Source organism: Triplophysa dalaica, chromosome 1 (assembly GCF_015846415.1).
Source record: "Triplophysa dalaica isolate WHDGS20190420 chromosome 1, ASM1584641v1, whole genome shotgun sequence".
NCBI lineage: Eukaryota > Metazoa > Chordata > Actinopteri > Cypriniformes > Nemacheilidae > Triplophysa > Triplophysa dalaica.
The window spans coordinates 34,524,013-34,596,101 of record NC_079542.1 but is presented as its reverse complement, the minus strand read 5'-3'; the positions used below and the strand labels follow the sequence as shown (position 1 = coordinate 34,596,101).

Here is a 72,089-nt window from a genome sequence, read left to right as displayed (position 1 = left end):
TAAATATATTGACACGCTATTGTTGTTCTACACACTTTATCTCAGGCTTTGACACACAACTACACAACACAAATACAATGAGACAGACTATAATGAGATCGAAATGATGACATTCAGCAGTGATGTGAAGACCACGTCATTCACACCATCAATAATAGAGAAGAACAATAATAGAAATCACTGAATAAAATGAATCATTGCATTAAAGATTCAGTTTGTGTATCCAGTTAAAGATGTTTAACACAAGAACCTGTAAATAAAACAAAGATTCAGTCAGTTAGATGAAATAAACTATATATTTTATTACATCTTCTAGTAAAGAACAGGTGTGTATTTCTCAAAAGCATCATGAGCTAACTATGGTTTCAACACTTAAATTGTTCTTATGAATATATGTCTGCAGTCTCAAACTATAGTGACACATTAAATAGAAATCTGAATAAAAAATAAACACACCAGCATCTAAACTTCATCTGTCAACCTTCTGGATATCTGTGTGTTTACACTAAAAGTTCTCGACTAAAACACTCAATTTAACAGCTTGACTATGATTTACTGTAAACACTTTCACATGAAAGACTTTTGATCTTTTGATCAGTCGAGTTGTAAAGTGTGTGTACTCGCCTCCGTCCTCCTCCTGTTCTTCTTCTTTCTTGGGTAGTTGTGTCCAGGACAGTTTAAAATCAGAGATGTTCAATCCCAGAGCAGACTGGAGCTAAAATCCATCAAATATTTCAATCCACACATGAAACATACTGTCATTTCTCATTCTCTCATCATCACTCATCTCATATATTTACACACGTCAAACACTCTCATATATCACTTCTCTCTTAAATCATCACATTTACTTTTGTATTTTAAGACTCTTTCTCACCTGATGGAGGATTTTGTCGCTCTCAGCAGCTACATCACCACTGGAGGAAAACTTCAGCCTCAGAAAGGTTTTTTGTCTGTAAGGTAAAACTGAAAATACAAATTCAAAAATGACATGCAAATAAAATCACTGATATTTAGAGAAAACATTGAGCCCAATGAACCAAAGCAGAATGTCATTTTACTTTAACACTCTATATTTACACGACTAAAATGTTTCTCTACAGATGATAATGTTGATAAAGTGATGAGCGTTCACATGGATCTGTGATAAATGACTAAAAACACTGAACTATGAATGACATGAAATAGCTGCTGATGTCACTTTGTAAAGGAAAATGTAATACACATGACATCATCGTCTCATTCATACATTCACATCAACTCATATCATCACAAATACACAACACAGTGCCATTAACAAATAAATCACACTGAGGTAAACATTATGGATAATATAATCACAATATCAAAGAAATTTAAGGAAAACTTACAACTTGATGACTGAAATCATTCATTACATTTACAAGTACAATGTTAAATGCACCAGCTCAAGCAAACAGCACATTTTAATGAAATTACCTCCATAAACCTCCACCTCACACAGAACGAGATTAGTTGTACGTCCAGATCTGACCACATTCACATAACGTCCCTTCATCCCATGACATGAGAAACTGGTGGTTTCATCAAGTAGAGGTTCAGCAGTCACAGCACATCTAGAGAGAGAAAATCACTGAATCTCTATAGAGGTGTTTCAATCAATCAATGAAAAGTGTTCAAGTGATTTCATGAATAACTTTACATGGGATTGTTGTTTCCATTGTTTTCCAGTGAGTCTCCAATACGAATCTCTGCTCCACTGGTTTGATCCAAACAGCAGTCTGGTCTAGCACTGATGATGACTGTACTGATGTCATAATAATCCTGAAGATCCAGTCTCCACCATGGGTTACTCTCAGATGATGTATGAGAGCAGAATGAAACAATCTCTGGTTCTCCTCCATTTCTGACACCATCTATGGAACGTTGAGCTGTCCAGGTACCTACTGTGGATGATTGTGTCGCTGTTCCTTTAAATGCTAAATTCTCTAGAACATATAAATTCAAAAACAGTTATTCAGTCCGTCTGTAGATATATATAAAGTCAAACAACATTAAAAGATGAATATGAGGACTTTATCATTGTCTGTTTCAACATATGTGTTCTATCAGTTTGATTCATTTCATTTTCATTTGACACCACACACATAAACCACAGACTCACAGCTGAAAAACTTCACAATTCACGTTGAAATATCTCTCTGATACTTATAAATGATTTTAAAGTCAACTATTTGATAATAAGAATGTTTCACTTGAAAGTTTTTCAACACAAGTATATTTTTTGATTTATGACTTATATCAGAACTTGTATGAATATTAATTTAAATCAACTGTTCAAAAAACATCTATATAGTAAAATAAATTAAATAGTAATGTATTTGCAAAAATCTGAATCTGTTGATATTTCCAGTGGCAGCTCTTGAAAGACTGAGCGTCTAGATGAGTGATGATTAAAAATAAAGACCTACGAGAATGAAGCATTAGAGACACACTCTCATGAGAATTAAACTGTCATCTAACCACAAACTTACAACAATGAATGAACAATAAAAACAATAATTTACATCATTCTACATTTCTATGTGATGAATCAAAAGAAGTGATTCACCTGCTAAACTACCTGAAACAGAAACAAGACCTGTTGAACAAAAACAAGAATTTTACATGTTTTTCTGAAAATCAATTAAATTAAGTTTACTGTTTGGTCTTTATCTCTTAACTTTTGATGAATACTTTTAAAGATTTTAATGAAGAATGACTGACAGCATGTATAATGTTGAGATGTTTGTGTTCTATGAGATGATGTGATATGTACTTACCAGATAGTAATGTATGAGAAAGTAAGTAATGTAAAGCTTTCCTGTACCTCAGTGGTAAGAGCATTGTGTGGTTGTGGGTTCGATCCCAGGGGATTGCAAATACCTGTGTATAAATGTATAGGATAAAGCAATATAAGTCACTTTGGATAAAAGCGTCTTCTAAATGTAAATGTAAAGTCAAATTAGATGAATGAGTTTTTCCATCTCACTGCTGAAGAAAAGTATTATGAGAATAAAGAATAGAACAGAATTGAGTTTCTTATGTGTTATGAGCAGAACTTACCTCTGGGGTTACAGATGAAGATTATCAGTGTGAGAGTGCTTCTCTCTTCTTCACTCTTCTAGCATTACATCAGTACATCCCTCTGGACATTTGACTGTCACTCTCCACCCTCATGATGATGTCAGCACTCAATGTCTTTAACATCTCAAACACTTATTTACAATCATTTACAAATCAAATGTGGTGTCATGAAGATGGTACGAATCATCCATTGCACAAGAAAATTTCATACAGGATACCAGTAGATAAACAAAGAAAACACATTAAATTCATGGCGCATGAATGTTTAAGTGTGTGGATTTTATTGTGTTATGTGTCCAAAATCTAAATGTTGTGCATGATTCATCTTTTCATCATTACTGCCTTTTGTAAATCTATAATTCATTTAAACCATTATTACAAACATTAGTTTGATCTCTGAATGTTTCCAGTGTTTGTTTTCACAGACAATCCTGTTGTGCTCATCACAGAGTGTTCTCTTATATGTTTTGGATATTCAAATGTTGCTGCCCAGAATTCTCCATGAGAACATTTAAATGATCTTAGAACAAACAAATCATGTCTTGAAAGTGAATATTGAGGTCAGAAGTGTCTTGTTTTTCATCTTGTTTGGTTTTCAATGTGTGAAAAGGACGTCAGAGCTGATTTGATCTTGATCTCTTCATTTCATAATATCATCCAAAGATTCAGAGAATCTGGAACAATCTCTGTGCGTAAGGTTCAAGGCCGGAAAACTATACTGGATGCCTGTGATCTTCAGGCCCTTAGACGGCACCGCATCACATACAGGAACGCTACTATAATGGAAATCACAACATGGGCTCAGGAATACTTCCAGAAAACATTGTCGGTGAACACAATCCACCGTGCCATTCGCCGTTGCCGGCTAAAAATCTATATGTGTTGATGCCATGAAATTTAAATACATTTTCTCAGTTTAAACATTTGATATGTCTGTGGCGAGCAGGCCAAGGGACAATCAACGTCGCCATGGAAACCACCTAATCACGCCACCCCACCTGCACGTAGTCAACTCCGGGACCACAGGAAGAGCAGGCTTTATAAGCACAGGAGAAAGAGGAAGAGAGAGGACATGTTCTCCTGAGACTTTGCTTACATGCTATCTGCCTTTTCTATTTTGCCACAGAATCCAGCGGGAGAAGACGAGAGGATATACCTTCACAAAACACCTCTTCACGAGACACTTCTTCACAAGAGAACCATTCCCACACGGATCTAAAGGAGCACCCCATGGACGGAGATTAAAAGGAGCTACTTCCCCATATTGCTTTGACAGCTTCACCTTTTCACGTACAATAAATCTCCCTCCGGGGCTTGTAAATTGCAGTACTGTGTCTGTTATGCTTTCTGCCCGTCACAGTCATCTATGTTATATTCTGAATAAAATATTGAAATTAGAAATTTCCACATCATTGCATTCTGTTTTTATTCACAATTTGTACAGTATCCCAACTTTTTTGGAATCGTGTTTGTAGATTACATTACTCGTCTTGAGTGACATCATGATTCATCAGCATTTATTCTGTAATCTATAGTCTAATATATTTTAACATTGTTTTACATTATGACATGATCTTCTTTGAATCACAGATGATAAGAGATCAAGATCAAATCAGCTCTGACGTCCTTTTCACACATTGAAAACCAAACAAGATGAAAAACAAGACACTTCTGACCTCAATATTCACTTTCAAGACATGATTTGTGTGTTCTAAGATCATTTAAATGTTCTCATGGAGAATTCTGGGCAGCAACATTTGAATATCCAAAACATATAAGAGAACACTCTGTGATGAGCACAACAGGATTGTCTTCAGAGATCAAACTAATGTTTGTAATAATGGTTTAAAAGAATTATAGATTTACAAAAGGCAGTAATGTTGAAAAGATGAATCATGCACAACATTTAGATTTTGGACACATAATACAATAAAATCCACAAATTCAAGCGCCATGAGCTCAAAGTGATCTCTATGCTGTTGTTTTGCAGTAAATAATAGTTTAACGTATGCAAAGAATAATAATGATGCTGATTAAAAAGCATTTTCTTGTGTTTTTCTGTGGAGAATGAAGTTAATTTAATAGTTGGTCATGAAGTCTTTTAGTACTTCTGTTATAATAACATTAAAGATCCGTCTGAAAGAGTCTTTATTCTGAACTCATAACACCAAACACAATGAGAGTGATTTTCAGGAAGAGAAAACACTGCTGTGAGTTCAGAAGAAAAACATTCTTTCAGTAGAAATCAATCCAGCAAAGAAATGAATCACCTCAAAAGTTGTTTTCTGTGATTTTCTGCTGGTTTCCTGTAAGAGATTTCCTTGTGCAATGTATGATTCGTACAATCTTTGTGTCACCAGATTTGTTTTGTAAATAAAGACGCCAAATGTCCCCCTAGGCGTCAACATGTGGACGAATGGAACTCTATTGCTTTCAGTTGCTTTGTGCGTCAGATCAAGACCTGTGAGGCAAATGAGCCTGTTCCGTCATCTCAATTTCTTCTTCTTCCATAGCGAGTAGCACCAAAGTTGAGGTGCATTATCACCGCCCACTACGTCATCTTAATTTGTTGAGAACGATACCCTAAATCAGTTTATTTTTATTGTTTTGGAAAGGCTTGAAATATTATCTGAATTACCATACTATCTCCAGCAACTATAAGCGTCAACATTTGATCATTTGAAGAATACTGTGTACTTCACAAACTTAAGTCTTAATATGTTGGCCAAACATTAAGGTCACCAAAACTCCTACAAGAAATAATACTAGTTTTTAACTAGTGGTACATTTAAGATACTTTCTTATATGCACAAATCATTATGTTTTTAAATATATAAACTAACATGGCTGAAGATTTTTCAAATATTTTCAGATTTTATTCTCAATGGTTTCGTAAAACCAAACTTTTATAAATAAAGTTTTCATTTCAAATGTGCTTGCTTTGTATTCCACAGGACATCATGATGTCTTTACACTTCTTCAGCACAGTACAGAGCTCAATGTGTCTTAAACCTCAGCTTATTACCTGCAATTGTTTTGTTAACAATGCGTTTGAAAAGATAAATAATTTTAATATGTTTTCAAAAGGTGTACTAAATATTGTTTTGTTTTTCTTTTCAGACTATAACCGCTGTCCACATAAACAACCCCAGCTATATATATCTGAAATAAAGGAGGGGCCCACCAACTATTTACTTAACGCTGCTAACACCTAAGTTTATTTCACAGTGTATTGTCACAAACAATAAAACGAGTATGAAAGGTTTATATCTTTATATAAGATGTTTGCTTTCGTTAGATCAGAAATAATAACAGAACAAAGCATGAATATAAAAAAAATGAAAAATACTTTGAATTAAACCAGTACAGTAAGTCAAAAAGAATATAGCAATTCTGCAAAGTAAATCTTTAAACAAAAGAATAATGAAATGACAATAACAATAAAGAAACTTATATACTCAGTTCAGGGTTGTAGATTCCTTGGACAAGTATGGACTCACTACTATGAAAGTCAATTGTCAATGATGTTAATGATGATGTCCCAGTTCCACAATGGCTAGTCACATTGACCTTCAAAAACGCAAAGTCCACAAAGTTACGATCCACCGCATCAAATCCTTATACTCAGGATTAATGGATGAAAAACCTTCTTCTTCTGGTAAATCTTGATATCCAAAAAGGTGGAGCTTTAGTAAATTGTTCAAATTCCTCACACCATAATATAAGGTCACCTATAAAGAATCCATAAGATTGACCTGGTGCCTGTACCATGAAGCCGGTTTAGGTGGCTAGCCAGGTAAGTTTAGGATTACTTTGCGCCAACCCTGGGTTTTAGGTATCATGAAAGTAACTCAGCTTTAATCGGTGTTCATCGCCATGGTAACTTACGCTGCACGGCTAACCTGCTCCGGACCAGGCTATGATCTAGATTAGAGATCTCACACCGAAAAAAAACCAATCAGCGGCGAGCAAATTTACATAGAAGTGAGGCAACTAACTCACAGTGCGTGTTAAAATGGCTAGTTATTTTTAATAATGTTTAATCAAATAAAAATACTAACATAAAAAGATGTAAATATATATTACAAATATAAAATCAAGAAATGGTAACTATGTTGGTAAAATCTGATTTTAGAGATGGCATTTGCTGGCTTTCCCTTACACATGGAATTAAATGTATTAATATTCCATTCTTTTATTGTACTACATACAATATGTATTTCTTTGCATTGCATTTTTTACATTCTTGTCTGTGGTGCAGAACATCTAGGAACACTTCCAGTTTCACTGTGTTCACTGTGTCTTTGTCCACTGAAGAAACTTTCTATTAAACAGCTACAGTAAGATACAGACAAAACCATAAATTGACAGGTGACATCACATATTTTTTAACACTGCTATTTTAATCTTTTTTTTATCAAGTTACACTTACAATGAACCAAAATAATGTATCATACAGTAGGCCTACATTTTTAAATGTTTAAGACGTTTTTAATACTTATAATGCCTACAACATAAAGTATAACAGGGCTGTTTAATAGCCTGTTGGTGGGAGACGGGGGTCCCTATATGCCAGAGGTTTTTGCTATCCTGACCGCAGAACCACTTCAACATGGCCCTCAATCAAACCAGAGTCAGGATTGAGATGACCATCGGATTTTTAAATGAACACTTCAACTGACAACTCAGTTCAAATACTGGTATTTTTTATTTAACCTTCTTTATTAAGAGTAAGCTTCTCTAGTGTACATGTGTCACTTCTGTAACGTTTGAAGGTAAACACTTCAGTTTCTGGGGAAGGTTGTGAAATGTCCTACAATAACAGAGACACCAGTAACCCAAAATATAAATCCTCACATTCACACTTGTGCCATAATGAATAGTTCAGTACATTTATCTCTTTAACTTTGTCAGCACACAGATCGTTTCACTTCATCATATGCTTCATCCTCATTAATAAAGGTAAACTAAATGAAAACTAATGTTAGCAGGATATGTTTGTAGTAGAGTAGGCGGGACGAGACCGTGGTTCGAGTCCGGTGAGTAATTGTGAATTAGCGCCAGCTGTGCGCACACCGGCCTCGAATCACGTAGGAGATGGGAGAATATAAAAGGAACGAGCGACCGGACCGTCGAAGAGAGAGGACCGGGCCCGAACTTATGTTATGTTTGTATTTATATTTATATTTGTTGTTTATGTTATTTCGCCGGCGGTCGTCCGTGAGGGGCCGCCGGCTGTTATTATTTATATTAAAACTTTGTTTAATGTCTGCCGGTTCCCGCCTCCTTCCTTCCTTTTATGGAGATTTGTTACAATGTTCATTCACTGTTGGGGCACATACACACATAACACACATCATATTACATTACTGTAATATTTTCCTTACTACAGTATACTACAATAAATGTGTGTACTATATAGTCTTTCAACTTGTGCATTTGACAACCCAAAACTAATCCTGTAACCCAGAGTTTGTTCAACTACCATCATGGTACAGGCCCTGGAAACTAAGTTTCTCAATCTGGACTCCCAATGCGTGTTTGCTGGAGGTGCCTACCACCACACCATGCTTCCCTCTCCAAAACAAAACCCCCCTTCTTCCTCTACCCTACCACCAGTTTAATTCAAAGGAGCTTTAGCGCTCAAGCGCCCCCTTGGAGTGTGTAGAGTCATTACCTGGGTAACAGCTAACACTGTTACAAGACAGTGAACAAACCAAAACAGAAACTTTGTCCCCACTGCCAAAAACCCAGCAATGCCAGCGCAAGTATGGTTACATGACAAAAATCTAAGGCAAAGCAAAAAACACATTGAGGAGACTGCATGGAGGTCCACCACCAAGAAACACAGACATGCAGATCGTATGGTGGATTCTACCCTCATTGCTGTTAGTCTTGTTTTGCTAGTGTAGTATTAGCGTACTGTATTCATTATATTCTGTTTACTGTATATTTATAATTCACAAGAAATAATATGATTATATGGGGCAGTTGTTGCATAAGTGTTAGAGAGTCTGACCTGTCACCTAAATGTTGCAGGTTCAAGTCTCAAGACTCACGGGAAATGTAGGTGGAAGGAGTGTAAGTACAGCGCTCTGAGGTGCCCTTGAGCAATGCATCTTACACCTAATGTGTGTTCCCCGAGTCTCGGAGTCTCGGAGGCCACAAGTCACTTCACATTATACAATAATTAAATAGTAAATTGTATTACTTTATAAGCCAATTTTGTTCTTTTTAAAAGAGCAACTAAAGTTATTTTAGAAGAAGTCATTACTTCAGTTGGTCCCTGTGCTAAGGGTCCTCTTCAAAGCATCTTTGACAAAATCCCCGGCCTCTATGAATACTTCATTAAAAGTAAGTCATTTGTTTATGTGATTGTTATAATCTTTCATGTATCAGATGTCAGTGTCTTCTAAATGTAGTCAAAATAATTTCTCCAAACAAAATACAAAAAGCACCATTTCACTGTAGTTTGTATTGTTTAATTGTGACAGGCTGATACTTCTGCTAAAGACTTCATTTAATTCCCGTCATGGAGTAAATCACACGAGATGATTTGTGTAAGTGATCCTATTTGACATTTTTTATCAACTTTATCATATATTTGTGTATTTTTGTATGTGCTTTGACCACCTTTTTCAGATTTTGTGTCAAAAGCTGAATAAGATGTTTTTGCTAGATTCACTCTGCAATAGTGGTTTAGTGATGCCAGATACAGTCAAGTTAACAGATCTTTTAAAGAAAAGTTCATGTTCTAAAGTTCATGTTCAACAGTTCTAGCAAAGCTCAAGTTCCGAGCGGTTGATGGTAATTCTGTTCTAAGACATTCAACATTTTCCTTTATTTGTTCTCAACGGTTCTTATGTGAACAATGAGATATGAAGTTTAAGAACCTGAAGTTAATTTTCCATATTCAACAAAAATATATTTGGATGAAGTATATTATTTAATATAATTTAATTTGTTTTTAGTTGTTAGCCACACAGTATTGTGGTATAAAAAAGTATGTAAAGTGTTCTTTCATTTTGTAAATAGGAATAAGAGGCGAACACAACAAAAATTCTGGTAATGTTTCTAAATCTAGACGATGATGTGTGTTTACATATCACTTTAGGAACTCTATTACTCACTATGGCTTTGTGTTAGTTGTATTTTATCTGGTTCCTGACTGAGGTTTGCTCTGCAGAAGCCTGTGTAACAGCTGGTATGGTACTGGATCAGACTTATACACTGTGATAAACGTTCAAGTAATGATTTTTAAAAGATAAGGTTTTATTCTTGGTTAGAGATCGCAACCCAAAACTGGACCAATCAGCTGTGAGAATGTGATGTACATCTGATGCAGTGAACCCTGCTTATCTCTCGCTCTAAATAAAAAAAAGGTGAAAGTGATAACATGTGAGAGGGAAATTATTTTGCTGCCAAGTGTTTATTTGTATTGTATATGTATACATTTATTGATTATAATTTTAAACACATTCATATAATTGTCATATAATTTGATAAAGAATATTTAATAATTAATATTAAACAAAGCATTTAATTTAATTAACTATATTCATATAAAAACAAACATTAAAGCATTTTAAAGTAATGAAGTATTCATATTATCTATTGATCTTACTGTAAACCTTTATAAATAATTTAAATTCAGTTGATTCTGTGTTGATAAAGTCAGTAGCTGCCTTCTCAAACTTTCACATCAGCCGTGTTTATTCTTGACCTGTCAATGTGTTTTAATTCATGACATTTTATCATAATGATCTCTTCATCTTCAACAGAAAAGTGAATTGCGCTGATACTCGTGAGAAGTCAATCATGCTGATGATGCTTTCTGTGTTCTGTGTGATTGGCTGTTTGCCGCACGTGTCACACTTTTATGTCCACGCGCCTCACAAACTCTGGATAAAACCTGAGTAGACAGACAAAGTTTAAACCAAGTGCGCGGCTGTGTGACACGTGGCCTGAATGTCAGGATCGGTGGATAATTGTGGCTGTTAATGTTCACATCATGCCATGGCAACCCTGAATAAAACAATGTATGAGAAACGACTTAGACGTGTTAGTTGCAGTGACGTCCTAAGTACCAAGATAACGTTTACTAGATAAGTTTGCATTTAGGCATTTGGCAGAGGTTTTTATCCAAAGTGACTTACATTGCTTTATCCTATACATTTATCCCCTGGGATCGAACCCACAACCTTGCGTTGATAACACAATGCTCTTACCACTGAGATACAGGAAAGCTATTCATGTAAAATACATCAGTAATCAGCATTTTTTGCAACAACTAATTAATTAATGAATCAGCATCAACTACATTAAAGAGAATCACTTCATTTAAAGTGAATAAAACAGCCTTCTTACTAGAGTTAAACTAACACTGATGAACTGATCGCATACATGACTGAATGTGTCGCACAGCGCGCAGGTGAGATGAACGTGGAGATCAGACAGTGGACCAAACCACTGTGAGAGGCAGGGGAGGAACTCAATAGTTTTAAACTTAAAACGCATTTTTTGCGTTTGTATTTTATTCTAATTGCACATGTAGTTTAGGTAAACATAAATATATTTATGACAATAGAGAATGCGAGTTTAATTGATTTGGGGAAGCGTCCCCTCCGTCCCACCCGGGATTTACGCTCCTGCTCACTTAGACTTACAGAACTAAGACAAAAGTTTCTGTGAACAACTGCATATGCTGTTCGAAGCACATAAACATGTTGTTTTGTTCCAATTATTGATTCTTTTTCAATTTAGTCAAAGACTCAGACATACACATACTATATAGACAAAGACATAGATGTGAAGTGACGTATTTCGTATTATATGAAACATTAAAACTATAAATGGACACAAAGACAGCTTTTCCACCCTTTGACCACAAGAGGGCGCTAGTGTGCACCGTTTTGAACGTTTCGAGGACGAATTTGAGGGGAAACGACTCCCAGATGTGTGTGTGATATCAGAGGAGTGATGCTACAAACACAAACAGAAATCAAAACTTGTTTAATGTTTGTGTCTTTACTCTGGTGTTATCGTAAAGGTTGTTCTAACATCCCAACTTTTCTTGGATACAGTCACATTATTTGAGTTTATCATTATTTAAAACTTTAAAACTTTGGATCTGAAAGTGTTTGCTTGAATGTCTGAATGAGTTTAGTAGAAAAAAGTATAATTTTTGCAAACATACATGTTTTTTCATGACACAGCTAACATGTTTATATATATATATATATATGTTTTTGAAACGGATGACTTTGACTAAATACTGAAGAAAGAACAGACAATAAGAGCACAGAATAGATGTGAACTCCTTTAATATTGTTTAAAAAGCATCACAGGGTGAGTCAAGAAGCTGCTTGATAAAATGACAAGAAAACATTTCTGAAAATTCTAGTCAAAAGGTGACGACACTGAAGATGATCAAATATAACATAGTTCCCATAGTTCCCTTTGTTTTATTTCATGAGTTCATTTATTGTTCTTAAATGAGGAAAACATATGAACACATTAGTGAGTAAGTGTCCGAACACTTTAGAGCGGTATAGTGTACATGCTTCTGCAATGTTGTGTATCTTTCCTCAGATCTTTCAAAAGCAATTCAACAGGACTTTTCCCGTGATGAGATGTCTGATACTTCTGTACAGAAACATATTTCATCAGCTCTCTTTCACTTCAAGTCCCTCAGCTTGTGCAATTCACATTCTCTTCACTAGTCATGAGTTCTGGAGCATCATCAGCATGATTGACTTCTCACGAGTATCAGCGCAATTCACTTTTCTGTTGAAGATGAAGAGATCATTATGATAAAATGTCATGAATTAAAACACATTGACAGGTCAAGAATAAACACGGCTGATGTGAAAGTCTGAGAAGGCAGCTACTGACTTTATCAACACAGAATCAACTGAATTTAAATTATTTATAAAGGTTTACAGTAAGATCAATAGATAATATGAATACTTCATTACTTTAAAATCTTTCATAAATTACAGTTTGTTTTCATAAGAATATTTTTAATAGCATTATTTTATTAAATTTTATATTAAATTTTTCAAATTATATGAATGTTTTTGTACATTTTAATAAATAAATGTAAATATTAATATAATATCATATATTTACATTTATGAATTTTAAACAGACAGATGAAGAGATTCAGTTGTGTTTTTCCCTCTGGAGTTTACACATCAAGATCTTTTCTCTTTGAAGTGAGTGAAGGGTATAGAGATGATCACTTCACAATGGAACGCAGAGTAAAACTGCTGATATTTCCCACATCTCAGCATGAGAGGGGGGAGTTTAGTGACGCTAGACTGCATTAATAATATTAAATAAAAGATGCTTCGCTATAGTATTAAATATATAATATAATGAATTAATTACTAAATACAAAGAAGTATTTTAACAATTGTGACAGTTAACAATCACACTGTTGTATAGAAAACAACGGTCACTTCTGTTTCCTGTTAGTATGTCCCAGTGTGTGAATATTGTTTTGATACACACTAAAATGTATATACTCCATTAAAAAACAATACATACTTTAAGAGCGTAGTATAAGTAGGCGAACTGGGACGCAGCATATGTCTCAGTGTCTGCAGACTTTTAGCTTTGCACTCAATATGAGCTTCTATTCCAACAGGAAAACAGAACTTACTATTACAGAATTATATATGTAGGCGTGTTGGGACGCAGGAAAACAATGAAAAGAGTGATGCAGGACCCCTTGGGTTGTTGAAGTATATTGCTACAGATTTACTAGAATCATATGAAAGAACATGTGTGTCTTAATGTGCATGTGTTTACTTTCACTATTCATGAGTTTGACCAGCAGAGGTCCTAGTCGAGCTCTGTCTGATATGTAAAGCTTCAGGTAATGAACCTTTTTCAACACAGTTTTATTGAGAGCTTCAGGGGTTCAGAAAGCTTCACTTAGACATCACGAAGACTGCATCTAAAATACCCCACTTGTGTTCTTTACACTTGACCACTTGTGTTCTTTACACTTGACCACTTGTGTTCTTTACACTTGACCACTTGTGTTCTTTACACTTGACCACTTGTGTTCTTTACACTTGACCACTTGTGTTCTTTACACTTGACCACTTGTGTTCTTTACACTTGACCACTTGACTACTTTCATGACGTGTTTCCTGTTTTTGGCACAAGTGTTCTAGTGGACGTGAAGATCCCAAGTAACATGTAGTATTTTTAACCTGATGGGACAAACTTACTGTGCGTTCAGACCGCCAGCAACTGTGTTGATGTGTGTCTCTAGTCTCTTGATACGAGGTCATCAGAAGGTGTTTCTAGCTTTGGTTGCTCAAGTAACATTTATAAACAAACCCCTGCAGTAACTGACAAGAGACGATGATGTGAGTGTCACTGTCACTCGTGTCACCAGCTCTCCATTGAAATGAATGACATCACCTCACTTTGATGGTGTCACTGGCGGTCTGAATGGAGTGTTAACAAGTGAAAATATGTCATTAATGTGGAATGTGCAACACTTTATGTTTAACTACGAAATGATGTGTAAAGTCAAATTTATTTTTATAGCGCTTTATTTGTATTACACAAAAAACTACACATTAGCCCGACAATACATTCAGAAATGAACAAATGATATAAAGTGAATAATTCTTGACTGATCTGAGCCGTATTGATCAAGACTTTAATATGTTGAAGAAAAGCTCAGAAGACTGTAAGCAGGAGCTGAAGATGCAGCAGTGCAGCACACATCTGACACACTTCACCACAGAAGACACACAACACCTGATGATGTGTCACTTTTATACACAATGCACAGATATGAGCAGTTTATAGAAAATAAACAAGTGTAAATAAAACTGAGGAAATAGAAATCTCTCATCAGTGTTTTAAAAGGATCTTACATGTTTAAGATGTGATGCTATTAAAAGAACTAAATATATTGACACACTATTGTTGTTCTACACACTTTATCTCAGGCTTTGACACACAACTACACAACACAAATACAATGAGACAGACTATAATGAGATTGAAATGATGACATTCAGCAGTGATGTGAAGACCACGTCATTCACACCATCAATAATAGAGAAGAACAATAATAGAAATCACTGAATAAAATGAATCATTGCATTAAAGATTCAGTTTGTGTATCCAGTTAAAGATGTTTAACACAAGAACCTGTAAATAAAACAAAGATTGAGTCAGTTAGATGAAATAAACTATATATTTTATTACATCTTCTAGTAAAGAACAGATGTGTATTTCTTAAAAGCATCATGAGCTAACTATGGTTTCAACACTTAAATTGTTCTTCTGAATATATTTCTGCAGTCTCAAACTGTAGTGACACATACAATAGAAATCTGAATGAAATAAACACACCAGCATCTAAACTTCATCTGTCAACCTTCTGGATATCTGTGTGTTTACACTAAAAGTTCTCGACTAAAACACTCAATTTAACAACTTGACTATGATTTACTGTAAACACTTTCACATGAAAGACTTTTGATCTTTTGATCAGTCGAGTTGTAAAGTGTGTGTACTCGCCTCCGTCCTCCTCCTGTTCTTCTTCTTTCTTGGGTAGTTGTGTCCAGGACAGTTTAAAATCAGAGATGTTCAATCCCAGAGCAGACTGGAGCTAAAATCCATCAAATATTTCAATCCACACATGAAACATACTGTCATTTCTCATTCTCTCATCATCACTCATCTCATATATTTACACACATCAAACACTCTCATATATCACTTCTCTCTTAAATCATCACATTTACTTTTGTATTTTAAGACTCTTTCTCACCTGATGGAGGATTTTGTCGCTCTCAGCAGCTACATCACAACTGGAGGAAAACTTCAGCCTCAGAAAGGTTTTTTGTCTGTAAGGTAAAACTGAAAATACAAATTCAAAAATGACATGCAAATAAAATCACTGATATTTAGAGAAAACATTGAGCCCAATGAACCAAAGCAGAATGTCATTTTACTTTAACACTCTATATTTACACAACTAAAATGTTTCTCTACAGATGATAATGTTGATAAAGTGATGAGCGTTCACATGGATCTGTGATAAATGACTAAAACACTGAACTATGAATGACATCCAATAGCTGCTGATGTCACTTTGTAAAGGAAAATGTAATACACATGACATCATCGTCTCATTCATACATTCACATCAACTCATATCAACACAAATACACAACACAGTGCCATTAACAAATAAATCACACTGAGGTAAACATTATGGATAATATAATCACAATATCAAAGAAATTTAAGGAAAACTTACAACTTGATGACTGAAATCATTCATTACATTTACAAGTACAATGTTAAATGCACCAGCTCAAGCAAACAGCACATTTTAATGAAATTACCTCCATAAACCTCCACCTCACACAGAACGAGATTAGTTGTACGTCCAGATCTGACCACATTCACATAACGTCCCTTCATCCCATGACATGAGAAACTGGTGGTTTCATCAAGTAGAGGTTCAGCAGTCACAGCACATCTAGAGAGAGAAAATCACTGAATCTCTATAGAGGTGTTTCAATCAATCAATGAAAAGTGTTCAAGTGATGTCATGAATAACTTTACATGGGATTGTTGTTTCCATTGTTTTCCAGTGAGTCTCCAATACGAATCTCTGCTCCACTGGTTTGATCCAAACAGCAGTCTGGTCTAGCACTGATGATGACTGTACTGATGTCATAATAATCCTGAAGATCCAGTCTCCACCATGGGTTACTCTCAGATGATGTATGAGAGCAGAATGAAACAATCTCTGGTTCTCCTCCATTTCTGACACCATCTATGGAACGTTGAGCTGTCCAGGTACCTACTGTGGATGATTGTGTTGCTGTTCCTTTAATTGCTAAATTCTCTAGAACATATAAATTCAAAAACAGTTATTCAGTCCGTCTGTAGATATATATAAAGTCATGACAACATTAAAAGATGAATATGAGGACTTTATCATTGTCTGTTTCAACATATGTGTTCTATCAGTTTGATTCATTTTCATTTGACACCACACACATAAACCACAGACTCACAGCTGAAAAACTTCACAATTCACGTTGAAATATCTCTCTGATACTTATAAATGATTTTAAAGTCAACTATTTGATAATAAGAATGTTTTACTTGAAAGTTTTTCAACACAAGTATATTTTTTGATTTATGACTTATATCATAATCACTTGTATGAATATTAATTTAAATCAACTGTTCAAAAAACATCTATATAGTAAAATAAATTAAATAGTTATGTATTTGCAAAAATCTGAATCTGTTGATATTTCCAGTGGCAGCTCTTGAAAGACTGAGCGTCTAGATGAGTGATGATTAAAAATAAAGACCTACGAGAATGAAGCATTAGAGACACACTCTCATGAGAATTAAACTGTCATCTAACCACAAACTTACAACAATGAATGAACAATAAAAACAATAATTTACATCATTCTACATTTCTATGTGATGAATCAAAAGAAGTGATTCACCTGCTAAACTACCTGGAACAGAAACAAGACCTGTTGACAAAAACAAGAATTTTACATGTTTTTCTGAAAATCAATTAAATTAAGTTTACTGTTTGGTCTTTATTTCTTAACTTTTGATGAATACTTTTAAAGATTTTAATGAAGAATGACTGACAGCATGTATAATGTTGAGATGTTTGTGCTCTATGAGATGATGTGATATGTACTTACCAGATAGTAATGTATGAGAAAGTAAGTAATTTAAAGCTTTCCTGTAGCTCAGTGGTAAGAGCATTGTGTGGTTGTGGGTTCGATCCCAGAGGATTGCAAATACGTGTGTATAAATGTATAGGATAAAGCAATGTAAGTCACTTTGGATAAAAGCGTCTTCTAAATGTAAATGTAAAGTCAAATCAGATGAATGACTTTCTCCATCTCACTGCTGAAGAAAAGTAATATGAGAATAAAGAATAGAAGAGAATTGAGTTTCTTATGTGTTATGAGCAGAACTTACCTCTGGGGTTACAGATGAAGATTATCAGTGTGAGAGTGCTTCTCTCTTCTTCACTCTTCTAGCATTACATCAGTACATCCCTCTGGACATTTGACTGTCACTCTCCACCCTCATGATGATGTCAGCACTCAATGTCTTTAACATCTCAAACACTTATTTACAATCATTTACAAATCAAATCTGGTGTCATGAAGATGGTACGAATCATCCATTGCACAAGAAAATTTCATACAGGATACCAGTAGATAAACAAAGAAAACACATTAAATTCATGGCGCATGAATGTTTAAGTGTGTGGATTTTATTGTGTTATGTGTCCAAGATCTAAATGTTGTGCATGATTCATCTTTTCAACATTACTGCCTTTTATAAATCTATAATTCTTTTAAACCATTATTACAAACATTAGTTTGATCTCTGAATGTTTCCAGTGTTTGTTTTCACGGACAATCCTGTGGTGCTCATCACAGAGTGTTCTCTTATATGTTTTGGATATTCAAATGTTGCTGCCCAGAATTCTCCATGAGAACATTTAAATGATCTTGAAAACAAACACTGGAAACATTCAGGGATCAAACTAATGTTTGTAATAATGGTTTAAAAGAATTATAGATTTACAAAAGGCAGTAATGTTGAAAAGATGAATCATGCACAACATTTAGATTTTGGACACATAATACAATAAAATCCACAAATTCAAGCGCCATGAGCTCAAAGTGATCTCTATGCTGCTGTTTTTCAGTAAATAATAGTTTAACGTATGCAAAGAATAATAATGATGCTGATTAAAAAGCATTTTCTTGTGTTTTTCTGTGGAGAATGAAGTTAATTTAATAGTTGGTCATGAAGTCTTTTAGTACTTCTGTTATAATAACATTAAAGATCTGTCTGAAAGAGTCTTTATTCTGAACTCATAACACCAAACACAATGAGAGTGATTTTCAGGAAGAGAAAACACTGCTGTGAGTTCAGAAGAAAAACATTCTTTCAGTAGAAATCAATCCAGCAAAGAAATGAATCACCTCGAAAGTTGTGATTTTCTGCTGGTTTCCTGTAAGAGATTTCCTTGTGCAATGTATGATTCGTACAATCTTTGTGTCACCAGATTTGTTTTGTAAATAAAGATGCCAAATGTCCCCCTAGGCGTCAACATGTGGACGAATGGAACTCTATTGCTTTCAGTTGCTTTGTGCGTCAGATCAAGACCTGTGAGGCAAATGAGCCTGTTCCGTCATCTCAATTTCTTCTTCTTCCATAGCGAGTAGCACCAAAGTTGAGGTGCATTATCACCACCCACTACGTCATCTTAATTTGTTGAGAACGATACACTAAATCAGTTTATTTTTATTGTTTTGGAAAGGCTTGATATATTATCTGAATTACCATACTATCTCCAGCAACTATAAGCGTCAACATTTGATCATTTGAAGAATACTGTGTACTTCACAAACTTAAGTTTTTATATGTTGGCCAAACATTAAGGTCACCAAAACTCCTACAAGAAATTATACTAGTTTTTAACTAGTGGTACATTTAAGATACTTTCTTATATGCACAAATCATTATGTTTTTAAATATATAAACTAACATGGCTGAAGATTTTTCAAATATTTTCAGATTTTATTCTCAATGGTTTCGTAAAACCAAACTTTTATAAATAAAGTTTTCATTTCAAATGTGCTTGCTTTGTATTCCACAGGACATCATGATGTCTTTACACTTCTTCAGCACAGTACAGAGCTCAATGTGTCTTAAACCTCAGCTTATTACCTGCAATTGTTTTGTTAACAATGCGTTTGAAAAGATAAATAATTTTAATATGTTTTCAAAAGGTGTACTAAATATTGTTTTGTTTTTCTTTTCAGACTATAACCGCTGTCCACATAAACAACCCCAGCTATATATATCTGAAATAAAGGAGGGGCCCACCAACTATTTACTTAACGCTGCTAACACCTAAGTTTATTTCACAGTGTATTGTCACAAACAATAAAACGAGTATGAAAGGTTTATATCTTTATATAAGATGTTTGCTTTCGTTAGATCAGAAATCATAACAGAACAAAGCATGAATATAAAAAAAATGAAAAATACTTTGAATTAAACCAGTACAGTAAGTCAAAAAGAATATAGCAATTCTGCAAAGTAAATCTTTAAACAAAAGAATAATGAAATGACAATAACAATAAAGAAACTTATATACTCAGTTCAGGGTTGTAGATTCCTTGGACAAGTATGGACTCACTACTATGAAAGTCAATTGTCAATGATGTTAATGATGATGTCCCAGTTCCACAATGGCTAGTCACATTGACCTTCAAAAACGCAAAGTCCACAAAGTTACGATCCACCGCATCAAATCCTTATACTCAGGATTAATGGATGAAAAACCTTCTTCTTCTGGTAAATCTTGATATCCAAAAAGGTGGAGCTTTAGTAAATTGTTCAAATTCCTCACACCATAATATAAGGTCACCTATAAAGAATCCATAAGATTGACCTGGGGCCTGTACCATGAAGCCGGTTTAGGTGGCTAGCCAGGTAAGTTTAGGATTACTTTGCGCCAACCCTGGGTTTTAGGTACCATGAAAGTAACTCAGCTTTAATCGGTGTTCATCGCCATGGTAACTTACGCTGCACGGCTAACCTGCTCCGGACCAGGCTATGATCTAGATTAGAGATCTCACACCGAAAATAAACCAATCAGCGGCGAGCAAATTTACATAGAAGTGAGGCAACTAACTCACAGTGCGTGTTAAAATGGCTAGTTATTTTTAATAATGTTTAATCAAATAAAAATACTAACATAAAAAGATGTACATATATATTACAAATATAAAATCAAGAAATGGTGACTATGTTGGTAAAATCTGATTTTAGAGATGGCATTTGCTGGCTTTCCCTTTCACATGGAATTAAATGTATTAATATTCCATTCTTTTATTGTACTACATACAATATGTATTTCTTTGCATTGCATTTTTTACAATCTTGTCTGTGGTGCAGAACATCTAGGAACACTTCCAGTTTCACTGTGTTCACTGTGTCTTTGTCCACTGAAGAAACTTTCTATTAAACAGCTACAGTAAGATACAGACAAAACCATAAATTGACAGGTGACATCACATATTTTTTAACACTGCTATTTTAATCTTTTTTTTATCAAGTTACACTTACAATGAACCTAAATAATGTATCATACAGTAGGCCTACATTTTTAAATATTTAAGACGTTTTTAATACTTATAATGCCTACAACATAAAGTATAACAGGGCTGTTTAATAGCCTGTTGGTGGGAGACGGGGGTCCCTATATGCCAGAGGTTTTTGCTATCCTGACCGCAGAACCACTTCAACATGGCCCTCAATTAAACCAGAGTCAGGATTGAGATGACCATCGGATTTTTAAATGAACACTTCAACTGACAACTCAGTTCAAATACTGGTATTTTTTATTTAACCTTCTTTATTAAGAGTAAGCTTCTCTAGTGTACATGTGTCACTTCTGTAACGTTTGAAGGTAAACACTTCAGTTTCTGGGGAAGGTTGTGAAATGTCCTACAATAACAGAGACACCAGTAACATAAAATATAAATGCTCACATTCACACTTGTGCCATAATGAATAGTTCAGTACATTTATCTCTTTAACTTTGTCAGCACACAGATCGTTTCACTTCATCATATGCTTCATCCTCATTAATAAAGGTAAACTAAATGAAAACTAATGTTAGCAGGATATGTTTGTAGTAGAGTAGGCGGGACGAGACCGTGGTTCGAGTCCGGTGAGTAATTGTGAATTAGCGCCAGCTGTGCGCACACCGGCCTCGAATCACGTAGGAGATGGGAGAATATAAAAGGAACGAGCGACCGGACCGTCGAAGAGAGAGGACCGGGCCCGAACTTTTGTTATGTTTGTATTTATATTTATATTTGTTGTTTATGTTATTTCGCCGGCGGTCGTCCGTGAGGGGCCGCCGGCTGTCGTCCGTGAGGGGCCGCCGGCTGTTATTATTTATATTAAAACTTTGTTTAATGTCTGCCGGTTCCCGCCTCCTTCCTTCCTTTTATGGAGATTTGTTACAATGTTCATTCACTGTTGGGGCACATACACACATAACACACATCATATTACATTACTGTAATATTTACCTTACTACAGTATACTACAATAAATGTGTGTACTATATAGTCGTTCAACTTGTGCATTTGACAACCCAAAACTAATCCTGTAACCCAGAGTTTGTTCAACTACCATCATGGTACAGGCCCTGGAAACTAAGTTTCTCAATCTGGACTCCCAATGCGTGTTTGCTGGAGGTGCCTACCACCACACCATGCTTCCCTCTCCAAAACAAAACCCCCCTTCTTCCTCTACCCTACCACCAGTTTAATTCAAAGGAGCTTTAGCGCTCAAGCGCCCCCTTGGAGTGTGTAGAGTCATTACCTGGGTAACAGCTAACACTGTTACAAGACAGTGAACAAACCAAAACAGAAACTTTGTCCCCACTGCCAAAAACCCAGCAATGCCAGCGCAAGTATGGTTACATGACAAAAATCTAAGGCAAAGCAAAAAACACATTGAGGAGACTGCATGGAGGTCCACCACCAAGAAACACAGACATGCAGATCGTATGGTGGATTCTACCCTCATTGCTGTTAGTCTTGTTTTGCTAGTGTAGTATTAGCGTACTGTATTCATTATATTCTGTTTACTGTATATTTATAATTCACAAGAAATAATATGATTATATGGGGCAGTTGTTGCATAAGTGTTAGAGAGTCTGACCTGTCACCTAAATGTTGGAGGTTCAAGTCTCAAGACTCACGGGAAATGTAGGTGGAGGGAGTGTAAGTACAGCACTCTGAGGTGCCCTTGAGCAATGCATCTTACACCTAATGTGTGTTCCCCGAGTCTCGGAGTCTCGGAGGCCACAAGTCACTTCACATTATACAATAATTAAATAGTAAATTGTATTACTTTATAAGCCAATTTTGTTCTTTTTAAAAGAGCAACTAAAGTTATTTTAGAAGAAGTCATTACTTCAGTTGGTCCCTGTGCTAAGGGTCCTCTTCAAAGCATCTTTGACAAAATCCCCGGCCTCTATGAATACTTCATTAAAAGTAAGTCATTTGTTTATGTGATTGTTATAATCTTTCATGTATCAGATGTCAGTGTCTTCTAAATGTAGTCAAAATAATTTCTCCAAACAAAATACAAAAAGCACCATTTCACTGTAGTTTGTATTGTTTAATTGTGACAGGCTGATACTTCTGCTAAAGACTTCATTTAATTCCCGTCATGGAGTAAATCACACGAGATGATTTGTGTAAGTGATCCTATTTGACATTTTTTATCAACTTTATCATATATTTGTGTATTTTTGTATGTGCTTTGACCACCTTTTCCAGATTTTGTGTCCAAAGCTGAATAAGATGTTTTTGCTAGATTCACTCTGCAATAGTGGTTTAGTGATGCCAGATACAGTCAAGTAAACAGATCTTTTAAAGAAAAGTTCATGTTCTAAAGTTCATGTTCAACAGTTCTAGCAAAGCTCAATTTCCGAGCGGTTGATGGTAATTCTGTTCTAAGACATTCAACATTTTCCTTTATTTGTTCTCAACGGTTCTTATGTGAACAATGAGATATGAAGTTTAAGAACCTGAAGTTATTTATTTAATTCACGAAGTCCACAAAAACATATTGTGTTGTATTTTCACTATAGCATCTGTCCCTCTTATTCAACTTTTTTCAGCTCTGTAGTATAAATATACAGTATGTACAGATGGGTGTGCGGATGAGAATGACTTTAATAGAATTTTCCATATTCAACAAAAATATATTTGGATGAAGTATATTATTTAATATAATTTAATTTGTTTTTAGTTGTTAGCCACACAGTATTGTGGTATAAAAAAGTATGTAAAGTGTTCTTTCATTTTGTAAATAGGAATAAGAGGCGAAAACAACAAAAATTCTGGTAATGTTTCTAAATCTAGACGATGATGTGTGTTTACATATCACTTTAGGAACTCTATTACTCACTATGGCTTTGTGTTAGTTGTATTTTATCTGGTTCCTGACTGAGGTTTGCTCTGCAGAAGCCTGTGTAACAGCTGGTATGGTACTGGATCAGACTTATACACTGTGATAAACATTCAATTAATGATTTTTAAAAGATAAGGTTTTATTCTGGGTAAGAGATCGCAACCCAAAACTGGACCAATCAGCTGTGAGAATGTGATGTACATCTGATGCAGTGAACCCTGCTTATCTCTCGCTCTAAATAAAAAAAAGGTGAAAGTGATAACATGTGAGAGGGAAATTATTTTGCTGCCAAGTGTTTATTTGTATTGTATATGTATACATTTATTGATTAGAATTTTAAACACATTCATATAATTGTCATATAATTTGATAAAGAATATTTATTAATTAATATTAAACAAAGCATTTAATTTAATTAACTATATACATATAAAAACAAACTTTAACATATAAAGCATTTTAAATTAATGAAGTATACATATTATCTATTGATTTTATTGTAAACCTTTATAAATAATTTAAATTCAGTTGATTCTGTGTTGATAAAGTCAGTAGCTGCCTTCTCAAACTTTCACATCAGCCGTGTTTATTCTTGACCTGTCAATGTGTTTTAATTCATGACATTTTATCATAATGATCTCTTCATCTTCAACAGAAAAGTGAATTGCGCAGAATCAACTGAATTTAAATTATTCAACTGAATTTAAATTATTTATACAGATTTACAATAAAATCAAAAGATAATATGAATACTTCATTACTTTAAAATGCTTCATAAATTACAGTTTGTTTTCATAAGAATATTTTTAATAGCATTATTTTATTAAATTTTATATTAAATTTTTCAAATTATATGAATGTTTTTTTACATTTTAATAAATAAATGTAAATATTAATATAATATCATATATTTACATTTATGAATTTTAAACAGACAGATGAAGAGATTCAGTTGTGTTTTTCCCTCTGGAGTTTACACATCAAGATCTTTTCTCTTTGAAGTGAGTGAAGGGTATAGAGATGATCACTTCACAATGGAACGCAGAGTAAAACTGCTGATATTTCCCACATCTCAGCATGAGAGGGGGGAGTTTAGTGCGCTAGACTGCATTAATAATATTAAATAAAAGATGCTTCGCTATAGTATTAAATATATAATATAATGAATTAAATAATCCTGCCTTGATGCCCGATGACTCCTGAGATAGGCGCAGGCTCCCCCTGACCCGAGGTAGTTTGGATAAGCAGTAGAAAATGGATGGATGGATGAATTAAATACTAAATACAAAGAAGTATTTTAACAATTGTGACAGTTAACAATCACACTGTCGTATAGAAAACAACGGTCACTTCTGTTTCCTGTTAGTATGTCCCAGTGTGTGAATATTGTTTTGCTACACACTAAAATGTATATACTCCATTAAAAAACAATACATACTTTAAGGGTGTAGTATAAGTAGGCGAACTGGGACGTGTAGAAGATATTTTTGGCTAAAATATAGAAGAATAATGTCTATAATTGTTTACAATTATAAAATCATTTTAAGAGTTTCTTATCTTAGGGGCCGAATACTAGTTGACACAAAGCACCCTAGGTAAGCTGGGGGAGGGAAGCGCATCTGTTTTACATTATATTGGGGGTCTCAGAGGATGTGTGTGTGAGAATGTGTGTGTGTGTTAAGCACACTATATAAGGGCTTCTCCAAAAAGGGAGAAGGGAGTGACATTGCAATCCTACTCATTAAAAAAGTGGTTTTTGTATCAAAACTCGAGACTCCAGAATAATTCCTCAGAACACGCAAAGAAAATTCACAACAGAATTGGCGACCCCGGCAGGACTCCTTGGAAAGAACACGGAGGTGAACCACAGCAGGCAACTTCTGGACGAGCAACACAACAAAATTTGGCCAAGGTAAGCAGTTTTTGCTTATATAGTTAGGTTGTGTTGTTTGCCAGATATTGCTTGTGGTGAGACACTTTAAGTTCTTCTAAATTCATCGAACTAAATTGATTTAAAAATATTAAGCAGTACCTGCGTAAAGGAGTTTTGATCCAAATCCATAAATGCATGCATTGATTTATGTTTACTGTTGGGTTGGTCTTGAGGAGAACAGTTTTCAAATTTTAATACTTATATAAGTGTACAATGCATATTAGATAAAAATAGTATTAAAATAAAAGCGCTAATAAGTCCTATAGGTTAAAAAAAGTCCTACAAAGTTTGCCTTTTAAACAGAGAGCAGATTTGTAGGTACTCACAGTTTTGGTAGAAGTGAAATTGTGGGTGACCGCGTAGTTATTTATTTTATGTTGCATTGTTGATCCAAGGGGACGCGAGAGCAAAACTATATTTAATTCAAGTGTGTCCTATTGTTGATCCAGATGAAAACTTAGGAACATTGATGGTATTTATTTAAGGTTGCCTTGTTGGTCCAGGTGGAAACAAGAGCAAAATTGTATTTAATTCAAGTGTGTCCTATTGTTGATCCAGGTGGAAACTTAGGGACATTGATGGTATTTATTTTTAGGTTGCCTTGTTTATCCAGACGGAAACGAGTGCAAAATTTAGTTCAAGGGAGGCCTACTGTTGATCCAAGTGGAAACTTAGGCAAACTTGAGGGGGTGTTAGATATTTAACCGGTTCAGTGTGTAAAATTGTATTTTCTGTGTGTGCATGACTGCAGTATGAGTGTGACATAGATTTTTCATCTCAGAGCGGTGACTGCGTACCCCTCCTGTGTCTTATAGGAGGAGTAGTGGATGGCTCATTTGTGAGATTTACATATAACCCTGTAAATAAAGGGATAAGGCATAATATTAATCCTATAGAAAAGGAATACACTATGAAAGTATGAGCCCTGAATGATAAAGGGACATGGATGTATGTATACAATAAATGTTCCCAAAACAAATAAAGGAACTGTTATGAATGTTTAATAATAATTGCTTGAAGTCTCACCTGTATAGGTTAGAGAGATTGAAAGTCTAAAATTTAAATAAAATGCATCTCTATTGTTGATGTGAACAATTTTATCTAAAGGAGTTATTGAATAATAATATGTAACATTGTCAAATAGGAATAAGTGGCAGATATTGCTGTATGGTATTAGATTATCAGAAGTTTTTTACATCACTTTGAGAATCTGTGTGTAATTGAAAGCTCTGGGAAAAAGTAATACAAGAAATTTTGTATAGCTGATAATATTCTGAGGGATAAGAGATTCAAAGTAAAAAGGTTTTGCCTATATTGAATAATTATGGCTGCAACACCTGTAGAACTTATGGGCCTGAAATATCCCTTGTGCAAACAAATGATCATTAAACTTTCTAAAAAATGGCAAAAAAGAACAAAAAACATGTATACAAATTGGCCAACTGAGGGTTCGTTTGATTTATCTTTGTTAGGACAAATGAACACATTGGTAAAAAATCACAAAATTAAAAACATGGGTAAAAAACATAAGAAAAGACAGGAAAAACAAGAAAAAGTTTTTCCTGTTCATTACTTGAACAGGCAAGAAAAATAGTCCAGGAAGGAAATGAAAAGAAAGAGGATATCTGTGTCTCAGGAAGTGCAAACCCTCCACCATATGTGACCTCTGAAGGTCAATTTCCATTGGTCAAAGGAATGTTAGAGGTAAAAGGTGACATGAAATTTGAGGGGGACTTCGAAGTAAGTAAAGGAAACCAGATGGAGCCATTGGTAAGACCGAAAATCAGGCCAGACACTACCAAATCGCAAAGCCCGTATTTAGATTGTTACAGGAATGCCAGGGAAGCTTTGTTACAAGTTAAAGCACAATATGAACAAAATATACCAAGTGAAAAGAAAACAGCAGAGCAGACTGAAAGAAAAGAAGAGGAAAGTGATGAAGCAAGGAAAATAGAGGAAGAGATAGGTAGAAGGATTGAGGAAGCAGATAGATTTATGGAGGAAACTAAGAGGTTATTAAGTAGGAGAATGGAAAAGAAAGAAAGTAGGGTTGAGGAAGAAGGAATGGAGTCTTTATCTGATGAAAGTCTGTGGTCACGTGATAAAGATACCGGACGGCTTAGGTCGGTAGCCGTACAACTTCCAATATTGATTAAAGGGGAACAGGGAGAATATATTCCGTGGGCTTCAAGAGACCTACAGGGGCTTGTCACTCGCCTCCCAGACATCAACGATGGGGCGGGAAAGTGGATAACCATCTTTGAGAATGAGACGGCTGGCAATATTATAGCAGTGGGGGACATAAAAGCACTCCTCGCAAAAATTATCGGAGGGGCAAAGTTAGGAGAAATCCTACAAGCATCTGTCTTAGAGAGAGCGGTGGACTCACATTGCAGAGACGGAATTGTTTTTGATGTGTATCGCCCTGCTGTGTGGCAAGCATTGCGTTTTGAATACCCAACCAGAGTCAACCCTAAAGCACTGAAAGGTGATCAATTAATGGACACAGACAATCCGGTCAGTTACATTCAAAAACACTTAAAAAGATGGAAACAGGAGACCGAAGGGAATCCAGAAGAAGACCCTTTAATGGCTATATTATTCAGAAATTCTATTACTGAAGCCATGCCACCAGTTGTAAGAAGCAAGTTAGAGGATGTCATTGGATTAACGTCCAAATCACACAAATAATTTGTTGACCATGTGTCCCATATAGTGGAACAATACAGAAAAAATGAACAATCCTTGAAAAATCAAGAGAAAGAACTACAACGGAAGTTAACTCACTTACAGCTTGAAGAACTTACGAGCAAAAATAAGAAAAAGTTTCAGGCAGTGGTAAAAACGCAAGACTCTAACCAAATGACTGTAATTGCTCCTTTGAATGCTCCCACACCAGATATGCAAACAACTTTCCCTGCAGGAATTTTTCCAGACACCCACCAGAGCCCTGCCCCCATCTTCAATGTTTTTACTCACCAGCAGACACCACTGGGAGAATGGGAGAGAAACCCACAGACAAGTGGGCCAAGGGGGAGAGGGAGAGGAAATGGTCCTCCTGGAATGTGCTGGGGATGTGGTCAGCTCGGACATAACAAGCAGAAATGTCCATTCAATCCATGGCCTCAGACCCTTGGGGGTGGAAGGGGGATGGGTTGGCAAGCACCTTTGCGAGGTCCAGTGAACCATTGGGGAGGTACAAATCAGGGATACTAGGGATGCCCAGAGAATCCTATGGGGCTGTGTCAACTACCAATTTTAACATCTAATGCAAAACAAGAACAGATTTTGCAAATTGAAGTAGAGGGGAAAACCATACCAATGATGATAGACACAGGAGCAGTTTATACATGTGTAAAATCAAATTACGCCTCACACCTCCCCATGTCTGGAACATTTGTAAAGACAGTAGGATTCTCGGGACAAATGCAACTAATACCTATGACTGCTCCAGTTTGTTTGCAAACAAAAAACAAGAGTGTGACAATGCCAGTCTTAATATCAGATCAGACTCCTATTAATCTGTTAGGAAGAGATGCATTGTGTAAATTGGGTGTTAATATTTGGTGTTCTTCAGATGGAGTATATGTAGATCAGAAGGGTACTCAAATGATGATATCAGAGCCGAAAGCTAATGTATACCGGATAGGACAAATAGAGGAGGACGTGGGACAGACAATTAATAAATGGGGTAAATTCATTGAGGCACAGCTTCCTGACGCACAGATACCTAAAAATGGATTTCACTGCACAATGAAATATGACCCCTCGAGGAATACTGACATAGAAAAGGAATGGCAGGAAGGAACTAAAGATCAAGAAATTGAAATGATATCACAATACATCATAACAAGTAAACAGGGATCAGCTTTAAAAATAACAGAAAATGAATTTACAAAGAAATGGTTCAATGTAAATGATTCGATTCCACATATCTCTATATATAGGGAAAAATTGGGAATCAAAAGACTTGGGACCAATGATGAAAAAAGCAGAAGAAAACGAATGGGAGGCTACAATAAATCCATTAATTTTTCAATCTGTTAACAAAAATTACATAAAAGTTATGTGTGGTACTTCTTTGCTAGGAATTCCTCAACAAGTAATTGTTAGCCAAAAAGAGCATACACAAATGATGTCAACACCAGAAGTGGAAAATAATACCGATAAACTTTTACAGGAAGTTGAACAAAAAGTCCCAGCTGAGCTATGGTCACTGCATGAGACAGATATAGGGTTAGTAAAATCAGCCAGTCCAGTTCAAGTGCAACTTAAACCAAATGCAAAACTCCCCAGAAAAATGCAATATCCTTTAGGACGTGAGGCTGAATTAGGTATAAAAGATACAATAGAGGGACTTGTTAAATCAGGAGTGTTAATAGAAACAAACAGTTATTGCAACACTCCCATTTATCCTGTCCGTAAAGCAGACAAAACTAAGTGGCGTCTTGTACATGATTTGAGAGCAATTAATGAGATCGTTGAGGATTACCCTGCTGATGTTCCTTATCCACACACGCTGCTTACAAATGTTCCTCCTAATGCCAAATATTTTACAGTAATTGATCTTTGTTCTGCATTTTTCAGTGTTCCGGTGGCAGAAGAAAGCAGACACCTATTTGCGTTTACGTATGCTGGTAAACAATATTCGTATAATCGCCTACCAATGGGGTTTACACACTCACCTCATATCTTTAATCAGGTTCTTAAAGCTGATTTAGAAGACATTATGCTAGACAGCACTTTGATTCAATATATGGATGATGTCATGATATGTTCAGAAACACTTGAACAGTGTCATAGAGATTCCATGAAAGTGCTAACAAGATTAGCCCAAGGAGGGCATAAAGTGTCTAAAACCAAACTGCAATATTGTCTGCCACAGGTTGAATATTTAGGACGATTGATAGCATATGGCACAAAGGCCATAGTGCCATCACATTTAGAAGGCATAAGTAAAGCTCCAATGCCACAAACAGTACGCCAAATGTTGACATTTTTAGGAATGACTGGTGTTATGGATCTTCTCTATAGGCATGGCAGAGAACCCAAGTGCAGGCACAAGACAAGGTGGATGTGTATGGGGTTAACAGGGTTTATTTGACAATAACAGGACTATAAAACACAAAACAAGCAAAACAAAACCCACGATGGGGGAAAACAATACAGGGATATATATATATAACTTTAACAACAACGAACAAGGACACTAACTAACTAAACTGATAAAACAAACACTTGATACAAAACACTAACACTGACTAAACTACACTTACTTTGACACGGAACAGGAACGGGAAACAGGAACAGCATATAGCATACGAAAGACATTCAAACAACGTGAAGTAAAGACAATCACATTCACATTCAGCATTAACACATTCAATGCACGAGCAACGAGACAAAGAAACATGAGGAGTCTTTATAGGGAGACAATGACAGGATAATTAATAGGGGACAGGTGAAACAGATGAAACACTAAGGGGAAGCTAATGACACGAAATGGCGGGAAACACAGACGAGACTCGGGGAGAGTATGGAAGCCCAAAAGGTCCAAAATCTCTCTCCCCACATGAAACAGGGAATTCTGCACTGGTTCTGTCCCAAGACCAAGAATAAGCCAAACAAGATAGGCAGAACCGTGACAGAACCCCCGCCTTAAGGAGCGACATCCTGACGCTCCTCAAGGAGACCCACAGGACAAGACAGACTGAGACATAGACAAGACTAAACAAAACATGGAAAACAAAATCAGTGGCAGACAGGCAAGAATCAATAGGGGATTAGGGTGACTTAATAAAAATAACAAACAAGGGAGGGGGGGTGGGGGCAAACAAGAAGACATGGGAAGTCCAAAAGGGGGAGGGCTGGGTGGGAAAGTTCCAGCCCTTGGGGACGCGCCAGGGCGCGGAGCCCCAGGGGACTTGACAGGGGTAGTCCTGGGGGGAACTGTCCTAGTCCCCTGCAGGACTGTAGGGCTGGACCACGGCTGGAATGCCGGGCTGGACCAGGGTTGGAAGATCGGCTGGGCAGCCGGACTTGACGGCGGCTGGGCAGCCGGACTTGACGGCGGCTGGGCAGCCGGACTTGACGGCGGCTGGGCAGCCGGACTTGACGGCGGCTGGGCAGCCGGACTTGACGGCGGCTGGGCAGCCGGACTTGACGGCGGCTGGGCAGCCGGACTTGACGGCGGCTGGGCAGCCGGACTTGACGGCGGCTGGGCAGCCGGACTTGACGGCGGCTGGGCAGCCGGACTTGACGGCGGCTGGGCAGCCGGACTTGACGGCGGCTGGGCAGCCGGACTTGACGGCGGCTGGGCAGCCGGACTTGACGGCGGCTGGGCAGCCGGACTTGACGGCGGCTGGGCAGCCGGACTTGACGGCGGCTGGGCAGCCGGACTTGACGGCGGCTGGGCAGCCGGACTTGACGGCGGCTGGGCAGCCGGACTTGACGGCGGCTGGGCAGCCGGACTTGACGGCGGCTGGGCAGCCGGACTTGACGGCGGCTGGGCAGCCGGACTTGACGGCGGCTGGGCAGCCGGACTTGACGGCGGCTGGGCAGCCGGACTTGACGGTCTCCTCTGGACCGGGCTTGGTGCCGGTGGCTGGACCGGGCTTGACTCTGACGGCGGCTGGGCAGCGACCTCTGACGGCGGCTGGGCAGCGACCTCTGACGGCGGCTGGGCAGCGACCTCTGACGGCGGCTGGGCAGCGACCTCTGACGGCGGCTGGGCAGCGACCTCTGACGGCGGCTGGGCAGCGACCTCTGACGGCGGCTGGGCAGCGACCTCTGACGGCGGCTGGGCAGCGACCTCTGACGGCGGCTGGGCAGCGACCTCTGACGGCGGCTGGGCAGCGACCTCTGACGGCGGCTGGGCAGCGACCTCTGACGGCGGCTGGGCAGCGACCTCTGACGGCGGCTGGGCAGCGACCTCTGACGGCGGCTGGGCAGCGACCTCTGACGGCGGCTGGGCAGCGACCTCTGACGGCGGCTGGGCAGCGACCTCTGACGGCGGCTGGGCAGCGACCTCTGACGGCGGCTGGGCAGCGACCTCTGGCGGCTGGGCAGCGACCTCTGGCGGCTGCTGGGCCGGGCTAGGTGCCGGACGGACCATCACCTTCCCACAGCGCCCCCCCAAAAAATATTTGGGGTTTGACACCACCGGACTCGGGACCGCAGGACTCGGGACCGCAGGACTCGGGACCGCAGGACTCGGGACCGCAGGACTCGGGACCGCAGGACTCGGGACCGCAGGACTCGGGACCGCAGGACTCGGGACCGCAGGACTCGGGACCGCAGGACTCGGGACCGCAGGACTCGGGACCGCAGGACTCGGGACCGCAGGACTCGGGACCGCAGGACTCGGGACCGCAGGACTCGGGGCCGCAGGACTCGGGACCGCAGGACTCGGGGCCGCAGGACTCGGGGCCGCAGGACTCGGGGCCGCAGGACTCGGGGCCGCAGGACTCGGGGCCGCAGGACTCGGGGCCGCAGGACTCGGGGCCGCAGGACTCGGGGCCGCAGGACTCGGGGCCGCAGGACTCGGGGCCGCAGAACTCGGGGCCGCAGGACTCGGGGCCGCAGGACTCGGGGCCGCAGGACTCGGGGCCGCAGGACTCGGGGCCGCAGGACTCGGGGCCGCAGGACTCGGGGCCGCAGGACTCGGGGCCGCAGGACTCGGGGCCGCAGGACTCGGGGCCGCAGGACTCGGGGCCGCAGGACTCGGGACCGCAGGACTCGGGGCCGCAGGACTCGGGACCGCAGGACTCGGGACCGCAGGACTCGGGACCGCAGGACTCGGGACCGCAGGACTCGGGACCGCAGGACTCGGGACCGCAGGACTCCGTTGCCTCTTCTTTCTCCCCTGCTTGCCAACAGAGCTGGTTGGCGGTGGAGTGGCTACAGGAGGCGAGGAGAGACCTAAGAAACCGATCTGCAGGGCACGACCCTCGGGAATCGAGGCTAGCCCAGATGGAGAATCCAGTCTGGACCACTCACGATCCAGCAGGGTCTGGACTGTGTCCGCGAAGCCCTTGGACTTCAACTGGCGCATTTCAGCGGGTCCTAGGGGCTCATCGAGGCAACTATTAAAAATAGCTTTTAACTCCGCCTCGTTGAACCCCGAAGACCGCGCCGCGGCCAGGAAGTCAAAGGCAAAGTCCTTCACGAACCTTCCCCGCTGCCGGAGGCCAAACAAAACGTGGGCTTGGTGGTCTCTTGTGGCAGCGATCTCCCCACGGCACCCCCCCAAAAAATATTTGGGGCTGGATAGCTCCGGCTCCGGACTGGGTAGCTCCGGACTGGGTAGCTCCGGACTGGGTAGCTCCGGACTGGGTAGCTCCGGACTGGGTAGCTCCGGACTGGGTAGCTCCGGACTGGGTAGCTCCGGACTGGGTAGCTCCGGACTGGGTAGCTCCGGACTGGGTAGCTCCGGACTGGGTAGCTCCGGACTGGGTAGCTCCGGACTGGGTAGCTCCGGACTGGGTAGCTCCGGACTGGGTAGCTCCGGACTGGGTAGCTCCGGACTGGGTAGCTCCGGACTGGGTATCGGTTGCTGCACCAGACTGGACGCTCCTCCACCCTGGCTCCTCCTCCGGAAAATCGGACCCTTGGCTGGGCCCGAGGAGGACAGAGGGTTTTCTGGGACAGAGGAGTCTACTGGCAGCGTCCCCGAGTCTCTCCTCCCCCGTTCATCTTGGGCCCCACCAGAGGAATCGGCGACCATGGAGCTCAAGCCAGCGGGTACGGAGTCCCCCAGGGCTGCGGTGGCCAGGACGAGATCCTTCGGAGCGCTCGACCGCGAGGTGGAAGTCCCAAGTGGAACCTCGCCTCCGGGATCACTCCGGTTGCTCACGAACCTGACCATGTCCGCAAACCCCAGGGGAGCCAGCAGCCTCTTCTCTGACGGCGTGAGGGGCCGAGTGAGGCAGCAGTTGAAAATTGTTTTCAACTCTTCCTCTCCAAACTCGGTCATCACTGCCGCCGTCGAGAATAGCTTGGCGAACTCCCGGTCACCGACACTCCCCTGGCGGAGTCCAAGCATTAAGTGGGCCTGAAGAGACCGTGGAACTGACCCCTTACCGTCCATGCTGCCTGCTGGGTTCGGATCGGGCTCGTGCATTCTGTTATGGATCTTCTCTATAGGCATGGCAGAGAACCCAAGTGCAGGCACAAGACAAGGTGGATGTGTATGGGGTTAACAGGGTTTATTTGACAATAACAGGACTATAAAACACAAAACAAGCAAAACAAAACCCACGATGGGGGAAAACAATACAGGGATATATATATATAACTTTAACAACAACGAACAAGGACACTAACTAACTAAACTGATAAAACAAACACTTGATACAAAACACTAACACTGACTAAACTACACTTACTTTGACACGGAACAGGAACGGGAAACAGGAACAGCATATAGCATACGAAAGACATTCAAACAACGTGAAGTAAAGACAATCACATTCACATTCAGCATTAACACATTCAATGCACGAGCAACGAGACAAAGAAACATGAGGAGTCTTTATAGGGAGACAATGACAGGATAATTAATAGGGGACAGGTGAAACAGATGAAACACTAAGGGGAAGCTAATGACACGAAATGGCGGGAAACACAGACGAGACTCGGGGAGAGTATGGAAGCCCAAAAGGTCCAAAATCTCTCTCCCCACATGAAACAGGGAATTCTGCACTGGTTCTGTCCCAAGACCAAGAATAAGCCAAACAAGATAGGCAGAACCGTGACAGACTGGATTCAGTAGTGATTGGATTGAAGATTATGCTGTAAAGACAGCTCCATTGAGAGACTTAATGAAGCAAGCAGGATTGCAAAATTTAAATGCCTCATTAACATGGCATACGGATGCCACAATAGCCTTTGAGAGTATTAAGAAAGAGTTACAAAAGGCACCTGTCTTAAGTATACCTGACTATAGTAGACGGTTTCACCTGTATGTTGCAAACAGAGTTGATGGCTTTGCCTCAGCTATATTAATGCAGGACACCTGTAGTGGTAGGAAAAAGCCGCCAATAGCATACTATAGTACAAAACTGGACAATGTAGCCCAGGGATACCCACCATGCTATCAACAAGGTCTTGCAGCCTCACATCAGGTGTATGAAAAAGCATCGAGGATCACTATGGGATACCCAGTTTTCATTTACACACATCATAAAACTGTAGAGTTAATTGAGCAAGGAAAATTTGTTTTAACTCCGGCCCGAACCCTATCTTATGCGATGTTACTTACATATCCAGATATTACTATTAAGCGATGCAACACTGTTAATCCAGCAGAATTCATTCCCTTGGTTGGTGAAGGTAAACCACATGATTGTGTAGCTACCGCCTTAGCATTTACCAGGTTAAGACCTGATCTAGAGTCCATCCCATTTTCCGAAGCTGATGTTTCTTACTTTGTAGATGGATCCAGTTTCAGAGATCATTTGGGAATTCATGCAGGATATGCGGTAGTGAGACAAGAAGAAAATGGTTTTGTGCCGGTAATATCCCAACATTGCACACAACCTTGCTCTGCACAACTAGCAGAATTAAAAGCCCTAATAGCTGCGTGTCAAATAGCAAAAGGACAAATAGCAAACATTTACACAGATTCAGCATATTCACATGGGGTGTGTCATCTATTTGGATCAGTATGGAAACAACGAGGCTTTAAAAAAAGTGATGGAACTCCCATTCAGCATGCTGAACATATAAGTCAATTAATAAATGCTATGATGCTACCAAAACGATTAGCTATCATAAAATGTCAAGCTCACAAAAAAGGAAATGATTATGTCATTAAAGGTAACAACGCTGCGGATTCAGAAGCTAAAATAGCATCAGGTTGTGAAGTGGCAATTTTAGCTCCAGAAGTTATTATCGAACCTCATCCTTGTTTAGATGACATTGTCAGAATTCAGCAGCAAGCAGGCCCTTATGAACAATCTATGTGGCATCGACGAGGTCCATCCACAGATTCTAATAAAATTTGGCCTTATCGTAGATGCACATGGTTTTGACCATTGTTAAATTAAAATTAAATTACAAGGTTATTGGTCTCCATACTTGTATGCCATGGTAGCAGAATTTTTGTCAACATGTGAGATCTGTGCCAAGTATAATGTCAGAAAGGGAATAACAGCACCAATAGGTCATATACCGGTACCTGAAGGACCCTTTAAACACTTGGTGATGGACTATGTGGATATGATAAAACGGGTGCAGGGAAAAAGATACATGCTTGTGATTGTTGATCGGTTTAGCCGTTGGGTAGAAGCAGTGCCCTCAGCAGATGAAGGGGCAGGAACAGTGATTAAGTTTTTGACAAGAGAAGTTTTCCCTCGCTTTGGAATTCCGTCCATTTTATCGTCGGATAATGGCTCTTCTTTTATACAAAAGACATTAAAACAAGTATTACAACATTTACGAATAAAACAACGATTAGGCTGCATCTACAATCCACAAAGCCAATCTAACGTGGAGAAATGTAATGGGATTCTCAAGTCCAAGCTCAACAAAATATGTGCAAGTACTAAACTAAATTGGGTTGATGCATTACCTCTTGCTTTAATGAGTTACCGCATGCAGACTAACAGAATTACTCATTTAACACCGCATGAAATGCTTACAGGTCGACCTATGCCGGTGCCATGCAGCAGAGGCCCATACAAAGGACCCCCATTAGAGCAATTGCAAATGGAATTAAGAGCGTATATGAAAAAACTAACTTCTATCCATAAAGCTATTTGTGTGCAGGAAAGAGAAAAGAGTCGAGTGAGGAGACGGAGACAACCTGTCCAATAGCCCCAGGGATGAAGTCTATCTAAGGGTGTTCAGGAGGAAATGGAACGAACCGAGAAGGGAAGGACCTTATAAAGTAGCTACAGCAACTCCAACCGCCGTCCAAGTGGAAGGAAAAACTACTTGGTATCACCTGAACCATTGCACGAGAGTTCCTAAAGAAAGAACAGGAAGAATAATACCGGAAGTCAATGAGCAAGAAATTCCTGTGGTTGACAACAATGAATTACCAAGTGTGGCAGAAGCAAATGAACAAAGCAGTGAAAATGAAAATTCTGACAACATGCCTGATCATCATATGCTTGTCACAAGTTCAAGCTACAGACAACATGACAACTCCATATCCTATAACTCACAACCATACTTCCCCATCATTAACTATTCAGTCCTCAGCGAAACCCAGTAACAACTCTGTAAATGAACTGTATGGAAAACAACGAAGGAACATTGAAGAAGACTACAGCATGTATGAGGGCGATACCAAACTAGATGCATTATGGGAAACAGCACAGAGTAATCAGTGGTATGAATGGGCAACCTTTACAGCCACAGAGGTAAAAAAGAAAGACTGTTTATTCTGTACTAAAACACCGATGAGCCAAGTGATAGTAACCCCAAATCCTTTCGATTACGAACATTGTGCTAGATTCAACAGAGACTCTTGCCATTTGATAAAAGCCGCAAGATATGTTTGTCCAGCTGAATGTTTGGGTTTCCTAAGTAATTATCACCACATGCTTCTCCTAAAGAACATACCTCTATTGAGAGCTAAATGTAAACATGTTGAAATAACTGAAAGTTTAAAAATGCAAGATAACCAAGTTGAAATTCCACAATTGTATACCATAGACTATAGTAAGGAATATGAATGTTTTTTCAAATCCACAGGGGTTATAAACATGGGACAATTTAAAGGGAAATGCAGTGTCATTTGGAATATAGATAAAGACATTTTTCTAGATGTAGATGACTCTAGGGATTTCCAACCCTTTCGGGCAGCAGGACTAAGAAGAGGAGAAAGAATAAGTCCATCTGGAACTTGTGAAAACCAAACTATATCTTTACCTTCAGCAAAGATATATCATGATCAAACTAAAGCAATAGCTGACTATTTCTGGATTTGTGGAAAAAGAAAACTATTTTCTTCTTTACACCTCGGATGGAAAGGAAAATGTACAAGAGTACGATTAATACAAGAAATCAAAATAATAGAATGGGATTCAGAATCCTCAAGGGAAACGAATAAAACAATCAATTACCGAGCTAAGAGAAGTTATACACCAGATCCTAAAGTTTACATAGACTCCATAGGACAGCCTAGAGGAATACCGGGTCAGTTCAAAGCACGAGACGAAGTTAAATCAGGTTTCGAATCAATATTAATTTGGATTTCACCAAATAAAAATACAGAATGGATAAATTATATTTACTACAACCATCAAAGATTTATTAACTATACCAATGAAGCTTTACTTGCTTTAGGTGAACAATTACATGCAACCAGTAAAATGACATGGCAAAATAGATTAGCCCTGAATTGGATGTTAGCAGACAAAGAAGGTGTGTGCGTCTTATTTGGGGACCAATGTTGTACTTATATGCCTAACAATACATCACCAGAAGGAACATTTACTAAAGCCATGACTAAACTCAAAGAATTACAAATAGAATTAGCAACAAATGCTGGAAAAGATGAAAAAACATGGGATTGGTTTCATTTAAAATTAGGAATTTGGGGAGAATGGTTAGCGAAATTAGGAATACTTTTTGGAGTGACAACTGGGATAGGAGGATTACTGTTTTGTTGTGCAATACCTTTATTAAAATCCTTAATTATTAAAGCCACAGTTAAACAGATGGACATGTTAAGGTATCATGATGATGAGAAAATAACTTTGACACAACAAGAATGTTATCAAGAGTTATTACACAATACAGTATTGACTTTGCAACAGGCAGAGGGGAGTTAGAATACCTCTACTGAAAATGAGGAAGGAACCCTAAACAAATATATTTGTAACATAATCAATATTATGCATGCTTGTTTCCATATTTTCTTGATTTTATATTACGGATGGTTTATTTTTATTTTTACATGTTATACATTTGTATCCTTATTGTTTTTGTTTTTGTGCACATTTTATTTTATTTTCTTTAATTAAGATTTCATATTTCATTTGTTATGCGCATTTCTTTATCTTATTTTCTTTAATTTTCATTCATGCTTATCACAATGTGTTATACTTCATTTTTATGTACTTTCTTTTTATTGTTGTATTTACACCAATTTATTTTGTTTACTCTTATTTGTTTATATATATTCTACATAACTGTGAAAACCACAGGCAAGCGCAGAACCTTATGCACGCACATGCTTTAAACAAGTTTTTGTAACCTATAATCTTATAGTATCATAATCTTTTACTTCCTTCCTGTCAATGGAGGAGGGAGATGTTTGGTTCTGATACTCCAGAATGCTGTGGCATGATTTGTTCTTGGTAATAGAAAATTCTGACTACTTAGTCATTAGATAGACGTTGTGACTTGTATCATGAAACAGTATTCTGGGAAATGGTACGTAAATAACGTACCAAAGGGGGAAATGTAGAAGATATTTTTGGCTAAAATATAGAAGAATAATGTCTATAATTGTTTACTATTATAAAATCATTTTAAGAGTTTCTTATCTTAGGGGCCGAATACTAGTTGACACAAAGCACCCTAGGTAAGCTGGGGGAGGGAAGCGCATCTGTTTTACATTATATTGGGGGTCTCAGAGGATGTGTGTGTGAGAATGTGTGTGTGTGTTAAGCACACTATATAAGGGCTTCTCCAAAAAGGGAGAAGGGAGTGACATTGCAATCCTACTCATTAAAAAAGTGGTTTTTGTATCAAAACTCGAGACTCCAGAATAATTCCTCAGAACACGCAAAGAAAATTCACAACAGACGCAGCATATGTCTCAGTGTCTGCAGACTTTTAGCTTTGCACTCAATATGAGCTTCTATTCCAACAGGAAAACAGAACTTACTATTACAGAATGATATATGTAGGCGTGTTGGGACGCAGGAAAACAATGAAAAGAGTGATGCAGGACCCCTTGGGTTGTTAAAGTATATTGTTACAGATTTACTAGAATCATATGAAAGAACATATGTGTCTTAATGTGATATAAAGTGAATAATTCTTGACTGATCTGAGCCGTATTGATCAAGACTTTAATATGTTGAAGAAAAGCTCAGAAGACTGTAAGCAGGAGCTGAAGATGCAGCAGTGCAGCACACATCTGACACACTTCACCACAGAAGACACACAACACCTGATGATGTGTCACTTTTATACACAATGCACAGATATGAGCAGTTTATAGAAAATAAACAAGTGTAAATAAAACTGAGGAAATAGAAATCTCTCATCAGAGTTTTAAAAGGATCTTACATGTTTAAGATGTGATGCTATTAGAAGAACTAAATATATTGACACACTATTGTTGTTCTACACACTTTATCTCAGGCTTTGACACACAACTACACAACACAAATACAATGAGACAGACTATAATGAGATTGAAATGATGACATTCAGCAGTGATGTGAAGACCACGTCATTCACACCATCAATAATAGAGAAGAACAATAATAGAAATCACTGAATAAAAATGAAGTATTCAAGATACAGTTAAAGATGTTTAACACAAGAACCTGTAAATAAAACAAAGATTCAGTCAGTTAGATTAAATAAACTATATATTTTATTACATCTTCTAGTAAAGAACAGATGTGTATTTCTCAAAAGCATCATGAGCTAACTATGGTTTCAACACTTAAATTGTTCTTCTGAATATATGTCTGCAGTCTCAAACTGTAGTGACACATACAATAGAAATCTGAATGAAATAAACACACCAGCATCTAAACTTCATCTGTCAACCTTCTGGATATCTGTGTGTTTACACTAAAAGTTCTCGACTAAAACACTCAATTTAACAACTTGACTATGATTTACTGTAAACACTTTCACATGAAAGACTTTTGATCTTTTGATCAGTCGAGTTGTAAAGTGTGTGTACTCGCCTCCGTCCTCCTCCTGTTCTTCTTCTTTCTTGGGTAGTTGTGTCCAGGACAGTTTAAAATCAGAGATGTTCAATCCCAGAGCAGACTGGAGCTAAAATCCATCAAATATTTCAATCCACACATGAAACATACTGTCATTTCTCATTCTCTCATCATCACTCATCTCATATATTTACACACATCAAACACTCTCATATATCACTTCTCTCTTAAATCATCACATTTACTTTTGTATTTTAAGACTCTTTTTCTCACCTGATGGAGGATTTTGTCGCTCTCAGCAGCTACATCACCACTGGAGGAAAACTTCAGCCTCAGAAAGGTTTTTTTGTGAACTAAAACAGAAAAACAAATTCAAAAATCACATACAAATAAAATCACTGATATTTAGAGAAAACATTGAGCCCCAATGAACCAAAGCAGAATGTCATTTTACTTTAACACTCTATATTTACACGACTAAAATGTTTCTCTACAGATGATAATGTTGATAAAGTGATGAGCGTTCACATGGATCTGTGATAAATGACTAAAACACTGAACTATGAATGACATGAAATAGCTGCTGATGTCACTTTGTAAAGGAAAATGTAATACACATGACATCATCGTTTTTACTAATTCACGTTTTTGAAGTTTACACAGAGACAGAATCACTTTCAAACTTTAAAATCTGCTTTATAGTTTGTTTTTCAGTCACTGCTCTCATTTAAATGAACATTCAAAACTAAACAAAAGTTTTCTGGTTGAAAATTGGTTGAAAGTTTTTTAAGTTGAAAACAGTGTTGAGTCTGAATATATTTGTGTAGTGGAGCAGCTGTCATTGAGATGATGAGAATACAAACAGATGATTTTCTTCAGGAGCTTCTTAAATCAATCACTCATTTACTGACTTCAGTCTCATTCATACATTCACATCAACTCATATCAACACATATTCACAACACAACACATTCATTAACAAATATATCACACTGAGGTAAACATTATGAATAATATAATCACAATATCAATGAAATTTAATGAAATTACCTAACAAAAAGACTGAAATCATTCATTATAATAAATATTTATAAGTAAAATGTTAAATAAACCAGCTCTTACAAAAAATACATTTTTCAGAAATTACCTCCATAGACCTCCACCTCACACAGAGTGAGAGAAGATGTACGTCCAGTCTTGACCACATTCACATAACGTCCCTTCATCCCATGACATGAGAAACTGATGGTTTGACCAAGTAGAAAATCAGCAGTCACAGCACATCTAGAGAGAGAAAATCACTGAATCTCTATAGAGGTGTTTCAATCAATCAATGAAAAGTGTCTAAGTGATTTCATGAATAACTTTACATGGGATTGTTGTTTCCATTGTTTTCCGGTGAGTCTCCAATACGAATCTCTGCTCCGTTGGTTTGTTCTGAATATGCGTCTGATCTAGCACTGATGATCACTGTACTGATGTCATAATAATCCTGAAGATCCAGTCTCCACCATGAGTTACTTTCATATGATGTAGCAGAGCAGTATGGAACAACCTCTGGGTCTCCTCCATTTCTGACACCATCTATGGCATGTGGAGCTGTCCAGGTACTCCATGTGGATGATTGTGTCGCTGTTCCTTTAAATGCTAAATTATCTAGAATATATGAATTCAAAGACAGTTATTCAGTCCGTCTGTAGATATATATAAAGTCATGACAACATTAAAAGATGAATATGAGGACTTTATCATTGTCTGTTTCATTTGACACAACACACATAAACCACAGACTCACAGCTGAAAAACTTCTCACTTCACGTTGAAATATCTCTCTGATACTTATAAATGATTTTAATGTCAACTATTGGATAATAAGAATTTCCCTTTCTCTCGGTCTCTCGACGTTGTATTTGCATTTCAATGAATTCTTCTTCTTCTACATTGCCGGATCTACGACGTGTTGCAGCGGATCGTCCCTACCTGCAGCGACCTTCCCCTGGGCGTCTCGCCGGTTCCAGAGGTGTTAGAGATTTTTTCTAAAAAAGTCCTTTTCAGGACTGACTGAGCATTCTCCAGCCCGGCATGTCCCGCTGTTCTCTTGGGTGCGGCACCCTCATCAAGGAGGGGGATGGACACGATCGCTGCGTTAGGTGTCTGGGTATCCAGCACGCTGAAGCAGCGTTCATTTACACATTGTCATTCAGAAGTTGCGGTCACGGGTGGCTGTCTTCCTACGGGAACCAACCACCATTTTGTCTGCTACCCGGGCTGTGACATCTGTGGCTACATCCCCGATGACCAACCATGTTAGCAGTGTTAGTGATAGGGGGAACTCTGCGAACGTAAACCGGGCAGCCTAGTGCTCATGGGCCGATCGCACCCCGATTTGCTCTTCTGAACGTTCCTCAACCGGTGGTGGCATACCATCCGGATTCTCACGCACACACTCGGAAACAATGTGTGACGTAGATGAGACGTAGAGGGAGACTGGCATCCGAAGCTGACGAATCCAAGCTCCGCCCCCAGCGGTCGAGTTCAGGAGAAAGCAGAAGTGACGTCATCCGTGCTAACCCGGGGATACGTGGTTCCTGAGGTCGGAGCGCGGTGCAAACGGCGCCCACCCCGGGTGCCATGTTTTACCCGGAGGTGCATGAGCAGCTGTGGAAAACAGCTCCGGCTCCCTTACTTCCCTTGATGGTGGGGCAGCCAAGGACTACGTCGAGAACCCCCGGGTGGAATGTCTGCCCGTCACCAAAGCCGGGCCCTTTTCAGGGCCTGGCGCCCACTTACTCGCAGAATTTTTCCGTTCTCCCCGGGTGTACTTGCAGCCGATCGCACACTCCACTGGACTGTGCTCGGCGAACCGACTTCACACCCTGGCGAGATGTGAGGTTGTACACATACGACAGCTGTCACCACTCTCAAACCGACAGTGCGTGCCGTTGTCCCGCCAGGCAGGTAAAAAGGCGTAGCCAACCTTCCCTCCTGGGACCCCCACTTACTCGCAGATGATTAGCTCTGCCAGCCGACGAACCACCCCCCGTGGGAATGATGAAGCAGACCGTCCCCTTGGTCACCCTGTCACAGTCCCTGGGAGTTCAAGAGCTGCCCACACTGTCCAATGCGGGCGGTCCGTTTTGGTTATTCAATCCAGTTCGCCAGAGACTCTCCCAAGTTTCGGGGCATCATCTCTCCCTCTGTCAGAGGTAGGGATGCCTCCATACTTCGGGTAGAGGTCACCACCCTTCTGGCAATACAGGCATCAAGTTTGTCCCTCAAAACAAAGATGTTCTGTGGGTCACAACCCGCACTTCATCGTTCCCAAGAAAGACGGTGGGTTGTGCCCCATAGGTCTGCGTACCCTGAACTAAGCATCTTCACCAGCTGTCGTTCAGGGTGCTCACGCAGAGGCGCATCCTGACATCTATCATGTGTCAGGATTGGTTTGTGGCAATCGACCTGAAGGACGCTTACTTTCATGTTTCGATCCTCCTCGACACCGGCCGTTCCTACGGTTCGGCATATCACTACAGAGTCCTTCCTTTCGGTCTGTCCCTGCGGGTACTAAACTATCTCGACGACTGGCTTATCTTAGCACACTCGCGAGATCTGTTGTGTACACAGAGGAACCTGATGCTCCGGCATCTAGATCGATTGGGATTTCAGGTCAACCGAGAAAAGAGCAAACTCTCCCCAGTGCAGAGCATCCTCTTTCTTGGTATGGAACTAAACTCTGTCACCATGACGGCGCGGCTGTCTGCAGCACACGCCCAGTCAGTGTTGAACTGGAGGCTCCTGGGACACATGGCATCCTCCGCGGGGGTAATACCCCTCGGGTTGATGCACATGAGACCACTTCAACACTGGATACAGAGTCGAGTTCCGAGGACAGCGTGGCACACCGACAGCAGGCGCATGGTGATGTCGCCCTACTGCCGACGCATCCTAACCCCTTGGTCTTCCATTACCTTCCTCCGGGCGGGCTTCCCCTCGGGCAGGTTACGAGACATGTCGTGGTGACGACGGACGCTTCGCTGCAGGGGTGGGGTGCAGTGTGCAATGGGCACGCAATAGCGGGGCGCTGTACGGGCCCCCGTCTGCGCTGGCATGCAATTGCCTAGAGTTGTTGGATGTGCGGCTTGCGCTGAGAAGGCTCTGGCCTCTAGTGCAGGGCCAGCACGTGTTGGTCCTCCGGGACAGCACGACAGCCGTAGCGTACATCGCCATGGTGGCGCATGCTCACGGCAGCTAACACAACTTGCCCGACACCTCTTCCTGTGGAGTTAGCAGATGATCCGCTCCCTGCGGGCCACACACATCCCAGGCAAACTGAACCAGACAGCCGACACGTTCACTCGTCAGTATACGCCTTGCGGAGAGTGGCGACTCCACCCCCGGTCCAGCTCATTTGGGTGCTGTTCGGACAGGCACAGATAGACCTCTTCGCCTCCCGCGACACCACCCATTGTCTGCTTTAATACTCACTGACCGAGGCCTCCCTCGGCACGGATGCCCTGGCGCTCAGCTGACGGGCGGAAGCGCACCTCCCACCCCAGGAGCCTCCTTGCACAGACACTGTGCAAGGTCAGGGAAGAGGAGCACCAAGTTTTATTGGTTACACCGCACTGATTTAACCACACTTAGCTTCAGAGTTGATGCTCTGGACAGCGCGCCCCCTGAACCATTCCCCTGACAGAGGACCTGGTCTCTCAGGGGAAGGACACGTTCTGGCATCCCAGATCAGACCTCTGTAACACCCATGTCTGGTCTCTAGACGGGACGAGAAGATCCTGAGATGGCTACTCTCCCTCTACGGCAGAGAACATCACCCAGGCAAGGGCCCCATCTACTAGGCAGTTACACGCCTCTAGACGGTGCCTCTTCTCGTCCTGGTGTCTTTCTCAACGAGAAAAGACCACTGAGGTGCTTGATCAGGATTGTGTTGTCCTTCTAACGAGACTGGAGACTAACATCTCCCCTCCACACTGAAAGTGTATGTAGTCGCTAACGCCACTCATCACAAATCAGTTGATGGAAAGTTTCTAGGGCAACACGACCTGGTCACCAGGTTCCTAAGGGGCGCGAGAGGGCGGAATCCGCCTCATCTCCACTCCATACCCTCTTGAGATCCCCTAGGAGGTTCCTATCTTACTCACAAGAGTAAGACGGCCCTCCTGTTGGCGCTCGCTTCCGTGAAGAGGGTAGGGAACCTCCAAGCATTCTCTGAGTCCCCGGATTGCCTTAAATTCGGCCCTGGCAAACTATCACGTTATCTTGAGACCCAGGCCCGGATACGTGCCCAAAGTTCCCATTTCTCCCTTCGGGGACTAAGTGGTGGACTTGCAGCCGCTCCCCATCGGGAAGGAAGACCCAACCCCGTCTGTGTTGTGTCCTGGACCATATGCAGAGCTTCAGTAGCTCTGACCAGCTCCTTGTTTATCTTGGAGGACAGCAGAAGGGGAAGGCTGTCTCCAAGCAGAGGCTGGCACACTGGGTCGTGGATGCCGTTACGACGGCATTCCGATCTCAGAATCTCCCATGCCCACTGAGGGCTTACTCCACACGGGGTATAGCCACCTCCTGGGCACTGGCCAGAATCGCCTCTCTAGCAGACATCTGTAGAGCCGCAGGTTGGGTTACGCCCAAACACCTTCACAAGGGTTAACAACCTTCGCGTGAACCCGGTGTCAGCCCACGTCCTGCGTGTCGACATGTAGGACTGGCATCCGGGGGGGCGTATGCCTGCGAAAGCACCTTCCCACCCTCCAAGAGGTTGGGTCAGTGTGTTATCTACCTTTCTTCTTACCCAAACACATGGTTAAGAAACTGGTACCTCACCAACCTTCCTTATTACCCAGACACTGGTTAAGAACAGGCATTCCATCCATCACTAAACAAGCACCCACTGGGGGTTGGCTGGGCAGAGCAGCCTTCCCATTTAGGCCGGCACAACATATGACCTATCACAGATAGTTCTAACTGGACCTGGTGCTATCAGATGCAGACCCACCCCCCCATGGGCTGTTCCGTCGGCTATACCCTCATGACAATGGTTCCCACACATGGTAACCCATGAGCTTCCCCAGGTGGACCTCCACCTCGCGGTTAACTACCCAGTCCGCACGTTCCATGCGTTCTCCTCCAAGGACGAGACCATACTTATATCCACCATATTCCCCACGGGTAGGAGGTGGCCTCTGCAGCACTTCTCTGATTAAGAGTTGCGCTCACCCGGTGTAAACCCGAGCCAGACGGCCTCTCGCCAGTAGAGAGCTAAGGCCCCGTCCGTGAAAGGTTACCGGTCAGGGCTGTACTCATCTTTCTCCAAGAATGCTCTGGGACCCCCAGACCACCTCACTGGAAGGTTACAGTTTCACGAAAGCTTCGAGCTGACACGCCCAGTCCTGTTCCCGTCGCTTCCTGAGATTGTGACGCGATACAGCGTTGTGGCGTTTTCCATAGGCAACCCCATCTGTCGTTCTCGACACAACGTCGAGAGACCGACAGAAAGGGAACGTCTTGGTTACGTATGTAACCTCAGTTCCCTGATGGAGGGAACGAGACGTTGTGTCCCTTATGCCACAAACACGTATCGTATTCTTCTGCAGTCGTGAGAGGCTCTCAGGCTCTTTAGAACAAGAGGTCCTTTTATACCAGATATCCGGGGGGGGCAGCCCGCCATGCCAATTTCATTCGCCAAATTTCATTGGCCTTTTCTATAGTAGTCAGAGTTGATTGGTTCTCAAGGGCGAACCCCATCTGTCGTTCTCGACACAACGTCTCGTTCCCTCCATCAGGGAACTGAGGTTACATACGTAACCAAGATGTTTCACTTCAGTTCTTCAACACAAGTATATTTTTTGATTTATGACTTATATCATAATCACTTGTATGAATATTAATTTAAATCAACTGTTCTAAAAACATCTATATAGTAAAATAAATTAAATAGTTATGTATTTGCAAAAATCTGAATCTGTTGATATTTCCAGTGGCAGCTCTTGAAAGACTGAGCGTCTAGATGAGTGATGATTAAAAATAAAGACCTACGAGAATGAAGCATTAGAGACACACTCTCATGAGAATTAAACTGTCATCTAACCACAAACTTACAACAATGAATGAACAATAAAAACAATAATTTACATCATTCTACATTTCTATGTGATGAATCAAAAGAAGTGATTCACCTGCTGAACTACCTGGAACAGAAACAAGACCTGTTGAACAAAAACAAGAATTTCACATGTTTTTCTGAAAATCAATTAAATTAAGTTTACTGTTTGGTCTTTATCTCTTAACTTTTGATGAATACTTTTAAAGATTTTAATGAAGAATGACTGACAGCATGTATAATGTTGAGATGTTTGTGCTCTATGAGATGATGTGATATGTACTTACCAGATAGTAATGTATGAGAAAGTAAGTAATTTAAAGCTTTCCTGTAGCTCAGTGGTAAGAGCATTGTGTTAACAACGCAAGTTTGTGGGTTCAATCCCAGGGGATTCCAAATACCTGTGTATAAATGTATAGGATAAAGCAATGTAAGTCACTTTGGATAAAAGCGTCTGCCAAATGCCTAAATATAAATGTAAATGTAATGTATGTACTTACCAGAGAGAAAGTAATGTATGCTCCTAAACTCTTTATAAGTCGCTTTGGATAAAAACGTCTTCTAAATGTAAATGTAAAGTCAAATTATATGAATGAGTTTTTACATCTCACTGCTGAAGAAAAGTAATATGAGAATAAAGAATAGAAGAGAATTGAGTTTCTTATGTGTTATGAGCAGAATTTACCTCTGGGGTTACAGATGAAGATTATCAGTGTGAGAGTCCTCCTCTCTTCTTCACTCTTCTAGCATTACATCAGTACATCCCTCTGGACATTTGACTGTCACTCTCCACCCTCATGATGATGTCAGCACTCAATGTCTTTAACATCTCAAACACTTATTTACAATCATTTACAAATCAAATCTGGTGTCATGAAGATGGTACGAATCATCCATTGCACAAGAAAATTTCATACAGGATACCAGAAGATAAACAAAGAAAACACATTAAGTTCATGGCGCATGAATGTTTAAGTGTGTGGATTTTATTGTGTTATGTGTCCAAAATCTAAATGTTGTGCATGATTCATCTTTTCAACATTACTGCCTTTTGTAAATCTATAATTCTTTTAAACCATTATTACAAACATTAGTTTGATCTCTGAATGTTTCCAGTGTTTGTTTTCACAGACAATCCTGTTGTGCTCATCACAGAGTGTTCTCTTATATGTTTTGGATATTCAAATGTTGCTGCCCAGAATTCTCCATGAGAACATTTACATGATCTTAGAACAAACAAATCATGTCTTGAAAGTGAATATTGAGGTCAGAAGTGTCTTGTTTTTCATCTTGTTTGGTTTTCAATGTGTGAAAAGGACGTCTGGAGAATGAAGTTAATTTAATAGTTGGTCTTGAAGTCTTTTAGTACTTCTGTTATAATAACATTAAAAATCTGTCTGAAAGAGTCTTTATTCTGAACTCATAACACCAAACACAATGAGAGTGATTTTCAGGAAGAGAAAACACTGCTGTGAGTTCAGAAGAAAAACATTCTTTCAGTAGAAATCAATCCAGCAAAGAACTGAATCACCTCAAAAGTTGTTTTCTGTGATTTTCTGCTGGTTTCCTGTAAGAGATTTCCTTGTGCAATGTATGATTCGTACAATCTTTGTGTCACCAGATTTGTTTTGTAAATAAAGATGCCAAATGTCCCCCTAGGCGTCAACATGTGGACGAATGGAACTCTATTGCTTTCAGTTGCTTTGTGCGTCAGATCAAGACCTGTGAGGCAAATGAGCCTGTTCCGTCATCTCAATTTCTTCTTCTTCCATAGCGAGTAGCACCAAAGTTGAGGTGCATTATCACCGCCCACTACGTCTTCTTAATTTGTTGAGAACGATACCCTAAATCAGTTTATTTTTATTGTTTTGGAAAGGCTTGAAATATTATCTGAATTACCATACTATCTCCAGCAACTATAAGCGTCAACATTTGATCATTTGAAGAATACTGTGTACTTCACAAACTTAAGTCTTAATATGTTGGCCAAACATTAAGGTCACCAAAACTCCTACAAGAAATAATACTAGTTTTTAACTAGTGGTACATTTAAGATACTTTCTTATATAAACAAATCATTATGTTTTTAAATATATAAACTAACATGGCTGAAGATTTTTCAAATATTTTCAGATTTTATTCTCAATGGTTTCGTAAAACCAAACTTTTATAAATAAAGTTTTCATTTCAAATGTGCTTGCTTTGTATTCCACAGGACATCATGATGTCTTTACACTTCTTCAGCACAGTACAGAGCTCAATGTGTCTTAAACCTCAGCTTATTACCTGCAATTGTTTTGTTAACAATGCGTTTGAAAAGATAAATAATTTTAATATGTTTTTAAAAGGTGTACTAAATATTGTTTTGATTTTCTTTTCAGACTATAACCGCTGTCCACATAAACGACCCCAGCTATATATATCTGAAATAAAGGAGGGGCCCACCAACTATTTACTTAACGCTGCTAACACCTAAGTTTATTTCACAGTGTATTGTCACAAACAATAAAACGAGTATGAAAGGTTTATATCTTTATATAAGATGTTTGCTTTCGTTAGATCAGAAATCATAACAGAACAAAGCATGAATATAAAAAAATGAAAAATACTTTGAATTAAACCAGTACAGTAAGTCAAAAAGAATATAGCAATTCTGCAAAGTAAATCTTTAAACAAAAGAATAATGAAATGACAATAACAATAAAGAAACTTATATACTCAGTTCAGGGTTGTAGATTCCTTGGACAAGTATGGACTCACTACTATGAAAGTCAATTGTCAATGATGTTAATGATGATGTCCCAGTTCCACAATGGCTAGTCACATTGACCTTCAAAAACGCAAATAGTCCACAAAGACAAAGGAGATCATAGTGGACTTCAGGAAGGCGAAAGGAGGCACACACGACCCCATCCACATTAACGGGATGGCTGTTGAACGTGTTTCCAGTTTTAAGTTCCTGGGGACCCATATTTCGGAGGACCTGTCCTGGACCACCAACACCTCATGCCTGGTCAAGAAGGCTCACCAGCGTCTCTTCTTTCTGAGGACACTGAAGAAGAACCAACTGTCTTCAACTATTCTGGTGAACTTCTATCGCTGCACGATAGAGAGCATCCTGACCAACTGTGTCACAGTGTGGTACGGGAACTGTTCTGTTGCTGAGCGCAAGGCACTGCAGCGGGTGGTGAAAACAGCCCAGCGCATCACAGGGACTACACTCTCTTCCATTGAGGACATCCAAAAGAAACGCTGTCTGCGTCGAGCTCACAGCATTCTCAAGGACTCCTCTCACCCCGCTCATAGACTGTTTACTCTCCTGCCTTCCGGCAGGCGCTTCAGGTGCCTCCGGACAAGAACCGGCAGACTAGGAAACAGCTTTTTTCCCAGAGCTGTTTCATTATTGAACTCTGCTCCCCACTGATTCCACTACCCCTCATAACTTTAACTTTAATGCTGCTATTACATTGTTTACATTGCACTACAGGGCTGCCATTCATGACTGAACTGTACACACCAGTACTTCATGTATCTGCTCTATCGGACTGTTTACACACACAGCATCATTTGCACTCTATACTGCTCATTTGCACTAATGGACTACTCTCATAACTAGATTACCTCATCTAGTGCACTGTAACTTTCATAACTGCATTACCTCATCTACTGCACTGTAACTGCATCTACTCATCTATTGCACTATAACTTCAATAACTGCATTAACTCATCTACTGCACTGTGACCTTAATAACCGCATTAACTCATCTACTGCACTGTAACTTCAATAACTGCACTAACTCATCTACTGCACTGTAAATGTATAACTGCATCTACTCATGTATTGCACTATAACTTCAATAACTCATGTACTGCACTGTACCTTTAATAACCGCATCAACTCATCTACTGCACTGTAACTTTAATAGCTAATGTCTGTAACTAATGCACACTCAAGTCACTTGCACTATTGTATAGTCTATATTGTTATCTGTTCATAACCACCTGTACATTAATGTTCACAGTATATAGCCTTCTGTTTATATTGTTCATAGTACATACCGACTGTCATATTTTCATAGTACATGCCTATTGTATAGTATTTTCCTAATATTGTATCCTGTATTTATTCACACTGTATATCCTGCACTTGCTAATTGCACTTCTGGTTAGACCTAAACTACATTTCGTTACACTGTACTTGTACATGTGTAATGACAATAAAGTTGAATCTAATCTAATCTAATCTAAAAAATTACGATCCACCGCATCAAATCCTTATACTCAGGATTAATGGATGAAAAACCTTCTTCTTCTGGTAAATCTTGATATCCAAAAAGGTGGAGCTTTAGTAAATTGTTCAAATTCCTCACACCATAATATAAGGTCACCTATAAAGAATCCATAAGATTGACCTGGGGCCTGTACCATGAAGCCGGTTTAGGTGGCTATCCAGGTAAGTTTAGGATTACTTTGCGCCAACCCTGGGTTTTAGGTATCATGAAAGTAACTCAGCTTTAATCGGTGTTCATCGCCATGGTAACTTACGCTGCACGGCTAACCTGCTCGGGAGCAGGCTATGATCTAGATTAGAGATCTCACTCCGAAAATAAACCAATCAGCGGCGAGCAAATTTACATAGAAGTGAGGCAACTAACTCACAGTGCGTGTTAAAATGGCTAGTTATTTTTAATAATGTTTAATCAAATAAAAATACTAACATAAAAAGATGTAAATATATATTACAAATTTAAAATCAAGTAATGATAACTATGTTGGTAAAATCTGATTTTAGAGATGGCATTTGCTGGCTTTCCCTTACACATGGAATTAAATGTATTAATATTCCATTCTTTTATTGTACTACATACAATATGTATTTCTTTGCATTGCATTTTTTACAATCTTGTCTGTGGTGCAGAACATCTAGGAACACTTCCAGTTTCACTGTGTTCACTGTGTCTTTGTCCACTGAAGAATTTTCTATTAAACAGCTACAGTAAGATATAGACAAAACCATAAATTGACAGGTGACATCACATATTTTTTAACACTGCTATTTTAATCTTTTTGTTATCAAGTTACACTTACAATGAACCTAAATAATGTATCTTACAGTAGGCCTACATTTTTAAATATTTAAGACGTTTTTAATACTTATAATGCCTACAACATTCCCTATGCATCTGTGTTTTTGTCACTGCTTTAAGGAAGGTAAAGTATAACAGGGCTGTTTAATAGCCTGTTGGTGGGAGACGGGGGTCCCTATATGCCAGAGGTTTTTGCTATCCTGACCGCAGAACCACTTCAACATGGCCCTCAATCAAACCAGAGTCAGGATTGAGATGACCATCGGATTTTTAAATGAACACTTCAACTGACAACTCAGTTCAAATACTGGTATTTTTTATTTAACCTTCTTTATTAAGAGTAAGCTTCTCTAGTGTACATGTGTCACTTCTGTAACGTTTGAAGGTAAACACTTCAGTTTCTGGGGAAGGTTGTGAAATGTCCTACAATAACAGAGACACCAGTAACATAAAATATAAATGCTCACATTCAAACTTGTGCCATAATGAATAGTTCAGTACATTTATCTCTTTAACTTAGTCAGCACACAGATCGTTTCACTTCATCATATGCTTCATCCTCATTAATAAAGGTAAACTAAATGAAAACGTCTTGGTTACGTATGTAACCTCAGTTCCCTGATGGAGGGAACGAGACGTTGTGTCGAGAACGACAGATGGGGTTCGCCCTTGAGAACCAATCAACTCTGACTACTATAGAAAAGGCCAATGAAATTTGGCGAATGCAATTTGCATGCCGGGCTCCGCCCCCGGAAATCCGGTATAAAAGGAGGCCGGCGTGCAGCATTCACTTACCTTTGTTCTGAAGAGCCTGAGACCTCTCAAACTGCAGCAGAATACGATACGTGTTCGTGGCATAAGGGACACAACGTCTCGTTCCCTCCATCAGGGAACTGAGGTTACATACGTAACCAAGACGTTCCCTTTCTGTCGGTCTCTCGACGTTGTGTCGAGAACGACAGATGGGGTTGCCTATGGAAAACGCCACAACGCTGTATCGCGTCACAATCTCTAGCGAAGCGACGGTAACAAGCCTGGGCGTGTCATCTCGAAGCTTTCGTGAGACTGTAACCTTCCAGTGTGGTGGTCGGGGGGTTCCAGAGCTTTCTTGGAGAAAGATGGGTACAGCCCTGACCGGTAACTTTCACGGACGGGGCCTTAGCTCTCTATAGGCGAGAGGCCGTCCAGATCAGTTTACACCGGGTAAGCGCGACTCTTAATCAGAGAAGCGCTACAGAGGCCACCTCCTACCCGTGGGGAGGAATATGGTGGATATAGGTATGGTCTCGTCCTTGGAGGAGAACGCATGGAACGTGCGGACTGAGTAGTTAACCGCGAGGTGGAGGCCCACCTGGGGAAGCTCATGGGTTACCAGGAGTGGGAACCATTCTCATGAGGATACATCAGACGGAACAGCCCACGGAGGGGGTGTTACAGACGTCCGGTAGCACTAGGTCCGGTTAGAGCTATCTGTGATAGCTCACATGGTATCCCGGCCTAAGGGGGAAGGCTGCTCTGCCCAGCCAGCCCCCAGGGGGTGCTTGTTTGGTGATGGATGGAATGCCTATTCTTAACCAGTGTCTGGGTAAGAAGGGAGGCTGGTGAGGTACCAGTCTCTTAGCGATGTGTTCGGGTAAGAAGAAAAGGTAAATAGCACACTGACCCAACCTGTTAGAGGGTGGAAAGGTGCTTTCGCAGGCATACGCCCCCCCGGATGCCAGTCCTACATGTCGCCACGCAGGACGTGGGCTGACACCGGGTTTACGCGAAGGTTGTTAACCCTTGCGAAGGTGTTTGGGCATAGCCCAACCCGCAGCTCTACAGATGTCTGCTAGAGAGGCGCTTCTGCCAGTGTCCAGGAGGTGGCTAAACTCCGTGTGGAGTGAGCCCTCACTGCCAATGGGCATGGGAGATTCTGAGATCGGAATGCCGTCGTAACGGCGTCCACGACCCAGTGCGCCAGCCTCTGTTTGGAGACAGCCTTCCCCTTCTGCTGTCCTCCAACAGACACGGAGCTGGTCAGAGCTTCAGAGCTCTGCGTGCGGTCCAGTACGTACTGGACACAACAATAATCGGGTTGGGGCTTCCTCCCCTATGGGGAGCGCCTGCAAGTTCACCACTTGGCCCCGGAGGGAGTAGTGGGAACTTCTTGGGCACGCATCCGGGCCTGGGTCTCAAGATAACGTGAGAGTTTCCAGGGCCGAGTTTAAGGCAATCCAGGGACACGGAGGATGCTCGGTGGTCCCCTACCCTCTTGAAGGAAGTGAGCGCCGTCAGGAGGGCCGTCTTACTCTATGAGGAAGATCGGAACCTCCGAGGGGCTCTTTGGGGGGCCCTGAGGCTCCCCAGGACCACTTAGGGTCCCAAGAGTGTATGGAGCGGAGATGAGGCGGATTCCGCCCTCTCGCTGCTTAGGAACCTGGTGACCAGGTCGTGTTGCCCTAGAAACTTTCCACCGACTGAGTCGTGATGAGTGGCAATAGCGACTACATACACTTTCAGTGTGGAAGGGAGATGTTAGTCTCCAGTCTCGTGAGAAGGGGAACACAATCCTGATCAAGCACCTCAGTGGGTCTTTCTCGTTGAGAAAGACACCAGGACGAGAAGAGGCACCGTCTAGAGGCGTGTAACCGCCTAGTAGATGGGGCCCTAGCCTGGGTGATGGTCTCAGCCGTATAGGGGGAGTAGCCATCTTAGGATCTTCTCGTCCCGTCTAGAGACCAGACATGGGTGTTCCAGAGGTCTGATCTGGGATGCCAGAACGTGTCCTTCCCCTGAGAGAGCAGGTCCTCTGTCAGGGGAATGGTTCAGGGGGAGTCGCTGTCCAGAGCATCGGCTCTGAGGCCAAGTGCGGTTAGACCGGTGTGGTGTAACCAATAACTCTTGGTGCTCCTGCTCCCTGACCTTGCACAGAGTCTGTACAAGAAGGCTCCTGGGGGGGGGAAGGTGTGCTTCCGCCCATCCCGCGGCCAGCTGTGCGCAAGGATATCCGTGCCGAGGGCAGGGACTATCAAGCGGGCAAATGGTGGTGTTACGGGAGGTGAACAGGTTTTACCTGGGCCTACCCGAACAGCCTCCAAATGAGCTGGACTGCACGGGGGTGGAGTCGCCACTCTCCACGAGGCATAAACTGGCGAGAAAGCACGTCGGCTGTCTAGTTCAGTTTGCCCGGGGTGTGTGGCCTGCAGGGAACGAGTCACCTGTTGACTCCACCGGAGGAGGCGTCGAGCAAGTTGTGTTTAGCTGCTGTGTGCGAACGCCACCCTGACGATCTGTATTCGCTACAGCTATAGTGCTGTCCTCGGAACAGCACGTGCATGTCTCTCACGAGAGGCCGTAGCCTGCTCAGTGCAAGTAGCATAGCCCACAACTCTTGGCAATTGATATGCCAGCGCAGGCGGGGGTTCGTCCAACACCCCACCTGCGTGCCCGTTGCACACTACACCGCACCCCTGCAGGGAGACTTCAGTCGTCACCACGACCTGCCTCATAACCTGCTCAGAGGGACCTGAGTCCGTCGAAAAAGTCATAAAGACTAGGGGTTATGATGCGTCGGCAGCAGGGCGGCATCACCATGCGCCTGCTGCCGGTGTGCCACGCTCTCCTCGGAACTCGACTCTGAGACCAGTGTTGGAGCGGTGTCATGTGCATCAACTCGAGGGGTATTAACCCGCGAGGATGCCATGTGTCCCAGGAGCCTCTGAATTGTTTCAGGGGGACCGCTGTCTGCCTAAAATGTTCATTTCAGACAGTTCAACACTGGTTGGGCACAACTGCGGACAGGTGTGCCGACATGGTGACAGAGTTGAGTTCCATACCGAGAAAGAGGATGCTCTGCACTGGGGAGAGCTTGCCCCTCTCTTGGTTGACCTGGAGTCCCAATCGACCTAGGTGCCGGAGCACCAGGTCCCTTTGTGTACATAACAGATCTCGCGAGTGTGCCAAGATAGGCCAGTCGCTGAGATAGTTTAGTACCCGCTCGCCTTCCTCCTCTCAGGGAGAAAGGGCGGTCAGGGACAGACCGAAAGGGAGGACTCTGTACTGATATGCCCGCCTCTCGCACGTGAACCGTGGGAACGGCCGGTGTCGAGGAGGATCGAGACATGAAAGTAAGCGTCCTTCAGGTCGATTGCCACGAACCAATCCTGACACCTCATAGATGTCAGGACGCGCCTCTGTGTGAGCACCCTGAATGGCAGCTTGTGAAGGTGCTCTGTTCAGGGTACGCAACTTTGGGGGCAACCCGCCGTCTTTCTTGGGAACGATGAAGTGCGGGTGGTGACCCACTGAACATCTTGGTTTTGAGGGACGAACTCGATGCCTGTTTTGCCAGAAGGGTGGTGACCTCTACCCGAAGTACGGAGGCGTCCCTGCCTCTGACAAAGGGAGAGATGATGCCCCGAAACTTGGGTGAGTCTCTGGCGAACTGGATCGAGTAACCAAGACGGACCGCCCTCATTAGCCAGCGAGACAGTGTGGGCAGCTCTCGAGCTCCCAGGGACTGTGACAGGGTGAGCAAGGGGACGGTCTGCTTCATCATTCCCACGGGGGGTGGTTCGTCGGCTGGCGGAGCTAACCATGTCGTGGGGAGTCCCCGGAGGGAAGGTTTGCTCCGCCTACTTACCTGCCTGGCGGGACAACGGCACGCACTGTCGGTTTGAGAGTGGTGACAGCTGCCGTATGTGTACGACCTCACGCCTCGCCAGGGTGTGAGGTCGTTTCGCCGAGCACAGTCCAGTGGAGTGTGCGATCGGCTGCAAGTAAACACGGGGAGAACAGAAAACTCAGTGAGTAAGTGGGCGCCAAGCCCTAACAAGGGCCCGGCTTTGGTGACGAGGCAGGAGATGTCCCGAACCGACCGATCAGAGCCGTGGCTGTGAAGGTTCGGGCCCGATGTTGTTCTCCCTGGGGTCTTCCCGTCAGTGTCCCTTCTCGCGAGGAGGTTGCTGACGGGGTGGAGGTTTCCCCCTCGACCTCTGCTTCCGGGGTGCCGCCTGTGGGGGCACAGGAACCGGAGCCGATGTCGAAAGGGTCCTGGGTTGCAGGGAAGCAGACGTCACGTGAGATCTCGGAGGCCTGTAGGCGGCCGAGTCGCGGCGTGAAAAAAATGTGGTTAATTGCCACTGTCTGCTTCGCCGTCAAAAAACTGCTGAGCGCAGTCCTCGACGGTGTTACCAACAACCCACCCTGCGAGATGAGTGCATCAAGAAAGCGGACTTCCTTGCTGTCACTCTTCTGCACAAGGTATAGCCGGGGGTGTCTCTCCTGGACCACTACCGTGGACATCGTCCGACCCAGGGCCCGTGCCGCCACCTTAGTCGCCCGTAGAGCGCTGTCAGCGGTGGCACGGAGATCCTGCATTATACCCGGGTCGGCCTTACCCTCGTGGAGCCCTCTCAACGCCCTGGCCTGGCGGACCTGCAGGATGGCCAAGGCATAGAGAGAGGAGGCAGCCTGGCCCGCAACATCGCAAGCTTTCGATACCAGTGATGCCGAAGTCTTACGTGCTTTGGACGGTAGGAGTGGTCGATCCCCCCCCCAGGTGGTAGCCGTCCGCGGCACAGGTGCACCGCAGGTGGACGTTCCACCGGGGGGATCTCGACGCAGTCCTTGGCTGCCTCACCATCGAGGGAAGTAAGTGAGCCAGAGCTGGTTTCACTGGAACGGTCCGTGAGTGGAGCGTTCCAAGTTTTACACAGCTCCTCATGCAACTCCGGGAAAAACATGGCACCCGGGGTGGGCGCGGTTTGCACCGCGCACCGACCTCGGGAACCACGTATCCCCGGGTTAGCACGGATGACATCACTTCTGCTTCCTCCTGAACTCGACCGCTGGGGGTGGAGTTTGGATTCGGCAGAGTCGGATGCCAGTCTCCATACGATGCTGCGAGCGACATCTCATCTACGTCACACATCGTTTCCGAGTGTGTGCGTGAGGATCCGGACGGTATGCCACCGCCGGTTGGGGAACGTTCAGAAGAGCGAATCGGGGTGCGATCGGCCCGTGAGCACTTGGCTGGCGGGTTTACGTTCGCAGAGTTCCCCATATCACTAACGCTGCTAACGTGGGTGGTCATCGGGGCCGTAGCCACAGATGTCACAGCCCGGGTAGCAGACGAAATGGTGGCTGGTTCCCGTAGGAAGACAGCCACCCGTGACCGCAACTTCTGAATGACAATCTGCCCGCAGTGCAGGCAGATGTGTCAACGAACGCTGCTTCAGTGTGCTGGACGCCCAGACGCCTAATGCAGCGATCGTGTCCATCCCCCTCCTCGATGAGGGTGCCGCACCCAAGAGAACAGCGGTACATGCCGCGCTGGAGAATGCTCAGTCAGTCCTGAAAAGGACTTTTAGAAAAAATCTCTAACACCTCCGGAACCGCCGAGACGCCCAGGGGAAGGTCGCTGCAGGAAGGGACGATCCGCTGTAACACGTCGTAGCACCAGCGTGTAGTTGTAGAGGATTGAATCCTGAGTTGTACTCATGAGCGATGGCTCTGAAGAACAAAAGGTAAGTGAATGCTGCACGCCGGCCTCCTTTTATACCGGATTTCCGGGGGCGGAGCCCGGCATGCAAATTGCATTCGCCAAATTTCATTGGCCTTTTCTATAGTAGTCAGAGTTGATTGGTTCTCAAGGGCGAACCCCATCTGTCGTTCTCGACACAACGTCGAGAGACCGACAGAACGGGAACTAATGTTAGCAGGATATGTTCATTCACTGTTGGGGCACATACACACATAACACACATCATATTACATTACTGTAATATTTACCTTACTACAGTATACTACAATAAATGTGTGTACTATATAGTCATTCAACTTGTGCATTTGACAACCCAAAACTAATCCTGTAACCCAGAGTTTGTTCAACTACCATCATGGTACAGGCCCTGGAAACTAAGTTTCTCAATCTGGACTCCCAATGCGTGTTTGCTGGAGGTGCCTACCACCACACCATGCTTCCCTCTCCAAAACAAAACCCCCCTTCTTCCTCTACCCTACCACCAGTTTAATTCAAAGGAGCTTTAGCGCTCAAGCGCCCCCTTGGAGTGTGTAGAGTCATTACCTGGGTAACAGCTAACACTGTTACAAGACAGTGAACAAACCAAAACAGAAACTTTGTCCCCACTGCCAAAAACCCAGCAATGCCAGCGCAAGTATGGTTACATGACAAAAATCTAAGGCAAAGCAAAAAACACATTGAGGAGACTGCATGGAGGTCTACCACCAAGAAACACAGACATGCAGATCGTATGGTGGATTCTACCCTCATTGCTGTTAGTCTTGTTTTGCTAGTGTAGTATTAGCGTACTGTATTCATTATATTCTGTTTACTGTATATTTATAATTCACAAGAAATAATATGATTATATGGGGCAGTTGTTGCATAAGTGTTAGAGAGTCTGACCTGTCACCTAAATGTTGCAGGTTCAAGTCTCAAGACTCACGGGAAATGTAGGTGGAGGGAGTGTAAGTACAGCACTCTGAGGTGCCCTTGAGCAATGCATCTTACACCTAATGTGTGTTCCCCGAGTCTCGGAGTCTCGGAGGCCACAAGTCACTTCACATTGTACAATAATTAAATAGTAAATTGTATTACTTTATAAGCCAATTTTGTTCTTTTTAAAAGAGCAACTAAAGTTATTTTAGAAGAAGTCATTACTTCAGTTGGTCCCTGTGCTAAGGGTCCTCTTCAAAGCATCTTTGACAAAATCCCCGGCCTCTATGAATACTTCATTAAAAGTAAGTCATTTGTTTATGTGATTGTTATAATCTTTCATGTATCAGATGTCAGTGTCTTCTAAATGTAGTCAAAATAATTTCTCCAAACAAAATACAAAAAGCACCATTTCACTGTAGTTTGTATTGTTTAATTGTGACAGGCTGATACTTCTGCTAAAGACTTCATTTAATTCCCGTCATGGAGTAAATCACACGAGATGATTTGTGTAAGTGATCCTATTTGACATTTTTTATCAACTTTATCATATATTTGTGTATTTTTGTATGTGCTTTGACCACCTTTTCCAGATTTTGTGTCCAAAGCTGAAAAATTTGTTTTTGCTAGATTCACTCTGCAATAGTGGTTTAGTGATGCCAGATACAGTCAAGTAAACAGATCTTTTAAAGAAAAGTTCATGTTCTAAAGTTCATGTTCAACAGTTCTAGCAAAGCTCAAGTTCCGAGCGGTTGATGGTAATTCTGTTCTAAGACATTCAACATTTTCCTTTATTTGTTCTCAACGGTTCTTATGTGAACAATGAGATATGAAGTTTAAGAACCTGAAGTTATTTATTTAATTCACGAAGTCCACAAAAACATATTGTGTTGTATTTTCACTATAGCATCTGTCCCTCTTATTCAACTTTTTTCAGCTCTGTAGTATAAATATATACAGTATGTACAGATGGGTGTGCGGATGAGAATGACTTTAATAGAATTTTCCATATTCAACAAAAATATATTTGGATGAAGTATATTATTTAATATAATTTAATTTGTTTTTAGTTGTTAGCCACACAGTATTGTGGTATAAAAAAGTATGTAAAGTGTTCTTTCATTTTGTAAATAGGAATAAGAGGCGAACACAACAAAAATTCTGGTAATGTTTCTAAATCTAGACGATGATGTGTGTTTACATATCACTTTAGGAACTCTATTACTCACTATGGCTTTGTGTTAGTTGTATTTTATCTGGTTCCTGACTGAGGTTTGCTCTGCAGAAGCCTGTGTAACAGCTGGTATGGTACTGGATCAGACTTATACACTGTGATAAACATTCAATTAATGATTTTTAAAAGATAAGGTTTTATTCTGGGTTAGAGATCGCAACCCAAAACTGGACCAATCAGCTGTGAGAATGTGATGTACATCTGATGCAGTGAACCCTGCTTATCTCTCGCTCTAAATAAAAAAAAGGTGAAAGTGATAACATGTGAGAGGGAAATTATTTTGCTGCCAAGTGTTTATTTGTATTGTATATGTATACATTTATTGATTAGAATTTTAAACACATTCATATAATTGTCATATAATTTGATAAAGAATATTTATTAATTAATATTAAACAAAGCATTTAATTTAATTAACTATATTCATATAAAAATAAACTTTCACATATAAAGCATTTTAAATTAATGAAGTATACATATTATCTATTGATCTTACTGTAAACCTTTATAAATAATTTAAATTCAGTTGATTCTGTGTTGATAAAGTCAGTAGCTGCCTTCTCAAACTTTCACATCAGCCGTGTTTATTCTTGACCTGTCAATGTGTTTTAATTCATGACATTTTATCATAATGATCTCTTCATCTTCAACAGAAAAGTGAATTGCGCTGATACTCGTGAGAAGTCAATCATGCTGATGATGCTTTCTGTGTTCTGTGTGATTGGCTGTTTGCCGCACGTGTCACACTTTTATGTCCACGCGCCTCACAAACTCTGGATAAAACCTGAGTAGACAGAGAAAGTTTAAACCAAGTGCGCGGCTGTGTGACACGTGGCCTGAATGTCAGGATCGGTGGATAATTGTGGCTGTTAATGTTCACATCATGCCATGGCAACCCTGAATAAAACAATGTATGAGAAACGACTTAGACGTGTTAGTTGCAGTGACGTCCTAAGTACCAAGATAACGTTTACTAGATAAGTTTGCATTTAGGCATTTGGCAGAGGTTTTTATCCAAAGTGACTTACATTGCTTTATCCTATACATTTATCCCCTGGGATCGAACCCACAACCTTGCGTTGATAACACAATGCTCTTACCACTGAGATACAGGAAAGCTATTCATGTAAAATACATCAGTAATCAGCATTTTTTGCAACAACTAATTAATTAATGAATCAGCATCAACTACATTAAAGAGAATCACTTCATTTAAAGTGAATAAAACAGCCTTCTTACTAGAGTTAAACTAACACTGATGAACTGATCGCATACATGACTGAATGTGTCGCACAGCGCGCAGGTGAGATGAACGTGGAGATCAGACAGTGGACCAAACCACTGTGAGAGGCAGGGGAGGAACTCAATAGTTTTAAACTTAAAACGCATTTTTTGCGTTTGTATTTTATTCTAATTGCACATGTAGTTTAGGTAAACATAAATATATTTATGACAATAGAGAATGCGAGTTTAATTGATTTGGGGAAGCGTCCCCTCCGTCCCACCCGGGATTTACGCTCCTGCTCACTTAGACTTACAGAACTAAGACAAAAGTTTCTGTGAATAACTGCATATGCTGTTCGAAGCACATAAACATGTTGTTTTGTTCCAATTATTGATTCTTTTTCAATTTAGTCAAAGACTCAGACATACACATACTATATAGACAAAGACATAGATGTGAAGTGACGTATTTCGTATTATATGAAACATTAAAACTATAAATGGACACAAAGACAGCTTTTCCACCCTTTGACCACAAGAGGGCGCTAGTGTGCACCGTTTTGAACGTTTCGAGGACGAATTTGAGGGGAAACGACTCCCAGATGTGTGTGTGATATCAGAGGAGTGATGCTACAAACACAAACAGAAATCAAAACTTGTTTAATGTTTGTGTCTTTACTCTGGTGTTATCGTAAAGGTTGTTCTAACATCCCAACTTTTCTTGGATACAGTCACATTATTTGAGTTTATCATTATTTAAAACTTTAAAACTTTGGATCTGAAAGTGTTTGCTTGAATGTCTGAATGAGTTTAGTAGAAAAAAGTATAATTTTTGCAAACATACATGTTTTTTCATGACACAGCTAACATGTTTATATATATATATATATATGTTTTTGAAACGGATGACTTTGACTAAATACTGAAGAAAGAACAGACAATAAGAGCACAGAATAGATGTGAACTCCTTTAATATTGTTTAAAAAGCATCACAGGGTGAGTCAAGAAGCTGCTTGATAAAATGACAAGAAAACATTTCTGAAAATTCTAGTCAAAAGGTGACGACACTGAAGATGATCAAATATAACATAGTTCCCATAGTTCCCTTTGTTTTATTTCATGAGTTCATTTATTGTTCTTAAATGAGGAAAACATATGAACACATTAGTGAGTAAGTGTCCGAACACTTTAGAGCGGTATAGTGTACATGCTTCTGCAATGTTGTGTATCTTTCCTCAGATCTTTCAAAAGCAATTCAACAGGACTTTTCCCGTGATGAGATGTCTGATACTTCTGTACAGAAACATATTTCATCAGCTCTCTTTCACTTCAAGTCCCTCAGCTTGTGCAATTCACATTCTCTTCACTAGTCATGAGTTCTGGAGCATCATCAGCATGATTGACTTCTCACGAGTATCAGCGCAATTCACTTTTCTGTTGAAGATGAAGAGATCATTATGATAAAATGTCATGAATTAAAACACATTGACAGGTCAAGAATAAACACGGCTGATGTGAAAGTTTGAGAAGGCAGCTACTGACTTTATCAACACAGAATCAACTGAATTTAAATTATTTATACAGATTTACAATAAAATCAAAAGATAATATGAATACTTCATTACTTTAAAATGCTTCATAAATTACAGTTTGTTTTCATAAGAATATTTTTAATAGCATTATTTTATTAAATTTTATATTAAAATTTTCAAATTATATGAATGTTTTTTTACATTTTAATAAATAAATGTAAATATTAATATAATACTATATATTTACATTTATGAATTTTAAACAGACAGATGAAGAGATTCAGTTGTGTTTTTCCCTCTGGAGTTTACACATCAAGATCTTTTCTCTTTGAAGTGAGTGAAGGGTATAGAGATGATCACTTCACAATGGAACGCAGGGTAAAACTGCTGATATTTCCCACATCTCAGCATGAGAGGGGGGAGTTTAGTGACGCTAGACTGCATTAATAATATTAAATAAAAGATGCATCGCTATAGTATTAAATATATAATATAATGAGTTAATTACTAAATACAAAGAAGTATTTTAACAATTGTGACAGTTAACAATCACACTGTTGTATAGAAAACAACGGTCACTTCTGTTTCCTGTTAGTATGTCCCAGTGTGTGAATATTGTTTTGATACACACTAAAATGTATATACTCCATTAAAAAACAATACATACTTTAAGAGCGTAGTATAAGTAGGCGAACTGGGACGCAGCATATGTCTCAGTGTCTGCAGACTTTTAGCTTTGCACTCAATATGAGCTTCTATTCCAACAGGAAAACAGAACTTACTATTACAGAATTATATATGTAGGCGTGTTGGGACGCAGGAAAACAATGAAAAGAGTGATGCAGGACCCCTTGGGTTGTTAAAGTATATTGTTACAGATTTACTAGAATCATATGAAAGAACATGTGTGTCTTAATGTGCATGTGTTTACTTTCACTATTCATGAGTTTGACCAGCAGAGGTCCTAGTCGAGCTCTGTCTGATATGTAAAGCTTCAGGTAATGAACCTTTTTCAACACAGTTTTATTGAGAGCTTCAGGGGTTCAGAAAGCTTCACTTAGACATCACGAAGACTGCATCTAAAATACCCCACTTGTGTTCTTTACACTTGACCACTTTACACTTGACCACTTGTGTTCTTTACACTTGACCACTTGTGTTCTTTACACTTGACCACTTGTGTTCTTTACACTTGACCACTTGTGTTCTTTACACTTGACCACTTGTGTTCTTTACACTTGACCACTTGACTACTTTCAGGACGTGTTTCCTGTTTTTGGCACAAGTGTTCTAGTGGACGTGAAGATCCCAAGTAACATGTAGTATTTCTAACCCGATGGGACAAACTTACTGTGCGTTCAGACCGCCAGCAACTGTGTTGATGTGTGTCTCTAGTCTCTTGATACGAGGTCATCAGAAGGTGTTTCTAACTTTGGTTGCTCAAGTAACATTTATAAACAAACCCCTGCAGTAACTGACAAGAGACGATGATGTGAGTGTCACTGTCACTCGTGTCACCAGCTCTCCATTGAAATGAATGACATCACCTCACTTTGATGGTGTCACTGGCGGTCTGAATGGAGTGTTAACAAGTGAAAATATGTCATTAATGTGGAATGTGCAACACTTTATGTTTAACTACGAAATGATGTGTAAAGTCAAATTTATTTTTATAGCGCTTTATTTGTATTACACAAAAAACTACACATTAGCCCGACAATACATTCAGAAATGAACAAAAGATATAAAGTGAATAATTCTTGACTGATCTGAGCCGTATTGATCAAGACTTTAATATGTTGAAGAAAAGCTCAGAAGACTGTAAGCAGGAGCTGAAGATGCAGCAGTGCAGCACACATCTGACACACTTCACCACAGAAGACACACAACACCTGATGATGTGTCACTTTTATACACAATGCACAGATATGAGCAGTTTATAGAAAATAAACAAGTGTAAATAAAACTGAGGAAATAGAAATCTCTCATCAGAGTTTTAAAGGATCTTACATGTTTAAGATGTGATGCTATTAGAAGAACTAAATATATTGACACGCTATTGTTGTTCTACACACTTTATCTCAGGCTTTGACACACAACTACACAACACAAATACAATGAGACAGACTATAATGAGATTGAAATGATGACATTCAGCAGTGATGTGAACACCACGTCATTCACACCATCAATAATAGAGAAGAACAATAATAGAAATCACTGAATAAAATGAATCATTGCATTAAAGATTCAGTTTGTGTATCCAGTTAAAGATGTTTAACACAAGAACCTGTAAATAAAACAAAGATTCAGTCAGTTAGATGAAATAAACTATATATTTTATTACATCTTCTAGTAAAGAACAGATGTGTATTTCTTAAAAGCATCATGAGCTAACTATGGTTTCAACACTTAAATTGTTCTTCTGAATATATGTCTGCAGTCTCAAACTGTAGTGACACATGCAATAGAAATCTGAATGAAATAAACACACCAGCATCTAAACTTCATCTGTCAACCTTCTGGATATCTGTGTGTTTACACTAAAAGTTCTCGACTAAAACACTCAATTTAACAACTTGACTATGATTTACTGTAAACACTTTCACATGAAAGACTTTTGATCTTTTGATCAGTCGAGTTGTAAAGTGTGTGTACTCGCCTCCGTCCTCCTCCTGTTCTTCTTCTTTCTTGGGTAGTTGTGTCCAGGACAGTTTAAAATCAGAGATGTTCAATCCCAGAGCAGACTGGAGCTAAAATCCATCAAATATTTCAATCCACACATGAAACATACTGTCATTTCTCATTCTCTCATCATCACTCATCTCATATATTTACACACATCAAACACTCTCATATATCACTTCTCTCTTAAATCATCACATTTACTTTTGTATTTTAAGACTCTTTTTCTCACCTGATGGAGGATTTTGTCGCTCTCAGCAGCTACATCACCACTGGAGGAAAACTTCAGCCTCAGAAAGGTTTTTTGTCTGTAAGGTAAAACTGAAAATACAAATTCAAAAATGACATGCAAATAAAATCACTGATATTTAGAGAAAACATTGAGCCCCAATGAACCAAAGCAGAATGACATTTTACTTTAACACTATATTTACACGACTAAAATGTTTCTCTACAGATGATAATGTTGATAAAGTGATGAGCGTTCACATGGATCTGTGATAAATGACTTAAACACTGAACTATGAATGACATGAAATAGCTGCTGATGTCACTTTGTAAAGGAAAATATAATACACATGACATCATCGTCTCATTCATACATTCACATCAACTCATATCAACACAAATACACAACACAGTGCCATTAACAAATAAATCACACTGAGGTAAACATTATGGATAATATAATCACAATATCAAAGAAATTTAAGGAAAACTTACAACTTGATGACTGAAATCATTCATTACATTTACAAGTACAATGTTAAATGCACCAGCTCAAGCAAACAGCACATTTTAATGAAATTACCTCCATAGACCTCCACCTCACACAGAACGAGATTAGTTGTACGTCCAGATCTGACCACATTCACATAACGTCCCTTCATCCCATGACATGAGAAACTGGTGGTTTCATCAAGTAGAGGTTCAGCAGTCACAGCACATCTAGAGAGAGAAAATCACTGAATCTCTATAGAGGTGTTTCAATCAATCAATGAAAAGTGTTCAAGTGATGTCATGAATAACTTTACATGGGATTGTTGTTTCCATTGTTTTCCAGTGAGTCTCCAATACGAATCTCTGCTCCACTGGTTTGATCCAAACAGCAGTCTGGTCTAGCACTGATGATCACTGTACTGATGTCATAATAATCCTGAAGATCCAGTCTCCACCATGGGTTACTCTCAGAGGATGTATGAGAGCAGTATGGAACAATCTCTGGTTCTCCTCCATTTCTGACACCATCTATGGAACGTTGAGCTGTCCAGGTATCATATGTGGATGATTGTGTTGCTGTTCCTTTAATTGCTAAATTCTCTAGAACATATAAATTCAAAGACAGTTATTCAGTCCGTCTGTAGATATATATAAAGTCAAACAACATTAAAAGATGAATATGAGGACTTTATCATTGTCTGTTTCAACATATGTGTTCTATCAGTTTGATTCATTTTCATTTGACACCACACACATAAACCACAGACTCACAGCTGAAAAACTTCTCAATTCACGTTGAAATAACTCTCTGATACTTATAAATGATTTTAAAGTCAACTATTTGATAATAAGAATGTTTTACTTGAAAGTTTTTCAACACAAGTATATTTTTTGATTTATGACTTATATCATAATCACTTGTATGAATATTAATTTAAATCAACTGTTCAAAAAACATCTATATAGTAAAATAAATTAAATAGTTATGTATTTGCAAAAATCTGAATCTGTTGATATTTCCAGTGGCAGCTCTTGAAAGACTGAGCGTCTAGATGAGTGATGATTAAAAATAAAGACCTACGAGAATGAAGCATTAGAGACACACTCTCATGAGAATTAAACTGTCATCTAACCACAAACTTACAACAATGAATGAACAATAAAAACAATAATTTACATCATTCTACATTTCTATGTGATGAATCAAAAGAAGTGATTCACCTGCTAAACTACCTGGAACAGAAACAAGACCTGTTGAACAAAAACAAGAATTTTACATGTTTTTCTGAAAATCAATTAAATTAAGTTTACTGTTTGGTCTTTATCTCTTAACTTTTGATGAATACTTTTAAAGATTTGAATGAAGAATGACTGACAGCATGTATAATGTTGAGATGTTTGTGTGTTCTATGAGATGATGTGATATGTACTTACCAGATAGTAATGTATGAGAAAGTAAGTAATTTAAAGCTTTCCTGTAGCTCAGTGGTAAGAGCATTGTGTGGTTGTGGGTTTGATCCCAGGGGATTGCAAATACCTGTGTATAAATGTATAGGATAAAGCAATGTAAGTCACTTTGGATAAAAACGTCTTCTAAATGTAAATGTAAAGTCAAATTATATGAATGAGTTTTTACATCTCACTGCTGAAGAAAAGTATTATGAGAATAAAGAATAGAAGAGAATTGAGTTTCTTATGTGTTATGAGCAGAACTTACCTCTGGGGTTACAGATGAAGATTATCAGTGTGAGAGTGCTTCTCTCTTCTTCACTCTTCTAGCATTACATCAGTACATCCCTCTGGACATTTGACTGTCACTCTCCACCCTCATGATGATGTCAGCACTCAATGTCTTTAACATCTCAAACACTTATTTACAATCATTTACAAATCAAATCTGGTGTCATGAAGATGGTACGAATCATCCTTTGCACAAGAAAATTTCATACAGGATACCAGTAGATAAACAAAGAAAACACATTAAATTCATGGCGCATGAATGTTTAAGTGTGTGGATTTTATTGTGTTATGTGTCCAAGATCTAAATGTTGTGCATGATTCATCTTTTCAACATTACTGCCTTTTGTAAATCTATAATTCTTTTAAACCATTATTACAAACATTAGTTTGATCTCTGAATGTTTCCAGTGTTTGTTTTCACGGACAATCCTGTTGTGCTCATCACAGAGTGTTCTCTTATATGTTTTGGATATTCAAATGTTGCTGCCCAGAATTCTCCATGAGAACATTTAAATGATCTTAGAACAAACAAATCATGTCTTGAAAGTGAATATTGAGGTCAGAAGTGTCTTGTTTTTCATCTTGTTTGGTTTTCAATGTGTGAAAAGGACGTCAGAGCTGATTTGATCTTGATCTCTTCATTTCATAATATCATCCAAAGATTCAGAGAATCTGGAACAATCTCTGTGCGTAAGGTTCAAGGCCGGAAAACTATACTGGATGCCTGTGATCTTCAGGCCCTTAGACGGCACCGCATCACATACAGGAACGCTACTGTAATGGAAATCACAACATGGGCTCAGGAATACTTCCAGAAAACATTGTCGGTGAACACAATCCACCGTGCCATTCGCCGTTGCCGGCTAAAAATCTATATGTGTTGATGCCATGAAATTTAAAATGATACATTTTCTCAGTTTAAACATTTGATATGTCTGTGGCGAGCAGGCCAAGGGCCAATCAACGTCGCCATGGAAACCACCTAATCACGCCACCCCACCTGCACGTCGTCAACTCCGGGACCACAGGAAGAGCAGGCTTTATAAGCACAGGAGAAAGAGGAAGAGAGAGGACATGTTCTCCTGAGACTTTGCTTACATGCTATCTGCCTTTTCTATTTTGCCACAGAATCCAGCGGGAGAAGACGAGAGGATATACCTTCACAAAACACCTCTTCACGAGACACTTCTTCACAAGAGAACCATTCCCACACGGATCTAAAGGAGCACCCCATGGACGGAGATTAAAAGGAGCTACTTCCCCATATTGCTTTGACAGCTTCACCTTTTCACGTACAATAAATCTCCCTCCGGGGCTTGTAAATTGCAGTACTGTGTCTGTTATG

The 72,089-nt window shown here is 40.3% G+C and overlaps 2 protein-coding genes and 1 long non-coding RNA gene across 3 annotated transcripts in view; all 3 read right to left on the bottom strand.

Moving 5' to 3' along the window:
• The window catches only part of LOC130417663 (fucolectin-like), a 3,122-nt gene extending 230 nt beyond the window's left edge, over nt 1-2,892 (bottom strand). The window contains exons 1-6 of the mRNA XM_056743354.1: nt 2,802-2,892; nt 2,591-2,620; nt 1,682-1,967; nt 1,459-1,595; nt 878-966; nt 625-715 (exon numbers count right to left, since the gene is read on the bottom strand). Of these exons, the coding sequence (XP_056599332.1) occupies nt 625-715; nt 878-966; nt 1,459-1,595; nt 1,682-1,967; nt 2,591-2,620; nt 2,802-2,865 (697 nt within the window). The 5' untranslated portion in view covers nt 2,866-2,892. The remainder of the gene's footprint in view (nt 1-624; nt 716-877; nt 967-1,458; nt 1,596-1,681; nt 1,968-2,590; nt 2,621-2,801) is intronic.
• A 40,556-nt stretch (nt 2,893-43,448) lies between these two features.
• Nucleotides 43,449-49,475, bottom strand: LOC130415579 (uncharacterized). Its single transcript, XR_008905946.1, has 3 exons — nt 49,369-49,475; nt 49,158-49,187; nt 43,449-43,623 (listed from the first exon to the last, which is right to left on the bottom strand). It is a non-coding gene; the product is annotated as an uncharacterized LOC130415579 (long non-coding RNA).
• Nucleotides 49,476-67,410: 17,935 nt separating this feature from the next.
• Nucleotides 67,411-70,540, bottom strand: LOC130417653 (fucolectin-1-like). The gene is made up of 7 exons (XM_056743343.1): nt 70,439-70,540; nt 70,226-70,255; nt 69,319-69,604; nt 69,096-69,232; nt 68,517-68,605; nt 68,262-68,352; nt 67,411-67,466 (listed from the first exon to the last, which is right to left on the bottom strand). Exons 1-7 carry the CDS (start codon nt 70,500-70,502, stop codon nt 67,411-67,413), a joined length of 753 nt encoding a protein of 250 aa, XP_056599321.1. The 5' UTR covers nt 70,503-70,540.
• Between the last annotated feature and the right edge of the window lie 1,549 nt (nt 70,541-72,089).

Excerpts from the sequence above, each read along its gene's own strand:
- LOC130417653 (XM_056743343.1), bottom strand. The coding sequence starts at position 70,502 with ATGCTCTTACCACTGAGCTACAGGAAAGCTTTAAATTACTTACTTTCT. Across the intron at positions 69,605-70,225 it reads TGTTCCAGGTAGTTTAGCAG|AGAATTTAGCAATTAAAGGA; the intron begins GTGAATCACTTC and ends TATATGTTCTAG. Across the intron at positions 69,233-69,318 it reads AATGGAAACAACAATCCCAT|ATGTGCTGTGACTGCTGAAC; the intron begins GTAAAGTTATTC and ends TTCTCTCTCTAG.